The following is a 72,089-nucleotide window of genomic DNA, read 5'->3' as shown; positions in this document are numbered from 1 at the left end:
CACGTGAACTACATTTCCAGTGCACTTTCCATTTTCATAATCACCGGAAATTACGTCACAATATGAACCCTGCGTTAAACCTGTTGGTAAATTTACATTTATATCCGATGTGCCTGCGTTGATGATGATGAAACCCTTGTTTCCTCGGGAGAAAGCAATGGCATAGTCACCATCGTCCCACCAATTACTCAGCGGTGTTCCCATGACAACATTACGGAAGGCAACCATGTTGTAAACTTGACGCCACCTGTGTTCACAAACCTACGAAGAATTTTAAATGATGATCTTTTTTGCAATTAGCATGAGGAAACCCCATTCGCGAAATTCTAAGCTAATGTATTCTCAGTACAAATGACGTTATGTACAATGTACATAATTAAGAAAGCTAGATTTATGCCTACGTTATTTTATTCTAGTGAAAGGTACAGTTGATCCTTTCTGTACATACATTGCTTTGCGACATTTTTTGGGGAAAAACTCTTAACTCACCCAGTTGTTGTCACAGGTCATGTCTGAATGGATGATAGGACTCTTAATGCTCATGTCCCCATTGTGGGGTGGTCCCATCCAATAGTTTAGATCATGTCCTCCCTGAATATTCCTGGTCCACCTATAACTGCTCATTACTCGTGTAAAACCGTAAGGGTGAGCCAGCATGAACTCGGTTGCCATTTTATAAGCACGTGGTTCATAGAAACTTAAAACGTTTCCTATACAAAGAATACAAATTCGACAATAAAACAGCCATCATAAGAAATACATCTAATTCAATCTAGTTTCTAGACCTCTTTTTAGTCTTTGTATTTTAACTTTACTCATCAATCCTATTTCAATATTACTCAATGATAAGAATCTAAAATAAATACAATAAAACTTAGAATTACAGTATTATAACCGAAGCCTTAATCGTAATGTATGAAATCACACACACACAAAAAGAAAACTGTAAATTGAATGAAAGCATTTGAGATGGTGGACGTTGATATCAGGATGCGTAACCATTCACTAAATCCATTAAATGTTTAATTTTACTGTAAATCTCTAAATAGGCAATTTGCTTGATGACGTATGTTTTACATACCTCCACCACCATCTCCTCTTTGATTGTCATGGTTGTCGAGAAAAACAACTACATCATTTGTGTTCATCATTCCCCATCGCTCCCCCCACGTTTTCAGCCATTTCGCCTGGTTATTATGTCTGATTGTAAAACCAAAGTCATACAATAATCCAGTCATATAGTACTTAGTCAGATCTATACCAAGATAATTTTAAAATACCAAAAGAAACTACCTGAAAACATCAGCTAATTTGATTCCATACATGAAGTTTGTGACTCGGGCAATTCCGGTGTACTCCGTTGCACTGACTGCTTCATGTCCCATATCAATCACTTCCAGATAAATAAACGGTTTGGTTCCTGTCGGGAAATAGCTAGTATTCAAATCATGCAGTCTCCCAAACACAGCACGGATGTCTCCAGGCCACATGTGTTTCGCAGCATCCACTCTGAATCCAGCCACCCCCAGGCTGATGAGGTGGTTTAGGTATCCTGCTATGGTATCCCGTACGTAATCCTTGGAAAGTTTCAGATCCGCTATACTTAGCAAACGACAGTTACGAACTTCATTCGGGTCATTGTAGTTATGAATATCATCGTCGCTTGAGTGACATTCGGATTTTCCATTGAAATCCCAGGCAGAGTAAGGCACGCCGGGATAACTCAGTGTATTTCCGTCCCAATGAGAACCACCGGTTCCTGTGCCCGTGTCTCCGACCCCGGTCATGTGATTAAACACAACATCAACGAAGATTCTGAAACGGATTTTTTTTATGAATATGCATCTCGCTAAAGACAAGAGAGGTTAGAACTTGTCTTTAGGACATTCTTTCCAAATATCATCTGTTCCTTGATTTGAGTTTTGTTATTGTATGGTAACTGATTCAAAATCATGCATACTGTAATAGAGGACTAAATCTCAGGGCAAGAATGAGTTTCCTGAGCCTACGACAAACCGTCAAAGACAAAAGTATCATGAAAATGTTTAAGTCCAAGTAATCACATCTTGAACGTTGAATAAGTAAGCAACTGCTTCAATATACCTATTCAAACTTTAGTACTGCGTGTTTTAAGGTAGACCTATACTCGGCCTTAAATGGACTCAATCATGAAAATATTGCCTTTATAAGATAGATATATATTCCAGTAATAGATAAACATTGAAAAATATATATGTCAACATGCTAATTTCATTGTTATTGCTTCTCAAAAGTAAGTACCCCATCCACATATAATCAGTATTAATGAAAATGTATTCCTCCTTCTTATTTTTCTTGATAATTATTATTTGTCCAAAACAAATGGGCTGTAATAAGCAACATAGACTATATACCCATTATTTAATGATATGTAATAATTTATTTTAATATATTTGAATAACTATTTTCATAATGTACACTTTGTGAGCCCACACATGTTAAAAGAAATATTGTTGAAAATGCAATTTGATGTCAATATTGGTCTTTTCCCCCAATTTTTATGGACTAAACCTTGAATAAATTGTTTCTGATTTACAGATTATTATCTCAGAAAAAGGATTTGCGTAAGAAAATCATATGTTGACGTTTCATTTTAAAAGCTATAAGCTCTATAACAAGTACACCCCACCCCCAAAAAATCTTGAATTATACATTATCATATTTTCATACGACATGTATTGAGTATATTTACAACCTTGGATAATAATTTGAACTATGTTAAACTATAAGTATTATAGATACATGTGGTTTGCAATTAGATTTTACATTTTATCTGAAAACAGATCATTCTAGAAGAGGGTATTCACAATGTGAATGTAAAACGAAAATAACAAACTGAATTTTGATAGGTTTGCTATTATGATCATGCATGTGTGTAATGTGTGTTATATCTTTTATCATGGAATCATTTGTATGTTCATAAACTGGATATACGTACATGTACACCACTTACGCCGATCTATGTAGATGCAATCTCAATAAGGAACTACAGTTGTAATCGCGTTATACAGATGCCGCCCCAATAATTTTGAAAAAAAGCAGAGGGGATGAGGAAAAAATGACAGACGGTCGGTGAAATAAACAAATTATTTGCAGCCGTTCTTTGAAGCTTGCGTCAATATCTGCAACATTGGAGCAGCGAACACAAGTCAACTACGATATCTGTGGTCACTGGAGCAGCAAAGTGTGAACTTTTATTTTTACACAAGCTTACCATGTATTTGTTCATGATAATTTGGAGTCAACAGCTGCGTAGTTTTGAATTAGCAATCATTGTGCTCGAGAATTTTTTACACATATGGAGACGTCACCATTGCCGGTGAAGGGCTGCTAAACTTAGGCCTATGCTCGACGCCGACGGTCTTTGAGTAGGGATTTTTAGCGTGCCACACCTGCTGTGACACGGGGCCTCTGTTTTTGTTGTCTCATCCGAAGGACCGTTCCATTTAGTCGCCTCTTGCGACAAGCAGGGGGTACTGAGGACCTACTTTAACCCGGATCCTCACAAAAGAAATAATATTATTATTATGATGCTGGTGGAAATATGAATTGGCCCCCCTTTCCCATCCGTCTCTCCAACTTTCTGATGCCCGCGTAATTCCATATGTTGAACATGGATCATTGTAAAACTCTTACATACGTGAATAGTCAATGTATCTCACGGACGCCCTCATCCGCCAAAATGTTGTCTGTTCTCCAACCGATTTTTATCTAAAGCTTGAATCATCTTTAGCTCCCCCCCCCCTTTTTTTAAAATACAAAATTTGACCGCAGGTGATAAGAACGCCTTGGAAGGAGTCAATATCGGACAATCATATCACCATGTAAAAATCAAACTGATATCTTTAAAATACCACATTTCGGAAAACGGACGCGTGGTTCCGCATTTACATTTGAATGTGACGTAGGCCATGTATAGGTCGACTTTAAGTCACTTAGCATATACATGTAGATGACCTTCACCTTTGAATCTCCTCTTATTCATAATATGTTAACATTCTTCAGCATACGATGACAGATTAAGTATAAAAATTCTATGACATGACAATCATCATATTCTAAGCTTTTACCAAAGTTTTTGAAGGCGTTTTGAGCCAAATGAAGACACTATAAAGCTGTAATTGGACGTAGATCCATAACTATAAGCCTTTATTCGTACCTGACATTAACCTTGTTACATCTTTGTACCATGTCCCGGAAATCAGCCTCGTTTCCGCTTCTGGTGACCATTTTGTACGATACAGGCTGATATCTCTCATACCATGGTCTGCTGGGATTGATCATCACTCTATTTTCATTTGCTGGTGAAATCTGTAAACGTCTTCTCAGATGACTAATATATAGATTGGCAGATTCAATGATGTGTATTCTGTTCAAGACAGAGGTCAAAATCATCGTACAATATACGGTAGCCTACGACATGGATCTGACGTCGAATGAAACCCTCTTGCATACTTTGTGAAGCGGATATACAAAGGTGTACAACAGATTATAGGCGAGCATAGTCGCTGTTGTGTGTGCAAATTTCAAGTGCTTTGCGACGAAAATGCTGTTATACCGTTAGTGTAGGGAGTGCACAATTCTATATCGAATGATCCTCTGGGGATCCGGGTTAGAATAGGTCCTCAGTACCCCCTGCTTGTCTTAGAGGGCGACTGAATGGGGCGGTTCTTCGGATGAGACCGCAAAAACCGAGGTCCCGTGTCACAGCAGGTGTGCTATAAGGCCATAAGCGCCGAGCATAGGCCGAAATGTTGCAGCCCTTCACCGGCAGTGGTGACGTCTCCATATGAGTGAAACATTCTCGAGAGGGACGTTAAACAGTATTCAATCAATCTATATCGAATGTGTCCTTAAACATCGCCTCAAAATTTTACATCGGATCTATGCATTTCGTACGATTACTGTATCATGAAAAGGTGAAGATCAATCTCATAGCTCAAATAAAGAATACAAAATTAAGAGTAGGGCAAACACGGACACCTGGACATACCAGAGGTGGGATCAGCTGCCTAGGAGGAGTAAGCATCTCCTGTCGACCGGTCACACCTGCCGTGAATCCTATATCTTCATAAGGTAAACGGAGTAATCCGTAGTCAAATTCATCTTCGGTCCTGATAAACTTGCAATTTTTCTACTATTAGTCCACGTAAAACCCACGATAGTCCTGTAAATGTTCCATCGTTATAAATTGTAAGGCGACTATCGTGGCTGAATCTTATAGCTCAATAATTGTACCCTATGACGGTCGCACAGCAGAAGAGGTGCATCTTGTATATTCGATATTCTGGCTATACAGACTGGACCGTATGTGGTGAAAGACACCCAACTTTCATACGATTCCACGATAGTGCTTTCACTCGCAAAATACACCCGAGATTGATGTGCAATGTATGTATCAGGAAATTGACAAGATCTACTAATTACGAAAAGGAAGGTGCATGTAGGCGTGTTTTATTAGCTGTAACAAAACACCTTTACCAGTACATATGTATATGTACGAAGACTATAAGAACTAGGTAAAAACATTACTAACGTATCAAAAAGAGCGGTTAACTCGAAACAACGAACAGTCATTTGATAAGTTTATTCACTCGGCACTCCGTACAAGGAAGGATGTCGATAAAAGTTTGAGAAAATCTGTTGCATGAAAACCACTGAAGTACTGATAAAATAATGCTTAAGCTTAAGTATATACTAGGTTGATACTTCAAACATCATTGCTTTGAAGTTGAGGTGAGCGAGACATTGGAATGTCACGAATTCTACTTCAACAATCGACCGGAATACAGCGACAATTTCTAAAATTCATTATAAGTGACAGTATTCGAGATTCAGTGTAGGGGTGGGTCAAAACAAAACATTGCCCGGAGGGAATATCGGTTATAAAGCTTTTCAACTGTTACCTTACAAAAATTGCAACACATCATCTAGTTGCAGTCCCTTGTCAATGAAAGGTAAAAATAACGAACAGTAATCAATCGCATAACTCCTATAAGCAATACAAAATAAAGAGTTGGGCAAACACGGACCCCTGGATATACCAGAGGTGGGATCAGGTGCCTAGGAGGAGTAAGCATCCCCTGTTGACCGGTCACACCCGCCGTGAGCCCTATATCTTGATCAGATAAACGGAGTTATCCGTAGTCAAAATCAGTGTACCAAGTACGGCCTTAGAATCGGTATGAAACAATTTAAAAACTGAACATACGCAGTACAAGCTTTTGTGTATTGAGAGATATAAACATCATATGCAGGTGATAATGGAATATTGCTACACAAATATGGGAAGTTGACGATGAAGACGCTGAAATCATAAAGTTGGGTTGTTAGTTTGACGTTAATATCTACTTTCAATGAAATATCTAAGTATGAAGCAGAAGTAGACGACTCTGAGGTGTCTTTTATTTTGATTTCACTGGGATATATCGAATCAACCTATGAATGAAAATTATTATTGTTAATAGATAAAACGTGGTCGATATATCTAATGTCGCATTGAAGGCCACAGCAAGAGATTTTTTTCTCACACAAATTTTTGAATAAATTCTGCTCCATAAGAAGATAAAAATAGGTAAGCTAAAAAAGGAGCACAATTTGTGCCTATGGGGATTTCAACAAACTGTTGGAAAACCTAATCACCAAAGACTTTCATTGCCAGTAAACAGACCATGAGATACTGCTTTTTATTTTGTTACACACCTGGACACCACAGTATCCGTGCGGACCCAGAAACCGTTCACACTCTGCAGCTACATCGCTCCATTTCCACTCGAACAGATGAGTGATGGTGTGACGACCCGGAGCACAGGTCGGGCTGCTCCAAGTACCGCCATGGGCTGAAAAATCAAACGTTTTTACCTAATAAATAGCACATTTTGCATTAGATCAACGCATTTCTGCTGCACATCTAGTAAATTGGCAGTCCAAATTAAACATACCACAGGGTTTTGACACAATATGATCAAACTGGTATATATAGTATAATATGATAGAAGGGACCGAATAAGCCGCCATTTAATTCTCGGTTGCTCGCTTCAAACTCTCAAAATTTCGGTATTATTCATGATAATGTACTAGACGTTTTCTCAAAGGAAAGCGAGAATATTGTTCTTTATTGACATACAGGGGATGCTTACTCCTCCTAGGCACCTGATCCCACCTCTGGTGTGTCCAGGGGTCCGTGTTTGCCCAACTATCTATTTTGTATTGCTTGTAGGAGTTATGAGATTGATCACTATTCGTTATCTTCACCTTTCATGTACACAAATAGTTTACCTGACGTCACAGAAACTTTTGAAAAGAAAAATCTTCCAAGAATTAGATCGCCGTCATTAACCCTACACCATTTTCTCCATATATTGTAAAACTGTCTGCAACCACGGGATCCGGGTTAGAATAGGTCCTCAGTAACCCTTGCTTGTCGTAAGAGCGACTAAATAAGGCGGTCCCTTATAAAATTGCCAAAATCGAGCCCCGTGTCACAGCAAGTGTGGCACGATAAAGATCCCTCTCTGCTCAAAGGCCGTAAGCGCCTAGCATAGGCCTAAATTTTGCTGCCCTTCACCGGCAATGGTAATGTCTCCATGAGTGAAGAATAAATTTTGATAAATAATAATTCGATATGATATATAAATTATGCTAATAACAAATCTTTATAAAATACACAGCTCTTATCGTGTCTATTTTTATCCCAACCACATTAACATTTATAACATTTATGTCAATTTGGGTAGTTAATGGCACTGGTAGTGAGTTTCACTCGGAGATATTACAGTCTTCAGTTTATTAATTGGAGTAAGAAATTCCACATTAAAATGATATCTAATGTTGCACATTCTATGTAATTGCTTGTTGCAATTCACAAACATTCTATTTAGTACAATGCCAGGACCGAGCTAAAATTCGACTGAAAAATATTAGATATTTTTTTGAATTCATTTCTGCATATCTTGGGAAGGATGCGGAATTTTGGGATGAACTTTGGTAGTGATGTAAATTAATTCTTTAAGAATATATTAGAATACAGAGTAGAATTTTATATCATTTGGTTTATTGTTTTTTCATCGGCGAACTTGGACACCCTATATTTAGAGTTGTATACCTTCACTCGTTAATAATATTGCCTGGGGGTGAGCCGGGCTCAGAATATTTTCTCCGCGTGGTAATCTTACCATGCACTAAAGTTTAGTTGTTTGCGTTATTAACTGTAAACCACTGTGAGTCAACTTTTAGTACTGACCCTGGCCTTTGACGAGTTACCGCAATATCTTAGAGACGGACACACTAAACCATATACATGTTTATTGTATCGTTTTTTCTTTGTGATTGTCTAAGAAATTTCTGGAAAGATTTCTTACAGTGGTGGAACATACCAAACAAAGACAAAATCTGAACTTTGTCATGCGAAACTGTAATATCTGGTTCTTCTATTGAATATGTTACTTTAGACTATCGTTTTTCAATAAGCAAATATCATATCAATTCTAGAATTGCAGGATATGCATAGATCATCTTTCAATGAATTTCTGTATTTATTTAATTTTTTAAAATCAAAAATGCTTCTATTTCTCAAAGAAATAATAGAAAACTATCTATGTAAACTGGTAATTGGTACTAAACAAGCATTCTGGAAGTATTGTTAAAGTAATTCATGACCCCTAACGGCGCCCCTATTTATTCGGGGGATGTCATTAAATGGAGAGCATGTACTATATTATATTTGGATGAGCAGGCAGATATTACTTTTTTTTAATAGCAGGGAATATTATAATTCCGATCTCATGTAAATAGATGCGGAGGATATGATAGACTCAATTACAAATGGGTATGCCTAAAATTGAATAGATTTCACACAATAAAAAATACAGAGAACTAGACAAGGTACAAGAATTAATTAAGTCAACCATTGGACTAAGTTATACAGTTTTTGATAAAATAATTCAACTATAACGAAAGTGAACCTTTAATATGTATTTACTCATTCAATAACCATCTAAAATTTTCCAAAATATCTAACTTAAGATATTATCAAGAAAATTTAGAAATCTATATTCGACTCAAAGTCCCATGCATCATGTAAAAATCACCCAACTATGTCGAAATGTTTAATTTGTGAACATGCAGTAGTAAACCACATACTAGATTTCAGCTTCCTGAATCAAAACAGATGAAAAAGAGAAACAGACGGACAGACGGGCGTATAGACAAAGAGGAAATCTCTAGTCCCCTTCGGTTACACCGGTAGGGAACTAATAACAATTAATAGAAGTGGAGCTAAGTTCTGTGTACGTAGTTCGTGTATGTTCATGTATATCTATTGACATCAGGGGCGGATCCAGGAATTGTGGTTACGGGGGGCGCCACTTTATGAGGCAGTGGTGGGGGTCCAGGGGGCGAAGCTCCTGGATTTTACAGATTTTATGGGGCTTGAAATATTTCTCCTATTAAGTCATTTGTACTATTTTCTATCATTTTAATAAGGTGAAATTAATAAAATGACACAAATCTTAAGGGGTTTTTTGGGGGGGGGGGGGGGGGGGGGAATTAAGTTCTCCCAATAAAGTAATTCAAGAAATCAAAGGATTTTGTCATTTATTTTTCCGGGAGTGGAAGAAATTATTGCTTCTTTTATCGTTTAATACATTTCCGAAACAAGATACCGCGATTTACCTTAAATTTGAAAATTTTAGGGGGGGGGGGGGGCGCAGGCTGCGCCCCCTCTAAATCCGCAACTGGACATCAGATAGCAATCCCTGTCACATGTATAAATGGTACTTACAATGACTGACAGAAATGAAGAAAAGAAGCTCTCGGAACATTACACAATCAACTTTACACTGTACAACGAACTCAAAGTTAATCTTATCAGTTATGACTTGTACCTGTAAAATGAACTGGACGGATCCAGACAATTTTCAAAGGGTTTCACATGCGGCTATATTTTCTCCTCCTCCTCCCCTCTCTCCCTCCCCCCTTATGACCACGCCATGAAATGGCTCGGGAAATATATAGCGTTACCCCTCTTCGTCCGTCTGTCTGCCGTTCCGTCATAGTTAATTTCCATACTTTTTTTGCTGTGCTTTTAGATAATAAACTTAGTTTTGTATGTCTCTTTATCTACGAAATAGGTTTCATTTTTGAAATTACATGGGGGTATGTCACGCTATCGCGCTTCATGAAAAGTATGTGGGCGTGAAGCATCGCAGTTCAAACCTTTTGTAGTTTCAAAAATGACATTTATTCATTAATTTACATTCTACTGTAATTATTTCAGGGTTCCTATGTTACAACCACTATTTTGATAGATCCCAGTCAACGGGACGAATCTCATCTTCGCAAGCCGGACGAATTAATAAATTTTGCCAATGAACTCCGAAACGCTTGTTCCAGAGTTACTGCTTGCAACTTTAATATTGTCCGTAAGAATAGGCCTATATTTATAAAAAAAAAAATTATGAAGATATATAATTATATTTCTTATATACACCTGGGCACCTGATCCCACCTCTGGTGTGTCCAGGGGTCCGTGTTTGCCCAACCATCTATTTTGTATTGCTTATAAGAGTTATGAGATTGATCACTGTTCGTTATATTGACCTTTCATACATCTCATTCAACGATGGACACCCCCTTCTCGAGACCAACGATCTGACACATCGATACATTTTTAAATACGATATTCATCTGATATTTTCGATGCTCTTAATTTTTTCCGTGATTATAGAAGTCACAGTTACGACTTTTTAAAATGATTTATTAAACAGTTACTGATAGGTACAAACACATGGATAAACACAAAAAGTTTTTATTTTGATTGAACATGTTTTGTGATGACACAGATCTTAAAAGTAAGTAATAAATCGAAACCTGTCCAATATGTCAGATATCGATTGGTCCGGTGCTGTCCTGGGAATTTTGCGCCTTATAACTTTAAAGTTAAAATGGGTTGTACACTACCTGACAATGTCCAAGAAATCAGACCACCATGATTTACAATGTAGCTGTTTTTCTGTTTGCCATTCACATAGTGGATTATGTTTTGACGACAAGAAACCACGTGTATTCATAATTTTCCCTTAAACTGTCGCACTAATCAAAAACTACCATTATAAACACATTTGCAATACTTAGTTTCAAATGAAATTATGAACGACCGTTCATTTTGTCTTTGGTCAACTATTCGGCACGACGGATTACGGTTGCATTCGTAAAATTATTATCTAATTTTCAATACGGAGAGAGATCATTTATGTTACATGTACCTAGGGCATATTTAATTTAGATCTTCAAGTGACTTCCTAATGATCAAGTTTTATTTACTGTATATGATATCGATAAATATAACATAACTAATGTACTCAATTATTCAAAAAAATATTGTTAAATTCATTTGAATTAAAGATATCTTTCATTCAAACATGTATTTCAAAAGTTCTTCACCTATGCAATATCATTTAGTTGTGATTTCCCGCGGCGCTTCCACGGGGTGTTATCTAGTGAATATGAATTACCGTACTAAACTTCACAAAAACCCTTACAAACAGAGATACATTGCTGGATCCAGTAAATGTTCTACCAAGCCCCTATCTTTGCTCCTCATAAAACTATTAACTGCGTCGAAGGAGAAACTTCAAATGCCGTGGCCGTTAACTGACCAGAAGCAGAGTATATCAAATATAGATTCTAAAAAATTCTAAAGAACTTTTAGTAAATTTTTAAATCACGAACATTTTCTCATCAACATGAAAACGTATGACTTTTCAATACTTTATATGACTATTCCTCACGATGAATTAAAGGCACATATACTCCATGTTTCATGTTAGATTTTAATCATGCCATGGGTGAAATGAGACAAAAACTCTAATTAAATATGATCCCGTGGGGATCCGGGTTAGAATAGTTCATCGGTACCTCTTGCTTGTCGTAAAAGGCGACTAAATGGGGTGGTCCATCGGACGAGACCGTTAAAACCGAGGTCCCATGTCACAGCAGGTGTGGAACGATAAAGGCCGTAAGCACCGAGCATAGACCAACATTTTGCAACCCTTCTCCATATGAATGAAAGTTTTTTTTCCGACTAAACAAAGATAAGACAACCCAAGACAGTACTGAAAAAGTCTGTATTAGTCACTTCTAAATGGCGAGCGTTTGACAAAGGGGCTATCACTACCTATGTTTACGTCGTGCGCAAAACGAGGAGCAATTATCGCTACCTATGTTTACGTTATATGTGTTTTACAGAAATATTTGCTGAATATTAAGGCTGAATTATTAAACGTGTACATCAATGCTCAATTCTAGACGTTAAAAAGATACAATTCACACACACGCAATGCATTGATAATACTGAAACACACGTACATGCACGACATTGCACGTACATTATTTCAACTTCCTTTTTTAGAACCACTCTTATTTTTACAGTTTCATTGATTATCTTGTAGTTATATATAAAGACTTGCAAGTAACATATCGGCATAATCAAATTACTCAGTTAACTGCGCGCATGCATGTGCACTGAATTTTGATTAATACTTATATTTCTAAATACCGGTCGCGGTTGCTCAGTGGTCAGTAGAGCGTTGGCTTCGTAACCGGGGGATGGTCATGAGTTCGAACCCCGCTTGTGCCATGGTTACGTCAAACATAGATAGTAATTTAATTTCAACAATGTTAGTAGTATAACCCGGCTCGATGGGTGGTTCAACTGAGTGCAGTTTTGAGTGCGGGCCGATGGCCGGTTCAACTGAGTGCAGTTTTGAGTGTAGTTTGGAGTACGGGGTTTTATAGACGGGTCAAGCAGTTGGCCAGGGCCACCTGGCACGGTCAAGCGGGGTTGGCGCGGTCAAGCTGAGCAGGTGGGGGAGAGGTGGCGATGTGCAGCAGGCGAGGTGGGGGGATAGCGTGTGAACGTTTTGTATTCCTGGTGTATTCCTGGTGTATTCCTTTATGTTAAATTTTCAAATAAAAAGAATTAAAGAACAATGGTTGAAAGTTTACACATTTATTCAATGAACAATTTACACGCAGATAATTTACTGGACGTAGTATTGCATTATGTCTAGAAAAATAGATGGGGAATAGGTTTCGTTTTCATTTCTCGGAAACGGGGGTATTTTCTGAAAATCGCTATGACTATGTTTTGGTTGTTTTATAAAACTGAATACTAGTAATTCATTTTACTCTAAAAGTACTTTGGACCTAAACTCTAGTATGGATATAGCTGAACAGTTTTATAGTATATAAAAACAACTATCTGTGCACTTCGCACCCTATGAGATCACAACGAAAAAGTACGTCACGACGTACATCTTACAATTCATGTCTATATGGTGTCGTTATATTGATAGGCGTTATCAAGTGATAAGCCGTATACGTGAAAAAATTTCTTGTCAAATGCTGGTTAGATGATATATTATTTCAATTTCGTATCAAATCACTCAACATTTTTATATTTGCGCGAAGGTCATAATTCACATTGTGACCTTGAAATCGCCCCTCTATTTTCTCCCGATCCCGATCATCACTACGTTATGTAAGAAAATCTAATTTACATAATGATTGCGAGCAGAGTGTAAAGGAGTGACGATATACGGTGTATGGTGGTGTATAAAGTGTATATATATTTATATTCCTGTTACCAAAGGAAAAGTTAGGACACACTTCTGACACATAAAGAAACACCCCTATCCGCATTTGATTATGTCTGGTATACTCTTGAAAATGAAAAAAGAGTATCCTGCATTAGATGCATTTTAAATTTCCCTTTATCAGAGCATTTGGTCTCTCTATAGATCTGGGTTTTTACTATATCAACTAGGAAGTCTCATAATCGTTCTTGAAAAAGTGAAGATAATGAACAATCTTATAATGATTACACAATTGAGAGTAGGGTAAACACGGATCCTTGTTAAAGTAAATACGAGTGGTGGCAACTGCTATGCATTATTTTTGTATGGGGACGCCTTAATTCAATGAGAAACAATTTATCGGAATTAGTAAAAGATAAACCAATTTGTATGTTTTACATATTATTGAACATGCAATTTGTAAAACCATTATAAGAACACATGGACACAAGTCATACAGTTTGAACGCAATCGCACAAGTTCTCTCTTCTTTTTAGGGGTTCCAGGGTTTTGATGGCTCGTTCACCTCGTTGCAAAAGTCATTACTTCGATTTCTAGTGGCTGTCAGTCACTTATCCAGGGTCCTAACTGTCCGCATTTGTAACAGGGTACATGGGGAAATCTAGCGATCAATGCTCCATTTCACTACAGATGTACCAGAGGTTGTTATTTTTCGATGCTGCGAGTTTGGTTGGATCCTCCACCTTTTTTCCCCCCAAGGATAGCCATGTGCTTGGTGACCTGTTCAATTCAATGATTCTGTTCCCAATACTGAGGTGATATCACAGGCACTTGTTTCTGTAAATGACTTATGACCTCTGTGTTGTTATTAGTATACAGAGGTCATAAGTCATTTACAGAAACAAGTGCCTGTGGGTGATGTAGATAATGAAAAACTTTTTTCTTTGAGTCTTGAGGGTATTCCCAGCTCTCTCCTCAGACTAGTTCGGGGAATAAATAGATTTCTGACAGGGCAATGCATGGCCTGAACCATTTTCACTGGTGAGTATCTAATGTCAGCTGAGCAGACCTCTCATACGTTAGATAATCATATTTCATACCGATTGTTAGACCGTTCTTGGCACACTGATTTCGACTATGGATAACTCCTTTAACTGGATCAGGATACAGGGCTCACGGCGGATGTGACCGGTCGCCAGGGGATGTTTACTCCTCCTAGGCACCTGATCGCACCTCTGGTGTGTCCAGGGGTCCGTGTTTGCTCAACTATCTATTTTGTATTGCTTATGGGGGTTATGAGATTGATCATTGGTCGTTAAATTCGCCTTTCGTGTATTAGGCTGTAATAACCCATTAGGATACTCTTGTGGAGACTGTCCCTTGTTAAACACGCTTTTTATACTTTTTACGACGCCTCTTTTTTCTTTCCTTTCCTTTACCCCCTTGGACGGCTCCGGCTATGGCACTAACAACCATAGGAAGGAGAATGGAAAATATTCCGTGTCCTTTCTGACGCCTGACTCCGCGATGATACTTCATCGTAACTCGACTTTTCTCTTCAATACACCTTTCGGAAATGAAGTTTCACCAGTGTTCTACCATTTAAAAAGGGCATGGGGGTCCCCAGAGAGGTCATGATGTGAATGTTGATGGTATCGAAATGTTTTTTACTCAGTTTCAAATATTCGGCCCTGATGGGTTCCCATTTGGCTTGTTGTCCGTCCACCAGGTGAAACGTACAAGGAACCACCCTTAATAATTGCAATTCGTTGGACCCCACCACTTGAGGGTTCACGACATCGCAATACACGTACATGGATTTCAGATTTCCGTAGGCATCCGTGGTATTGTTCCCCAAGTAAGTCACGTTGATCCATTTGGTTAGGGTTTCGTTCGGAAGGATGAGTTTCTGACTATCCATACCGAGCTTGTAAGCTAAGGATGCGGGAAACGAACGCACAAGGGGATTTTTTTGAGTGTTTTCCCTTTAAACTGATACATGATTCGCTCGTATTTTTCGAAATTAACTAATTTCATGAAACTCTCTTCTTTGGGGTTACCCATCGTTTTCCATATCTTTTTCATACTTCCTGCCAGTCCTTCGTTGATTTCGTCGATTAAAGCCGCGGAATGAACGTAAGCTCCGGGTCTGAAGTGAATTCGGACGATAGCCATCTTGCTATCGATGATTTGAGTCCAAGGGGTATTGGGCCATTCGACCAGTACGGGACACTGCCTCAAAGGAAGCAGCTTGACTTTTTCCAGTCGAAATCGTCCCCATTTGAAAATATCCGGATTTTTTACGTGTTTAAGGTACTCTTCTGGGACGAGGATATCGAAATAAGCCTCTTCCACTGTGATGTTTTTCAAGGCATTGGGAAACATCATTTCGGTTAAACCGACTTCCCAATCCCCGTCCGTCAAATCCAGGGATTGGGGTAATAAGATTTTAAACTGAGCTGCCGTATTGCTCGGAAAGGATTCCTTAGACCCATCACTGGGGAGGGTAAAATAAAACCCTTCACGTTGACCCATGATGACTCAAATGATGAAAATGACCAACTCCCGTCTCTTCATACTGGTGCCCATTTTGTAAAGTATCTTATGTGAGTTCGCTTCGTAATACCCGTGTCATAAAAAATAACACATTTTTGTAGGTTTACAACTTTTATTTATTGCATATTTTAGATGAAAAATGTCATTTGATGTAGCTTTTTCCTTCAAGTAGATGCAGGTCAATATTTGAATGAATTCAGTTTTTAAAGACGGTGTTTCTCGTTATACAGTGATGTGATTATGTCGCATCGGTTAGTCTTCCTCCTCCTCGTCGTCTTCCTCCTCATCTTCCTCCTCCTCGTCTTCATCATTGTCATACTTATCTAGGTAAGATTCAAGTAGATATTTGTGTTTGCGAAGAGCCATCTTGATGGATTTCTTTAATCCATGATTGTCGGACACAAATTCATCGATGGCGTCCGTCACCTGTTCGTGTGTTGTGTCTTCTTGCAACTGATACTGATCGTAAAGGAACCGCTCATACAGTTTTGTAAACTGTTGGTAAGTTTCTCCTTTGGTCTTTTCGTCTGCTTTCTTACTAGCTTTCTTTTCTGACATATTTTGGTTCAAGTATTTCTCGTATCTCTTCTGCCACTCCCCGGCAATATGTTTTCGCGCTTTATGCGCCATTTGGCGAAAGACGATATTCTCTTCCTCTGCGTCTCTGTCAGTATCACTCTGTGTTGGAGAGACATCACTCATGTCAATATCCTCTTCCTGATCGCTGTCCCCGTGTTTTAGTCTTTTGTGACGCATCATGGCATCTCTGCGAGAAAATAAACCATGACACTCTGAACACTCAATCATGTTAACTGCTCGAATGCATAAAAGTGAATGAATAATTCCTGGATTTTAGGTTCTTTATATGTTTCCACCACCACCACGCAATTACCGGTCGCATTGCTCAATGATAGAGTGTTTGTTTCCTAACCAGAAGTTCATGAATTCGATTCCTCCTCATGCCATCGCCAACCTCAGACATAAACATTGGTAGTGATTGGTCCTCCAGATGCACCGCATTTACGGGTCTTTCGGAAGGCATTATGGTGTGGTAGGCGTTTGCAGGCTAAAGAGCCATCAATGCTACGGGTAGAACCACCACGCATAGCATTTCATCCACAAGTGGTGTATATAAGGGTGAAAATTTCTCGGGAGACGTGAAATAACCAGCCAACTACTACCATCCACACTTTCGTTAACATCACACACACCCTACCTACACTTTCGTTAACACCACATACCACAACCATTATTTTCATTAACATCACATACCACCACTTATACACCACGTACCACCATTCACATTTCCATAAACACCATTTACACACAGCTAATGCCACATCAGATGCTAACACATGTGTTTTAACACCTTTTTGTTCTACACCAATCACACCACTACCTATATAGGTCTGAGAATTGATAGTTTTACATATCAATATCAGTGAAAGAGATAGATCTACCGTTATTAGTTTGCATGTATCACCATCGTACTACCACTCACATTTCCATTAACACCACCTATACATCGCATACCACCACTCACACACCACTTACCACCACATATACACCACATACCACCACCTGTACACCACATACCACCACCTGTACACCACTACTGGCACATCAGATGCCATCACTTACATCTTCTTTAAAATTACTCACACTACTACCTATACAGGTCTGAGAATTGATAGTTTTACATATCAATATCAACGAAAGAGATAGATCTACCGTTATTAGTTTGCATTTATTACCATCATACTACCATGCATATTTTCATTAACACCACCGTACCACCACTCGCATTTCCATTAACACCACATACCACCACCTATACACCACATACCACCACTCACCACCACCTATACACCACATACCGCCACCTGTACACCACTACTGGCACACCAGATGCCATCACTTACATTTTCTTTAACATTACTCACAACATTACCTATATAGTTTTGCATTTCTTGGCATGACAATATTAATGAAAGAGATTGATCTACCGTTTTTAGTTTGCATGTGTCACCACCATACAATCACTCACATTTCCATTAACACCACATACCATCACCTATACACCACATACCACCACTCATACACCATCTATACACCACATACCACCACTCGAACACCAAATACCACCACATATACACCCCATACCACCAACTGTATACCACTACTGGCACACCACATGCCATCACTTACATCGTCTTTAACATAACTCACACCACTACCCATTTAGGTCCCATGTTATGTATTTCTTAGCATAACAATATTAATGAAAGAGATTGATCTACCGATATTAGATTGTGTGTCACCACCATACTGCCACCCACATTTTATTAACACCACATACCACCACTTGAACACCACACACTACCGCTTATACGCTAAATAACACCTACTCCCCACTATCGGCACACCAGTTCCCTTGACTTTGGGTTTCTTTAACACTACTCACACTATTATCTATATAGGTCCTTAATTTTGTATTTCTTTCCATAATATTAATTAAAGAGATTGATTTAGTTTTATTAGTTTCCATGTTTCACCACCATAACACCGCTCACATTTTCGTCAACACCACACACTACCACCCAAATTTTCTTTAACACCATATACCACCAATTTTGTACCACATACCAACCCTCACATTCTCATGAACACGACTACTGGCACCGCAGTTGCCACCACTCATATTTACTTTAACAAGGATCCGTGTTTACCCTACTCTCAATTGTGTAATCATTATAAGATTGTTCATTATCTTCACTTTTTCAAGAACAATTATGAGACTTCCTAGTTGATATAGTAAAAACCCAGATCTATAGAGAGACCAAGTGCTCCGATAAAGGGAAATTTAAAATGCATCTAATGCAGGATACTCTTTTTTCATTTTCAAGAGTATGCCAGACATAATCAAATGCGGAAAGGGGGGGTTTCTTTATGTGTCAGAAGTGTGTCCTAACTTTTCCTTTGGTAACAGGAATATAAATATATATACACTTTATACACCACCATACACCGTATATCGTCACTCCTTTACACTCTGCTCGCAATCATTATGTAAATTAGATTTTCTTACATAACGTAGTGATGATCGGGATCGGGAGAAAATAGAGGGGCGATTTCAAGGTCACAATGTGAATTATAACCTTCGCGCAAATATAAAAATGTTGAGTGATTTGATACGAAATTGAAATAATATATCATCTAACCAGCATTTGACAAGAAATTTTTTCACGTATACGGCTTATCACTTGATAGCGCCTATCAATTTAACGACACCATATAGACATGAATTGTAAGATGTACGTCGTGACGTACTTTTTCGTTGTGGTCTCATAGGGTGCGAAGTGCACAGATAGTTGTTTTTATATACTATAAAACTGTTCTGCTGTATCCATACTAGAGTTTAGGTCCAAAGTACTTTTAGAGTAAAATGAATTATTTTTAAATATATAGTGTAAAACTATATGGGATCCGGGTTAGAATAAGTCCTCACTTCCCCTTGCTTGTCGTCAGATGCGACTAAATAGGGCGGTCTTTCGGAAGAGATCGCAAAAACCGAGGTCCCGTGTCACAGCAGTTGTGGCACGATAAAGATCCCTCCCTGCTCAAAGGCTGTAAGCGCCGAACATAGGCCTAAATTTTGCAGTCCTTCACGGGCAGTAATGACCTCTCCTGCAGAAAGATCTGACTCAAACCACACAATATAGTGAACATATGCATAAACTCTTTGCATGTTAACCGAATTCAGTTTTATAAAACTACCAAATAGCTGAGTTCATTGTTTACAAAACAAAGTCATAGCGATTTTCAGAAAATACCCCCGTTTCCGAGAAATGAAAACGAAACCTATTCCCTATCTATTTTTCTAGACATGATGCAATACTACGGGCCAGTAAATTATCTGCGTGTAAATTGTTCATTGAATAAATGTGTAAACTTTCAACCATTGTTCTTTAATTCTTTTTATTTGAAAATTTAACATAAAGGAATACACAAGGAATACAAAACGTTCACACGCTATCCCCCCACCTCGCCTGCTGCACATCGCCACCTCTCCCCACCTGCCCAGCTTGACCGCGCCAAACCCGCTTGACCCCGGCCACCTGGCCAACTGCTTGACCCGTCTATAAAACCCCGCACTCCAAACTACACTCAAAACTGCACTCAGTTGAACCGGCCATCGGCCCGCACTCAAAACTGCACTCAGTTGAACCACCCATCGAGCCGGGTTATACTACTAATATTCTATTACGTATAAATATAAATGGATTAGACAACAGGCATTGCCTACATAAGCCTTCTCCATACAAGTACATGGTCAAGGTCATATAGATAGAGAAATGTTTAATTACATGTTTGTATAATTACAGATGAATAATAACAATGAAACTGTTTGTTAACAGCAATATGATATAGATTAGTGATATGTTTCAAAATCTATAATAATTTATATCTTAACGTATGATTGACAAATTAATTGAATATCCAAGAATTACTATTAAAACAAAGAGAAACATATAAACAGGTTGGTTCTGTGTTATGAGATTAATTGAACGAATCTATTTGTAGACAAGATAAATTCATGTACAATTCTGAAAATTGCAACATTTTGTTTATAACTAAGGTTATTGTCACCATTCAAAATGAGTGCTAAAGGTAAAGGTATTTGTAGATTATTAAAACTTTGTATCAGTCTTTGTCAATGTATACAATATTTTGGACACTTCAGGAAAAAGTGAAGTGTCGTTTCAGAACTATTCTGACTCATAATATAGGTATTCACTGCTCCTTCGCCGGGTCTTTTGGATTTGACCTTAAAAACGGAGGTCCGATGTCGTGACAGGCTTTGGCACGTTTAAGAACTTTTGGCGGTACAGCCGTAAGCCTAAATTTATGGTAGGCCTACTTCACGTACAACTGGTGACGTCTCAATATGAGTGAAAAATTCTCAACGGGACGTAAAACCACAGGCACTCGACGTTTTAAATATCTATAATAAAAAAAATTGTTTTCCTGTAAACATAATATTGATATGTTTACAGGAAAACAATTTTTTTTATTATAGATATTTAAAACGTCGAGTGCCTGTGCGTAAAACAAACACCCAACTATATGTCAATAACAGATTTGTTTCTTGATGAAACGGTCCAGAAGTTGTGATATAGATACTGATATAAAAGACGCTTAATTTTCTGGCGTCGTTAAAATCACCGGTATCACGCGTGTGCTCAACTTTAAACTTCTATAAATTTCTTGTTTTTCTATGATTTGGATTGAAAATCATACTGCATGAATATACTGAGACTTGTATGTATATACTGAGACACTTGTGGATCGGCGTGGGAAAATATACTGACCAGGAAGTGCAGCCACGTTCAACTGATTCTGATTGGATAATGCTGTAACTTGTATGACTCTCTGGTTAATGAAGGAAATAAAGTGAATTTTTATTGTATGTAATGCAAGTGTACATTGAATAATACAATATAACTTACTAAAAAAATGGCACCACTTGGTGAATGAGAGGATGTTTTGGGAACAGCTGTAGCTATTCTGTTAGAATTAGTTGCCATTTGACTTTAAAATAGTTAAGTTGGTTTTTTTCCCACTATACTTTACGTGTATACTTTGATAAAGTAAACAATAATGTACAAATGATGTTAATTTTTTTTCAATTTGTTACAAAGTGTGTCAAATGAATTTTTTTTAAAAATATAACTTGTAATTTTCTCGACAAAATCAAAATCCTTGCCACATGCACAACTTCCATACCCATACAAACACTGTAAAATAAGAAGAACTGTGGGAGGGGTTTGTCGGACAAATCATGTACCCTCCATGTAACATTAAATTTTAATTAAAGGGGCAAAACTCCTGCAAGGGAGGTCGAAAATGGATCAAAATTGCAACATGATGTAGAGTGACCCACAAAGAAGCTACATAGCAAGTTTCAGCTTGATACATGGCAGATAAAGAAAACCCTGAACGGACAAACGGACATACATTGTTGTACCATAATTTGTCCCGTCTAAAGACGAGCGTATAGAAAAAATTTAATGAAATTTTTAAAAGAATTTCTTACAGTATTACTAGCAATCAAAACACCATTAGTTGAGAGGGGGGGGGTGTAATGAAGAGCAACATAAACATCATTTTAAAGTATTCGCAAAGATACTGGAGATTAACGCAACACTCAATTAATGAAAACAAATTATAACTTCATTTCTCATAATATAGGGAAATATGCGACGTTTCTCAATAATATAATTTTTTCGTGACATTTCATGTATGAATAACTTGCATTCTATCTCGTTTCTACAACAAAAAAATCTTGAGGTATATTACCATGTCTGTTTTAGAATAAGCATATTTTGATAGTTCCTGGTTGTTGCGTGTAAAAATGTAAATCTACAGAAAGATGCATAAATCACTGACATAGCAAAGGAGAGAAAAATCTTTGGAATAATCGGGTATTGAACCAGGGACCTCTGCATTACTAGTTACGTGATCTAACCACTGAGTTACCCGAATCACTGCAATATTACTACAATATAAAAGTTAAACCTATTTCATAAATAATACAAGAACTCTTCATATCGAGAAGAGGAATTTTCTTTTGTTGTTCAAAATGTCAGAGACGCTGCATATGTCCTTAATGCGATAAGACAAAATTACAAATCTTATTGTATAAAATAGTGAATAACCACTGATAAGCGCAAATCGCTTACGCTACGCAAGGATTCACCTAGCAATCACCGAATAAGCGTCGAGCGGTTGCTTCTAGCGAAAGATTTCGATGTTTATTTGATTTTTTAGAAGGTCGGTATGTCCCCGATTGTTTGTGAAAACTATTTCGAGATATCGTTTTGAAATTTTCAGCGATTGTGGAGTTGAGTTCATAGATGTTTGTTCTGTGCAAAACCAGAGCATGTAATTTATTTTCATGCCCCCTTTGAAAAAAAAGGGAATATTGGTTTGCACCTGCCGATCGGTCGGTAGGTAAACCAAGTGTTGTCTGCTTAATATCTACAGAACCCATTACTTGACAGGCAACAGACTTGTAATACTGATTTTCTTTCAAGAGTAGATGATCCCAATTGGTTTTTAGGTCACCAGGTCAAGGTCATGGACATAGGAAGATATTGTCGGCTCAATATCTTGAAATACATCAAACTTTGTAAAGCGCATATGCCAACTATCAATTTTAAGATTTAAAAGTAAATGAATTGATTGATTGTTTGCTGTTTTTCGCCACACTCAACAATTTTTCAGGTATATGGTTTGCGCCCAGTTTTTATTGGTGGAAGAGAGAACCCAGATACAATGTACCTGTGAAGAGACCACCGACCTTCCGAAAGTAAACTGGGAAACTTTCTCACTTACCGGCGCGAGCGGGATTCGAACCCGCGCCGACCAGGGGCCCGTTTCACAAAAGAACTTACGACAAAGTCGCAAGTCTTAAATTGTATAACACAGTTATTTGTTTGAATGAAGGAATTAAAACGTTTCTGAAACTTAATTTTCAACAAGAGGCCGTGTGATTTTGAGCGCGATGCTCTAACCACTCGGACACGGAGATCTGAATTGACCTATATTTTATTGCTATGTTATCTTTATGACTTAATCAACAGGTGACAAGCTTGAGAAATTAATGCAGAAAGAAAATTCCAAGATATTGAAAACTTGAAGAAAGATATGACATATATTGCTGGACTGAAATGTTTGAAGTGTTTATTAAATATTTAGCATCTTTATGACAAATTATGTGTAAGTGGGAACCGAACAAACAGCACAGGCAAGTCTGAGATTTATCGAGGAATCTGAATGTTATTTAAGCAGAGCATTTTAAGAAGAGTTTTAAAATATTTCAAAGAATTTCTTGAAATATCATCACCTACGTGTTGCAATAAATGTGAGATTCTAAGTAGAAATTGAGAAAAAAATTTAACTTGATGAGAATTTCTGATAAGTCTAAGATGAATAAAAATATGACAAATTAGAACTTGTACAAGGTATCCTTGTTTGAAGTGACAGAAAACATTACATGAGAACACATAACAGCTTTGTTTTAAGAAAATGTGGGAAATTGTGATACACACATGTTGATGAGTACAATGTACTTGTGTACAAACTCTTGTTTGTTGTTTTTAATTTACATATCACAAACAATCACTACAGTGCATGCTAGTAAATTCATGTACATCTATGTTAGTTTCTTTTAATATGTCAGTTTTGACGTTATATATGTATCATCATTCATGTTTTTATGAAACTCGTAGAAGATTGAAGTATGATTTGTGTAAATGATAGTTGTATTTTTGTGTGTCATATGAACTTAGGTAGAAAAGTTTTTTCTTGAATTCTACAGTATATACTTTTGGATGTAGTTGGCATATCCCCTTACACTTGTAACAGGAACAGTACTTTCATGTTAACAAATAAGTTCTTTCCACTCTTGTTGATCAGCAGCATTCACTTTTAAAGTCATCAATTTTGCACATGTATAAGGAACATCTATTTTAATAACTTCCTAAATTTTGCTTTCAGTTGTGCATGTATTTCTCTGGCTTGTTTGGATTCGCATTCTCTCCAACCTGATTTTAAACTGAAATCAACCTCATTATTTATTACAAAAAATCAACTCTACATTCATGTTTTGATTGCTACCGGTAATTATGCACTGAACTCTGTAGTACAATTCATAAAGATGCAGACTTATGTACATCTTGGCAAGCCAAGTGTCCGGACACTTGGCTTGCCAAGATGACTTGTGTACATCTAAATGATTTCTGGAAAGGGGTGTAAAGTGTTTCATAGCCTTTTATTATCATGTAAGTGTGTCTTGGCATGAACATCGGTGGCACTTGCCACTTGGTATATGTAATTCTAAAATGCAAGGTGAAGATAACGAACAGTGATCAATCTCATAACTCCTACAAGCAATACAAAATAGATAGTTGGGCAAACACGGACCCCTGGACACACCAGAGGTGGGATCAGGTGCCTAGGAGGAGTAAGCATCCCCTGTTGACCGGTCACACCCGCCGTGAGCCCCATATCCTGATCAGGTAAACGGAGTTATCCGCAGTCAAATCAGTGTGCCAAGAACGGCTTAACAATCGGTATGAAACACGTCAGACAGCATTTGACCCAATGCGAGGTTGTATTGACGAACTAGATCGTTATAACGACCATAGAATTTGCGAAATGCTGACTTCAATCGAGACTGTTGAAATCCCTGTACCATCCACTTGTTTGTCAGTAGCTTACCTCGATTTAAAAATTTGTTCAATTGTTTGTTCTTTTCTTTCTTGCTTTGCAAATGTATCAAATCATAGAGTACTTTTGTTTTAGTTGTATTCTAAAAATGTTTCATGCACTTTTAAACTAGAACACAGTAGTGAGTTATTTATCAGATATTAGTTATTTTGAGTGATGATAGGCTTGAAAGTTCCCATTCATTTCTATTGCATTTGGTCAGCGTCCGCCGTGAGTGTTTCAACAATTGAGCAATTTTAATTTCAAATAATTACCATAAGATTACAATTCTTTTCAACCTTTCAAACACTGCCAAAACTTCACCAATTTTCAAAAACACTCTTCTCTAAAGCATCACATCTGTAAGAAAAATTAATTGCATAGTCATGTATAGCAGGAAGGCCAAAGTTGGAAATTCCATGATCCCAGGGGTAAATGTTGTGACTCCAGGGCAGGGGCAAGTCAGGTAAAAAGTGTTTATGTGCACAACATTTAAAAAACATCTTTAATGCTATAAAATATAAACTAAACAGATACATGTATTCAAAAGGAACAGACAGTTCTGTACGGTAAAATTTCATGATCTCAGGGGTAGGGTTTTGGTTTCCGGGTGGGGCCAAAGTTATTGTAATGACTGCTAGTGTTATGTTTGTCAACATCATGTACAGTTTATATTTAGCATGGTTAATAGTTTCAAGACATTGTCCCATCCATAACTGTTATTTTCTGACAGAAAATCTATTATTTAGTTGTAAAATAAAGAATCATGTCTGTTGTTTCTCCTTATTAACATTAATTTGAAAACGTAATTATTGATGGTGGAGTTTGTCATGAATTTTGATAAAAGAAAATATGTGTACATGTATACATACAATTTTATAGCATGCCTATAACTTAACAATGCTGCACGAAGTGATCTTGAAAGAAATGAGAAAGAAAGAAAGTACATGTAGTACCGCACTGGGTTGTCAAGGGGGGGGGGGTCCCTTTACTAATTTAGGTTAAGGATATTTTTCCAGTGTGTTCAGCCAATTAATTTACGTGTTACAAGTAAAATCAGGAGGTTCCGAGTCACGTGAAACCAAATTAAACTTAGTGATTTCTTTTGCAAAGCGATTGGAGGTAACGGGTCAACAAGACGAGAGATATACAACTTATAGATGTTGGTGATTACTATAGCTCTCGGAATACTATTCATCTGTTGATATTTTTAGCTCTTCTCGAATGCAAACAAACAAAGAAACAAACAAACCACTTCCTAATTAAAATAACAAAGTGTAGATTAAAAAAAATACTGATTAATAAAACTGCTTGAATAAAATGATTCTGATTTTCACTATAAATTTGATCATTTTTTCTTTTCTTTTTTTCCTCTCGAAATACACCCGTGACAATAGGCCTAGTTGTCAATGATACGTATCATAATATAGACCTATCTAACTTATCCAAAAATAAATTTAATAATAATTGCACTGTTTATTTTAGAAAAGCAACAACGCTAATTACAGTTGTTTAAAGAAATGGCATTACCAAATAGTGTTTAGACAGCGATCCCATGTAAACATTATTTACTCGCAAATGCAGATGTCATACTCGCTTTCCTCGCTACATTTGGGTCGCTATTTATATGCACTGGTGGCTAAAAGATATAAGACTCGGGAAATTTGTCAACATCGAAATAAATGTTATCCATGGTAAATAAATTAGGCCCTAAAACCCGAGGTTTTAAAAATATCTAGCACTACTTTTACAACAAGTTGATCGACGAAGGTCGCATATGACGTCACTGTACCACTAACTAATTAATTAGGCTTAAGTTTTTGAAATCGGGGCTTAGATTTAAGTTCGTATTGTGGCTAAATATCACAATACTTCGCCGAACGAACTATTGCAATTAATTTCTATAAGCATAAGTGTGACAGGGTGATATTTTTCTAAAGTAAATATATTATTTCATTATTTAGATTATGAAGATTAGTACATGACAAAAGTTGTCTTTACTTTTAATTTATTTTATGTACAACTTAATAGTATATGCAAATATCTCTAAAGTTATTTATAGATTATGAGATCATAATGGTCAGTAATAGCACCATGTAAATATTTATAGAATATAGAACTCTCCAATTTCATTGGTTGTCTAAGTTCCCTCTCTTTACTATTGTTCACATTTTGAATTGTCTTCTAAGAATATAGAAGTGTTTTCCAGAAGATTTTCCTAGTACAATTTGACTATTTATTACCAGCATATAGAATATTTTGGACCTGACCAGAAATTTGGCCCTGTGTCACACATAGAGTTAATTAGAAAAGAATACAAACTCTGATAGAACCCTACCATTGGTGTTGAGTTGTTTATATACCTATACAATCCACATTATTACATAAGGAAGACAAAATGCATATAATTCTGTATACTTTAAGGATCATGGCGCCTCGTGTTTTGATCATGCGGACGTAGTTTGAAGGATTTTACAAGCCACGTACCATGTAAAGGCTTCTTGGAACCTACGCGCTATGATCAGCTACACATTTCAAAATATTTTATAACATCCTGTCCAAATTTAACTATCTTATGATATTTATAACTTTGAGTGTTTACAAATACTTCCTTACTGGTGATTTTAGCGATGTTGATACAAGGCAGAAACATGGGATCGATCGGTATGTAAATTTTATCTATGTAACCGAACGCTCAGGTAAAAGGAGTCGCTATTATGTTTTTTTCTAGTCTAGAGTTTTACCTTTATTATAGAAAATTGTCAAACAAATGGCGATTTTGATTCTAGTAATTTTTCAAGGTCCAAACCTCCTGATGCACAATATTCTGATTGCCAACATTCGGGTTGTATGACCAATAAAATGTTCGGACAATATTTTACCGGTATAAAATCTTTGAAGAATGAAGTTCATATTTAATTGGAAATAACAGACAGGATACCCAATAGTTTGGAGTAAATTCCGCATGATAGACCTCCGAACAGTTAATTTATATGTAATTAGATAACTCGACAAAAGTTTGGAAGTTTTAAAAAGCAATCTTTTTTATCATTATTATTCCTACATGTGGTTCCAATGCAATAATACGGTAATAGTTTTGCCGTATTAAACAGGTTTTTGCTCTCTCGATATTTGAAACCAGACCAAAATTTTGTTACTGTTATAAATTATGTAAAATTAGTAATATCTCACAATTTGGCCAATCTACATCTATTAACTAAGTACTGGTCTATTCAATGCAAGGTAAAAACGGTGAATTTATGAAGGATGAAGGATTGACGTTTATGGTGAATTTGCGCAAGCGCGCATGAAAAGTATTATTATGGATAAAGAGGATTTTGTTTACAATATGAAGTTGTATTAAAGCTGATTTTATGTTTAATACACATGAAATAACATAGGGTCGATGACATCAAAATGGATCCAACAGATCAAGAACGACAAAATGGCTTTTAAAATTGTTGTATTGAACAAAAAAGTTAACAGTTTATCAATCTAATAAACCCCATATTGAATACAAAATTAAGAATAGGGCAAACACGTATTCCTGGATATACTAGAGGTGGTATCAGGTGCCTAGGAGGAGTAAGCATACCCTGTCGACCATTCACACCTGCCGGGAGTCCTATATCCTGATCAGGTAAATGGAGTAATCCGTAGTTATAATCAGTGTATAAAGAACGTCCTAACAATCGGTATGAAACACACCAGACAGCATTTGACCCAATGATAGGTTGACAAGTATTGGCAAACTGGATCGTTATAACGACCATAGAATTTGCGAAATGCTGAGATTAAACCCCTGTAACATCAACTTGTTTGTAAGTAGCCAGTCTCAATTTAAAAACTTAACATACGCAGAACAAGCTCTTGCATATCGAATCAGTTGAGAGACATAAACACCATGTGTAGGTGATAATGGAGTATTGCTACATAAATATGGAAAGTGGACGATGGAAAAGCTGAAATAATCCCGTTTGTCATTAGCATCTATGTTCAATACAAACATATCTAAGTACGAAGCAAATATGAAATACTTTAGGCAATGTATGAAGGCAGCGATAAGCATTTGTAATCACCGCGTGTGGACGAAAGTATGTTTTGCGTCTCACTGTGCGTAAGAGTTCCACAAAGGGAAAGAACTATTGGGCAACTCGGAAACTGTGTATTCGCTGGGATATAACGAAACGGCATATGAATGAAAATGATTATTGTTGATGGATAAAACATCAATGATAAGGTGGTGCTTTTTGTTATATGATGTGTTTCATTCATGATAAGGTGGTGCTTTTTATCATATGTTGTAGGTAAAGGCCACAGCTAGAGATTTTTTCTTCTCATGTAGAAGATTTTTATAATAAATGCTGTGGGCGTTTTTATGAAAAAGTGGTGCTTTTTTATTTTATGAACACTGTGATTCTTTCATGATAAGGTAGCGCTTTCTTATTATGTGTTGTGGTACTTTCATGATAAGGTGGTGCTTTCTTATTATATACTGTGGTACTTTCATGATAAGGTGGTGCTTTTTTATAATATGCTGTGGTACTTTCATGATAAGGTGGTGCTTTTTTATTTTATGAACACTGTGGTTCTTTCATGATAAGGTAGCACTTTCTTATTATATGTTGTGGTACTTTCATGATAAGGTGGTGCTTTCTTATTATATACTGTGGTACTTTCATGATAAGGTGGTGCTTTTTTATAATATGTTGTGGTACTTTCATGATAAGGTGGTGCTTTTTTATAATATGTTGTGGTACTTTCATGATAAGGTGGTGCTTCTTTATCATATGCTGTGGTACTTTCATGATAAGGTGGTGCTTTTTTATTTCATGAACACTGAGGTACTTTCATAATAAGGAGGTGCTTCTTTATCATATGCTGTGGTACTTTCATGATAAGGTGGTGCTTTTTTATTTTATGAACACTGTGGTTCTTTCATGATAAGGTAGTGCTTTTTAGCTCTTCTGAGCCAAATGCTCAAAGAGCTCATCATATGGCCATATGTCTGGCGTGCGGTGTGCGTCAACGTTTTGGAAAAAGGGCTATATCTCAAGAACCTTTTGGCCAATTTTTGTCAAATTTGCCACAGGATATCCTTGGCCCAAGGGCTTTCATTTGTACTAAAACTAGGGTTGTGACCCTTTAACAAGGGTAAATAATTAGGTAAATGCAAACAAAAGTCGTGGTTGCTAAAAAATCTTCTTCTCCAGAACCACTGGGCAAATTATCACCAAACATATGCATAAGGATGAGGATAGGTTGTAGATAAAAAAAAAATTAAGGCATCATCCTGGGGCAAAGGGTGTGGTCTCAAGGTCACTTCAAAGTTGACCTTAAATTTTGTTTTGTTAAAACTTTGATATTTTGCTTAGTATAAGGACTAGGATCATCAAATTTTTTCAGTTGGTGCATCTTAGGACCTAATATCATGTTGTCTCAAAAGTAGGTCATGGTGACCTACTTTTTGAATTTCGCAGGTAATTATTATTAAATTGATTTTGATGCATATCTTGGACACTTTTGAGCCTATGATCATCAAAAGTTGTCAGTTGATGGATCATGGGACCTTGAAGTGCGTCATGTAAAAAGTATGTCACCATGACCTACTTTCTGAATTTTATGGCTTATCATTTATTAATACATTTTAGGTTGTTATTTCAGATACCGAGAGGTTTAGAATCATCAAACCTTGTAAGTTGATGCGTCTAGAAGCCTCAAAACATATTTATAAAAAAAGGTAGGTCACAGTGACCTAATTTTTGAATTTTGCAGACATTCAAATTTCACACTTTCAATTTTAGATGCATATTTTGGACACTATGAAAACTAGGATCATCAAACTTTGTCAGTTGATGCATCTTGAGTCTTCATAGTTTGTTGACCAAAAAGTAGGTCACGGTGACCTACTTTTGGAATTTGACGGCTATATTTTAATATTTTAAATACTATTTGACTTACAATTATCAAACTTTGTCAGTTGATGCATGTTGAGTCTTCAGAGTGTGTTGACTAAAAAGTAGGTCACCGTGACCTATTTTTGGATTTTGACGGCTATATTTGAATATTTCAGATACTATTTGACTTCAATTATCAAACTTTGTCAATTGATGCATCTTGAGTCTTTGGAGTGTGTCGACCAAAAAGTAGGTGACTATGGCCTTCTTTTGGAATTTGACGGCTGTATTTGAATACTATTTGACTTGTCAGTTGATGTATCTTGAGTCTTCAGTGTGTCGACCAAAAGTAGGTCACCGTGACCTACGTTTGGACAGTTGCATTTAAATTTTCAGGTACTATTTGACTTTGTTAATTGATGAATCATGGTTAGTGAGAATTTTTGCCAGTTCTACAATGTATCAGAAGAGCGATTCTAGGCCCATCGGCCTCTTGTTTATTATATGCTGTGGTGCTTTCATGATCAGGTGGTGCTTTTTTATTATATGCTGTGGTTCTTTCATGATAAGGTGGTTGTCCTTTATCATATGCTGTTGTACTCTCATGATAAGGTAGTGCTTTTTCAAAAGATGGAGCTTTTTCAATATATGCTGGTGTATTTCGTTATAAGATGGTGGTTTTTATAACAAATGGAGATTTTTCATGTTGTGCTGTGGATATTTCATTATGATGAGCTGATCACTCGGAAACCCTCGCATATCGAAGAGCTGTTTGTTGATAGTCTATTGCTATATAGTACCTAATTGATGATGAAAATAATTAAATGTTAAATGTGATTAATTTATTCTTACATCAAAATTTATTTTCAAATCAATCTCGAAAGGCATGTTAGACTCGACATACGTGACAGAGGTAAGGGAATGGAAAGAACACACTGTCTGGCACAGGGTTTATATACCTCCCCTCCTCATGGCAAAGACGTTGTCTTTAACATTTGTTTAACGCACATGTAGTTACACATAATACAGTGTATGCGTGTATTTACGTGCTTACGTTGTTCATTAATTTACAACAGGGAGAGTTGAACATCTTGTGTTTGATTTAGTATTTCTAACTAACGGAGACTGAACGCAGCAATTCAATCCTACATTTTTGTAGCTATGTGGGAGAGGGCCCACATAAGCTTCGCCTGTTGCCCGATCCCATTGAGTTTCTCAATAACATATGTTTAAATTAGAACTTCTGGCAGTTTATATCTGATATAACAGCTGGTATCTTATTATCTATATTAATAATGAGATGACTTTTAAATTCAATTCAACCAAATTCTCTGTTACACGTTAAGCTATTCATTTCATATATATTATGAAATAAGTCTGTTTATTCCTTCTACGTACGATCATAAACTTCACCTTAGTTAACAAGGATTCTGTTTCGATCCGTTGGTTTTTTATCACTATTATTTCGGGTTCGACATCTATCCGCAAGATACATGTAAGGACTTTAACTATACATAAATCAATCTCAAATGAGGCAAACGTTTTATACACACTGGGATCGCTCGCTTTAAAATTTGATGTGATATATGCATGTATACACTGTACTATACTGAGTGTAGAACCAAAATCAAAGTCAAGTTCCTTATCTAAAAATATCTAGTTCGATCTATAAAAAAAAAAATTAGGCCATGTTTGGGGGAAATTGTTGAGGAAAATTTTCAATGTTATGTTCGGGGATGGGGGTTGTTGAAAACCCTTTATTCTATGGATAGGTTCATAAAATCGTTTCTTAAAAGGTGGAGCCAGAAAAAAATTGTTAAAATTTGAAAAGTTAAATTTTTATTGAAATCTTTTTGAGTATACTTAGCATTTTTATTTGTGAAACATACTGTCACAATCGGTGAGGAAGGGGGTGTCAGAAAATGACGACGCTGGGATATAGGGAGGAGGGGGGGGGTACCCATAGGCGTTTGTTTAATATTTTTCAAAATGAGTTATAATGATTTTAAAATACATAGGCATTAATATGAAACGGTGGATTCTGGAAATGACTTTTCCCGTTCTGAAATGCTGACTTCCTCATATTATTACATACAACATTTCCGTTTTCCCTTCCGTTCCATTTTCCAGAATCACATCATGTAATAAAAAAGCACCACCTTATCATGAAAAAATCCACAGCATATGCTGAAAAAGCACCACCTTATCATGAAAGAACCACAGCATTATAACGAAAAAGCATCACCTTATCATAAAAGAACCACAGCATGTGATAAAAAAGCACCACCTTACTATGTAAGAATCATGTCATGTAATAAATCAAAGACCTTAAGGGCCTGAGAGTCGACTCTCTCTTCATCTGCTCGTCAATGTTTTGGAGAATATCTCTCATGGGGTACGGAAAGGGGTAGATTGAGTTGCAAGTCTTGTTATATATTATGAATCAGTGGGATAAGAAATTTTTTAAAACGTGGATAAATTAGTGTTCTTTGATAATGAACATGAAAAAATCTATAAAGAGACACCATAGATCAGAGAGAAATATTTACTCGTGGTTCGAATTTCCTCCATTGTTTACATATACGTTATAGTGCAATATCCTTGACCCAGGCGCCTATGGGTATATATTTTAACATAATGTATATACTTAAAGATAATTTACACTCTAGGCCTAGAGAGAAATTTTGAGAGTCATAATTCAAACAAAACATTGACTTGTCATGACATTATTTCCCTGAACAATTCTTGAGAAAAAAAGATTTTCCTATATACTGTTTCCTAACACAACATCGGAAAATGTATTCATTGCACTCTCTTTGATCCCCTTTACAAGAAAAGGTAATCAGTATGAATATGTGGTCCATCTGTATGTTTCAACAATGCACATATTCGATATTGAATTAATTAACATTACCGGCGAATATGTGAATCTCCGATGAGAAGCGACATACCAATAGTTAGCACACAGTACAAAGGTTGTAGTCATCAAAACTGAAGCACGCTCACAATTGACCACCCCATTTCCCATGCATGGCATCTAGCTCCTCCGAGGTGACGCTTTTTAAAATATGAAAAATACAGGTACCACAGCGATCAAATTACCTGATCCTGAAGGTTCAACGGAAATAAAGAATCGATTCGTGCAGAAGAGTTGATGTCAAAAGTAGTATTCCAAGGGGAAATAGCAGGAAAACAACCATGATAACATAAATCTTCGATGAAATGTACGTACATATTTTCGCCCTATAACACAAATTTCGGTGAACACACACTATCAGTCTCTTCGCCAACTTCTGTAAACACACGATATTTTTCCCGCTAAAACGTCACGTGACAATGTTGAAATTAGACAAGTCGTTCTTGAAATAATATATTCATACGCTCTCACGTTGTCTAATAAACAGATCAGACAAAACATTTTAAAAGGAGAATTTGCATGTTATGTCGCGCAGAATCATAATCGGAATAGTTTTAAAGAGTATGGATAAGAAAGGAATGATATTTACCAAACAGTGTTGAAATTTCAACAACTAAAGAATAAGAACTATTTGCACGCGCATGATTATAAACAGAGAGTTTGTGTGACGCGGTAAATCCGCACGCCGTTGATAGCAAGGAGCATCTCGCTTCGCGAGCCGACTCAAAAAGCACCATCTTGCCATGAAAGAACCACAGCATATAACGAAAAAGCAACACCTTATCATGAAACACACACAAATAAGGCAGTCATGGCGTTCCATACTTTAATTCATCGTGTTGCTTTTTCGAAAAGTGACATACGTTTTGATGTTGTTGATTTGAGAAAAGTTTTGTGAATAAAAATTCACTATAAGTTTCTACTTCCCAACTGTTGATATTTTCGGGAGAAGCAAATATTTTGGCTCGATGGAACATTTACTGGATCCAGCAATGTAATTGGAACAGTGAACAAAGAACGAATCAGTTTTTACACGCCCGTCTCTCAGTTTTTTTGGTACTGCGATGTCTTGCAGGAGTTTTGCCATTTTATTTGAAATTTAAAGTTATAATATGAAGGGTGCCTGATTTGTCTGACTAAGGGAGGACCTTCTTATTTTACAGAGCCTTTTTATGAATATTGAAGATATACATGTGGCAAGGATTTTGATTTTTGGTTTAATTTTTTAAACAAAATTACAGGTACCTAGTCATGTTGCAGGAAATATAACAATGTTCACTTAACTCCTTTCACAGTTTTCGGGCTAAGGTATTTGTTAATAACTTGAAGATTTGCTTATTGCAAGGATTTTGGTTCCCAGCAATTTTATAATTTTCTTTGGTATTTGAAAAAATTGGGAAATTATTTTAAACATTATAGAGTTCTTGGTTTGTCTATTTTCAAATAATCCTGTTATAGTTTTTAAGCTATGACTTTTTCTTCATACTATGCAAAAGAAAGTAAGTCACAGCTTGGGGGTGGCTGATACTACTTTCAGTCAACTTCTACAACTCATGATTAAAGAAAAACACCCCACATAAACTTGGGACAGGGTATTATGGACCGCTTCACTCTGGACGTTTTCTGGAAGATCTTTTACAGTGTGATCCTTAATCCAGTTTCCTGCTGTTCAATACGTCAATCTTAAACGTCATTTTTTTTTTTATTCTTACAACTTATGACGTCCTTTACTCGGATGTCGACTCTATATTACGTCATTTACGCTGTCCACACCGGTGATCCCTATAACGTCACATCGCCAAAGATAGTTTTGTTAGTTTTCTCATGTTTAGAACCCTCTCATAGATTGGCTTGAAACACAGAAATTCGGGACTGGAAGAAGGTATCGTCGTAACCCCTAAATTCGTTCGTACCCAAAAATCGTCCCCACAGTTTGTTTGGTTTTTGTTGTTGTTTTTTTGGACAGCACGTTTCGAATTGTTTCTCTATGACCTCATTATTTTTTTTACCGGTATCGAATGTCGACAGAAGAAGCAACAACTACATCATGAATTTTCTGATGAAATGATTGATTGATTGATTAAATATTGTTTAACGTCCCTCTCGAGAATCTTTCACTCATATGGAGATGTCACCATTGCCGGTGAAGGGCTGCAAAATTTATGCCTATGCTCAGCATTTGCGGTCTTTGAGCAGGGAGGGATCTTTATCGTCCCACACCTGCTGTGACACGGGACCTTGGTTTTTGCGGTCTCATCCGAAGGACCGCCCCTTTAGTCGCCTCTTACGACAAGCAAGGGGTACTGAGGATCTATTCTAACCTGGATCCCCACGGGAATCTGATGAAATGGGTTTTAAACAAGTAATGCAATCATAGATCACCACAGTATTCGCCTTTTCCTTAAGTCTTTTTTTTACCTCTTGCCTCAAGCAATATCTTTTTTTTTCACATTTTGTTTTATTCAGGTATGAAATATCACAGAATGTCATGATTATATATTTGAAATAACAAATTGAAACCTGGCATAATCTATAGCACTATGTAGTTATAACAGTTAAAGAATAAGTAACTGTATGAATAACATGACATATGATGATATAATAACCTAAGGATAACCCATAAAAGCTTAAATTAGCTTATTTCCAATGGGGTCCTTATATTTATATTATAGATATGATCAGCAGACAAAAAAAAATAAACATTACATGATTATAGCTAATGGAATTTTGGCAGGTTTTGATAATACGTTGAAAAATGACAAGCTTCAGACATATTTCATAATAAGATACTAAAGTGTTAAAAAATAAGTATTAAACAAAATTGTACATGTTATCTGGTTATACCCCTTGCCTTGCTGGCTACATGTAATAAGGACTTTACAGCTTTTTTAAAACTTTGCTTAGTTGCCAACTCTTTTGTATCTAAAGGTAAATTATTCCAATCCTTGATAGCATTGGGGAAAAAACCAAGAAGATTCTTTGCCTTTTATCTTAGGTATGGTGACACTTCTAGTATTATTATTGTTTAGAACAAATTGATCACAGAGATGTGGGGCTTTACCATGAAATATATTACAATACAAATACATGGTTATATATTATATATACAATAAATAATATTATTATATATGTAATAATACAGCCCCCAAAAATCAACTCCCGATCGAATGCACCGCCATTATATTTATTTTACTGTCTGTAAATCTGAATCACACGAGCGCTTTTACAAAATAAGGCTAATCCAAACACATTTTCTGTTTTCAAAGTTAACAAGAGCGTTACACACGGGCTGCACGGAAATCGACGTTGCTATTTGATTGATATTTTAATGACGTTGAATTAGGCATTAAGGTAATTCCATACTCACAGTTTTATCTGATACAAGTTTAAAAAGAGTATTTATTTCCATTAATTAGATTTAAAACTAACAAATTATCAAATAAAATATATAGGTCATCACACTTGTTAAGATGCGAGACATACATAAACAGAATCATATATCACCGTCAGAAAATTGCAATTTTCCTTAAACAACGTTATCAAAATTTCGTAAAAACTTGTTATGACGATATCATAGCATTCGTAACAATTTCATGAAACTGTTTCTTCACAAAAATATACAAAATGTCTGTAAAATATAAAGGACACATATTGCATAATCGACTTGATAAAGAAATCAATGAAAACAGAGTTATTGCCCTTGGATTCAATATTTTTATACTTATCATTGATTATTCATCTATAATTTAGACTTTTGAAATAGTTCATTTTTAACAAGAATTTTTACAATAACTATCGGAAAAGACTCCAACAAAATTTATGTTCCTATCATGCATAAATCTAAATAAATCATTGATTTTGCAAAATCTGATGACATCACAGGAGGGTGGAATTACTTTAAATAAAAATATGTTTTGGGTGTGTCTTATTTCCTCTTCTTCTAGTTTTAGAATTGTACTCCTGACTGAGGTATTGAAACTTAATGTTAATTATGATGTATTTATTACCTTTAATAATAAGTTGATTTGATGAAGATTAAACATGATGACACAACGAATTCATGTTATTAAATTATGGTTAAATTGCAATGACGAATCAAACATTGTTTTGGGATTAATAAGATCCCTTTGTTGATAATTACATCTGAAGTTTTATTTGATTTTGATCAAATCAAAGGTCTCCTGAGGGTACTAGCAGTATTGCCCATCTAAAATGACTAATGTATATCCAGCTGTGAAAGAGAAGAGTCACACAGTACTAGGTGTAGCTAGACTGATGTACCAGTGAGAACTAATGGACATGGTGCCAGTAGTCACACAGTACTAGGTGTAGCTAGACTGATGTACCAGTGAGAACTAATGGACATGGTGCCAGTAGATATAGTCAAGTTAAGATGAGCTTGGGTATGGATATACCAAGAAAGAAAGTTGATACTGAATCACAGGAATATAGTAACTACTAACAACCATAGCTGTAACAGAAGAACTGTCTGTACATCTAGTAACAACAACCATAGCTGTAACAGAAGAACTGTCTGTACATCTAGTAACAACAACCATAGCTGTAACAGAAGAACTGTCTGTACATCTAGTAACAACAACCATAGCTGTAACAGAAGAACTGTCTGTACATCTAGTAACAACAACCATAGCTGTAACAGAAGAACTGTCCCTACATCTAGTAACAACAACCATAGCTGTAACAGAAGAACTGTCTGTACATCTAGTAACAACAACCATAGCTGTAACAGAAGAACTGTCTGTACATCTAGTAACAACAACCATAGCTGTAACAGAAGAACTGTCTGTACATCTAGTAACAACAACCATAGCTGTAACAGAAGAACTGTCCCTACATCTAGTAACAATAACCATAGCTGTAACAGAAGAACTGTCTGTACATCTAGTAACAACAACCATAGCTGTAACAAAAGAACTGTCCCTACATCTAGTAACAACAACCATAGCTGTGCCACACGAACTGTCCCTACATCTAGTAACAATAACCATAGCTGTGCCACACGAACTCTCCCTACATCTAGTAACAACCATAGCTTTGCCACAAGAACTGTCCCTACATCTAGTAACAATAACCTTAGTTGTGCCACAAGAACTCTCCCTACATCTAGTAACAACAACCATAGCTGTGCCACAAGAACTGTCCCTACATCTAGTAACAATAACCATAGCTGTGCCACACGAACTCTCCCTACATCTAGTAACAATAACCTTAGTTGTGCCACAAGAACTGTCCCTACATCTAGTAACAACAACTATAGCTGTGCCACAAGAACTGTCCCTACAAATACAATTATAGATTAAAAAGAAAACAGAAAAGGAGATCCCAGAAAAGGACAAATTCTATGTGTGTAAACAGATGGAGGGCAAAACAGTGTATTCAATTTTAATTATTAGACAGGTTGATCAAATGTGACTGGTGCTCAAGCTGGGGAATGTTGGGATCATTTGCTGAAAAAGAGTCATTGTGAGAGAATATGACATCTCGTGTCCTCTTCGCAATTCAGAATACGTACATTGATTACATGTAATATAACATGACAAAAATTGTTTGAAGTTTTATATCATTTTTTCACTTATGCAATTTTTAACCAATCAACGTTCATTACTGAACAACGTACGTTTACATAGTCAGTGTTATCAAGAGTTTACATATTCATCTTATAAAGTTTGCAAAATATACCCTCAAGAAGCTTTATCTCACTCTTTAATGTTTTGGGTTTTTTGGGGCGGGTTTTTTTTTTTTTTTTTTTTTTGCCTTTAATTAAAAAAAAATACAAGAAAAATAAAATAAAATTGACTTGGACTTTCCAGAGGACGAAAACAGGGTATGACGTCATTGGGTAAACCTCCATTTTAAATCTGGCTGTAGAAATTTCACAAGATACAATTTTTGAAAGATTATTGACACATGACAGGTATTTTGTTGCTAAAGTTGATAAAAATGTTAGTTTATTTATTTACACACGCTGACCGTTGCTGTGACGCGAACTGGCTTAGGGGGACGATGTATGGGTTTTCTAGGATACATGACCGCCAAAAAATCCACAAATGTTTGGTCATGACCTTCTTTCAAATATAAAAGTCATATAGTTCAAAATTGATACACACCCATCTTTAAGGGGAGACGTGGTTAGTAGAATAAGTTTCCATTTTCTGCCACAGCCAAGGGAATTTCTTCTTGTATTTCAGGGTGTGAATTCGGGAGATACGGACTTAACTGTTCACTCTTCTGTGGACGCTGTCACACGAACACAACATGTGATGCGCAAGGACTATGCCCGAATGGGTGTCAGAACGGATGGAGGGGGCTTCGCTGTGTGGAGGGTAAAGATTCATTGTACCAACGTTTGTGGTTTGCTCCTATATGTCAACTTTTCATTCTGAAAATCAATAGAAAACTCTAATGGATTTATCACTTCCCGTCTTCAATGAATTTGGCACCTTGAGGTCTACCGATTATACAAAATGTTTCGTTCAATGAGAGTCCATTCATTAGGCATAACAACTCATTCATACATTGGAAGTCCGAACGGCTCATTCATTTTAATCCCGCTGATTAAGGAAAACAGCTCATATTATTGGTGGTGTACTCCTTAGGAAAAACATATCGTTTCTTGGCGTGTAACATGGAACTTTGCAAATATATTTCGTGGGTCTGCAATTCACTGAGGATTGTATAAACCAAAATATTGTTTAAAAGGACATAAGTGCGCGTGTAAGACAGAAAATCAAGGCTGTCTCTTGTTGTAAGTGTCTGCATATTTATTGATGTATGAAAGGTGAAGATAACGGACAGTGATTAATCTCACAACTCCTATGAGTAATGCAAAATAAAGAGTTGGGCAAACACCGACCCCTGGACATACCAGAGGTGGGATCAGGTGCCTATAGGAGGAGTGAGCATCCCCTGTCGACCGGTCACACCTGTCGTGAGCCCTATGTTTTGCTCAGGTAAATGGAGTTATAGGTAGTCAAAAACAGTGTGCCGAGAACAGCCTAACAATCGGTATGATATACGTCAGACAGCGTATCTTAACAACTCTGGAATTCAAGCTGTAATAAACAGTAGATTTTAATGTTTGCAGTTGATGAGATGAACCCGTACCCGTTGTCTACTCTGCTGCTCTCTGGATTTTTGGCCGTGTCCCTGGTTCTGTTGTTGTTCGTGTCTTTGGAGCTACATAATCAAATACAAAGGTTGATCGTTATATTCAATTATTACTAAACACGACATGGCTATTGGACTTTCAGAGTCTTCCTTTTCGTACTAACATATTTCATGAGCCGGATATAAATTATTTTATTGCGCCCTAGAGAGGAAATATATTTTATTCTTGGAATTGCAGATGTAGTTGTACATTCAGTGTGACAAATGCGGAATTTTTGTAATCATAAAATAAATAATAGAATCAATGTCTAAGAATGTAACTTTATTAAATGAACATCATAATATTGTAAGCATGTTTCTACCTGTGGATAAAACCTTTCATCACAAGAACAAAAGAAAATATCAACTGAACTCCTAAGTATAAGTAGCTATTCTTTGTATCCACTACATCCATCATCTAATCACCTGTTCTACGTCATCTAATCAACTCTTCTCCGTCACCAAATCAACTGTTCTCCGTCATCTAATCGACTGTTCTCCGTCATCTAATCAACTGTTCTCCGTCATCTAATCGACAGTTCTCCGTCATCTAATCAACTGTTCTCCATCATCTAATCAACTGTTCTCCGTCACCTAATCAACTGTTATCCGTCATCTAATCGTCATCTAATCGACTGTTCTCCGTCGTCTAATCGACTGTTCTCCGTCATCTAATCGACTGTTCTCCGTCATCTAATCAACTATTCTCCGTCATCTAATCGACTGTTCTCCGTCATCTAATCAACTGTTCTCCGTCATCTAATCAACTATTCTCCGTCATCTAATCAACTGTTCTGCGTCATCTAACCAACTGTTCTGCGTCATCTAATCGACTGTTCTCCGTCATCTAATCGACTGTTCTCCGTCATCTAATCGACAGTTCTCCGTCATCTAATCAACTGTTCTCCATCATCTAATCAACTGTTCTCCGTCACCTAATCAACTGTTCTCCGTCATCTAATCGACTGTTCTCCGTCGTCTAATCGACTGTTCTCCGTCATCTAATCGACTGTTCTCCGTCATCTAATCAACTATTCTCCGTCATCTAACCAACTGTTCTGCGTCATCTAATCGACTGTTCTCCGTCATCTAATCAACCGTTCTCCATCATCTAATCAACTGTTTTCCGTCATTTTATTTTATTCTTTACGTTGATTAAATTGTGAATTTAATGTGAATAAGAAAAATTTAGTTATATAATGAAAGTATATATATATATATATATATATATATATATATATATAAGTATAATCTCACCAAATTAAATGAATATGATGAGTTTTTAGAACTATGTAACCTTTTCAGTCTTCGTCGTAAGTTCTTTCGTAAAACAGTGCTAAAAAAAACCCTCCTCCATTTCTTAACAAAAAAATTATCAATCGAAAGAGCAAAATAATACTACACACACCACCCAATCACCCTCTATCAGATTTAATACTAAACACCACCCAATCACCCTCTATCAGATTTAATACTAAACACCACCCAATCACCCTCTATCAGATTTAATACTAAACACCACCCAATCACCCTCTATCAGATTTAATACTACACACCACCCAATCACCCTCTATCAGATTTAATACTAAACACCACCCAATCACCCTCTATCAGATTTAATACTAAACACCACCCACTCACCCTCTATCAGATTTAACCTTTCATTTGCTGGATCCAATACCTTCCCCGGGCGCTTCACTTCAGACCATAATCAGCTATGCGTCTGTACCCTCATGGTAATTTCTTAAATCCAACATCCAGGTTTACTACCTCGACATCCACCAGCTAGGCCTTCAACTGCACCATGCGCACAAACTGCACCATGCGCACAGTAAAACTAAATACGTCACTTTTCAATGAATCAGTCAATCTAACTTACATCCCATTATAACACAAAGGAGTGTCCGCGAGTTGAACTCCTATGACAATTCTTTTTTCTTTGAACATATTATTGGTCCTATCCCCCTACTCGCAGACATTCCAGGAGATGCCTCCCTTAAGCATTGAAAACAGAAAATACTAGCATGTTAACCCATTTTAAGATATATGTATCAGTTCACGTGAAATGTATCTATATCATTATAAAATTGTTCTTCTCAAGCACCTATTTAAAGTTGAATGTGTGAGGCTATTTTATCCATACCAAAACACAGGCTCTCGACATTTTAGATATATATTTTAAAAAATCACATTTGAATATTTTGTTCACAGGAAGACATTTTTTTGTATACATGTATATTCAAAACGTCGAGAGCCTGTGGTACAAAAATTACAAAATGTTTAAAAATTGATTTCAACTTCATCCGCTTCCTAGTACTGTTTTAGATGCGGGGATTTTTTTCTAGTGTATATAGCATGCCGCAAAGGTCGTCTTCAAGACCTTCAGTATTATAATGTAGATCTGTATCCTTAGATTCCATTTCAGCAAAAAGAAAATGGGAAAGAGATTAAGCAGCTATGAACTTCCAGGACAACAGCTGATAGAAAAAGAAAGTGGTATGTACATGTAGCAGGTACTTTAGGACCCCACCTTACACACCGGTTTGTAGTCCTCATCTAGCAGGTACTTTAGGACTCGCTCCGCCTTATACACCGGTTTGTACAGTCCTCATCTAACCGACGCGGTGGCCTAGAGGTTAGAGAGTTCGCCCCGCATGCGGAAGGCCGGGATTCGATCCCTGTCGCGACAGACCTAAGTCGTTACAACAGGTAGTGACAGTTCCATCGCCAAACGCTCGGCATCAGGTGTGAATGAGATGACCTCGGAGATGACCTTAAAAACGGATGTCCATTGTCACAGTAGGCGTGGCACCCTAAAGAACCCTCACTGCTCAATCGCCGAGCATAGGCCTAAATTCGAAGCCCTTCACCGGTCTTGGTGATGTCTCAATATGAGTGAATAATTCTGGAGAGGGACGTTAAACAAGATACAATCAACAGTCATCTAGCAGGTACTTTTAGGACCCCTCCCTACCTTACGCACTGGTTCATAGCCCTTCTCTCCTCGATTGATTTTATCAATTAAATTTATAGTGCGTATTAAAAGATATTCAATCCAAGAAAAGTGAGGAAAATATTTGGCAAAATAAAATCCATTAATCCGCCCACTGGGCATATCAGGTGGGTTTTTTAATCTTAAAAGGTTGCTGAGATCTAATAGCCGGGTTTTGTTGCCAAAATATTTAAAAGAGCACGAGGGTCCAAAGACTAGTCTAATACGCAAGATCGTAAATACCGAGTTAGCGGAACTCTCTTGTAAAGAAGTCCGGAAAAGCGTGTCTATCTTGGGCATTTTTTGTTTATTCATACATGGCATCGGAAGACGATTTAACCTGTGCATTCCACAATTAAAAGCATTTTTAAATAAAAGGTGTGTGAAACGTCTGGATACAGGAAAAATGAACTGAATTTGGCTCGTGAAGCTATATGTTTTGACGCAAGCTCTTCTCAGCTTTGGGAATTTCCTGGCCAACAGCAGTGGGAAAAAATCCCACATAATTTCCATTAAAATCTATCATTTGTGGATATTTCTGCGTATTAGGTTTCTTTCTTGAATCATCACTACAGTCTACTGCAATGCACTGATAGTGCACCATTGTTAAAATCAGGTGAATCGATCACGACAAAAGTTGCAAAACTGGTATTATTTACCAACATGCCCAATTTCTCGCATACTCTGGGTCTCACGAGACTTTGAAAGGGGAAAGTAAAATTTAAAACCAAGACGGAAAAAGTAGTCGCGATCTTGCGTATTCTTCCCACGCGACGACAATCAAATTACGGGAGTAAGTAAGTGAGAGGCATCATTTTAATCAGACTGTAGCCATCATAGAACCGCTGTTAAATGGATGATAACAATCTGTAATCAAAAGTCTGATAATTCCACCGGCGCTTGTTTCATAAAAGACAATTCCATTCTCCTTATATTCACGAAGTGAAAATAACAAGAATGAAATTGATTCGATAGTCAAACAGCCGAGTGAATTGAACGGAAGTAGACGTTTATGAAACCTAAAGGTTGTACAGGCTTCCAGCCATTAGGTGTCTCCGGCCGTTCTGTTAGACTTCATAGTAGTGTAGTGTTTACAACAAGACCACAATAAGAGTTCAAAGTATCTTCAAGAACCACAAAGTGCATTTTTCTTACTAATTAATCAATATATAAAGTATGCTTTGTAATGAAGATTCGCGAGTGATCAAACCACGATCCTGAAGCCGTCCCGGCAATACATATATAGAGTTTAGTTTCCATATCAGAAACTGCGTTAGTGAAATACATGTAGATAATCTATGTCAAAATGTGAAAACATACGGGGCTTGATGTTTATGTAATCAAAACCAAATAAGTAAATTTGAAAGTTTTCAAATTTCAAAATATCATTGTACATATCCCTCACGTTTCATTCACATTAATTTTCCCCGGTGTAGCATTCCTCCTTAAACTTGGGATCTGCGGGTCACTAACCCAATACATTATATGCACCAAGCTACGATTATAGGTAAACAAGATATTCCAAGAAATGAAAGAGTATGCACCTTATGTAATGATAATGCTTTGGTTGATGAGTGGAGATCCGGGTTAGAATAGGTCATCAGTACCCCTTGCTTGTCGTAAAAGGCGACTAAATGGGGCGGTCCTTCGGATGAGACCGCAAAAACCGAGCTCCAATGTCACAGCAGGTTTGGCACGATAAAGCTCAAAAGACATAAGCGCCGAGCATAGGCCTAAATTTTGCAACCCTTCACCAGCGATGGTGACGTCTCCATATGAGTGAAATATTCTCGAGAGGGACGTTAAACAACATTCAATCAATCTTTAAATGTACTGATGAAACTGTCAAAAAATCAAGATTGGAAAACTTAGATATTATACAAATAGACCAGATAAATATAAACAGCTTCTTAATTGTAAAAATGTTATTGTACTTTTAAAAAGATTATGCAAAGTTTTAATGGTTATGTCCTCCATGTTAATTAACTGCATGCTATGTACAATATTGTATTATATATAACGAATTACTTCTCTACAATACACATGTTGTATTTATTTGAGATTGAATAATTTTGTTGTTGTTGTTTGTTGTTGTATCGATACCAATAATCTTCGTATGATAAGTCACTGGTAATATTGAAGAAAATTCACAGGTAGCTTTTATTTCCAAATGGAAAAAATATAATTTGCTTAATTCATCTAGCCGTAAAATCTGCACAGTACGCAGAAACTCCCGTCGGAAACTGTATGTTTAGCTGACTTACATTTGAAGGCAGTAAAATGGATACAAGAAAACGTAGAAAAAAGAATAATCTGTCTAAGTCAATGGCTAACGTTCTCATTTATACAAAATAAATTTATCGAGCTTTAATTTTTACATGTTGATTCATTCAAAAATTCACACACACACAAACACCAACTCTTGTATGACCGTAAAAATTAGTTTATTTCACCTGATATAAAAACTTGTAATTTCAATATCGCTCGACCATTTGCTTTGAACATTCTTAATCAAACAGAAAAGAGGGAGGGGGGTCTGATAATGCAACTTTCAACATATAAAGTTAGACCTATTCATCTTCAATTTATTTACTTATGTATTCAGAGAAAAATTCTGATCAGAAGAGCTTCATATAACTATTTCATAGTCAAATTTCATTTCTAAACAAATCAGATCATGTTTATACTAAATTATGAATATCTGTACTACATGCAGTCTACCGTCATTATATACAGTCAACGTTTTGCAGGATTTTCTCGTCTTCGCCGTGCTTGCCCTTGGTTTGTAGCCTAGTCGAAAATAGTTAGAAATGCATCTGGTCGAAGATTTAATTTCATAAACCCATTAGTTTTTTGCCAAAGTAGAGTGAATACAATAACGAAACTGATCCTCATCAACCCCCGTAATCGCGTAAAATGATTGTCAAACAACTTCGAGTTCTGTGTTCTCGGTGTAGATTTCACTCCCAAGTCTTTCTGAACGTTGGGTCATTTAGACAAAAGTATATATAGAAATACCTGACTTGCTACATTACAGTTGAATGTAAGCACATTGAACATTTTGACGGCTAAAACCCGCAGTTGTTAGTATAAACAAATACACATTTGCGTCAGGCTGGTCTCTTTTGACGTCATCAAGCAAGGGAGATAAGTCATCTTACTATTTTGATACTTCACACCACAGCAACATTTGACGGTCTGTAGCGTCTGTTAGTGTTACCTTACGATTTTTTCTGAATGACTTATTTACGTATGTTAAGTAATTAAAGAAGAACACATTTTCGTGCAAAACAATTTTTTTTGAAAATCGTCTCCCATGACCTTTAAAGTGGCAAACAAGTGAAATTGACGCATGTTATATTCAATGTTTCGGCAATCGACATGCGACTCACATGGTTCTTAGTTTGACATTTAATGACAACAAACCGATGTAAACATATACCTGTATTTACATTTCCATTGTTTTCTTTACAAATTGTAATGAATGACAGAATGTAAATATATGTATACATAAGAAATAAATTACTCGCTTCAAGAAAAGTATGTCGGCGTGAAGTGTTACAGTTTATACCCTAACGTATTTTCAAACTTGAAATTTATATCCGAGCAAACTGACTGGTGAGCGTTGTTATCCATGGGCTTCTTGAATTTATTTTCAGAGAACCGTTATGGTATATTGGATAGGTATCAGCACATTCAAGACATTTCTATAAGAGCAGCAGACGACAAAGGTGGACGTATTTCTGATTACGAGAAGGCACCGGAAATATCCGAATCGGGTGGAATTCGGGATTCGTCTCATTACACTGTTCCAAATATGGCGTATAATCAAAGTGATGGTACAGATCATAGGATGGCGAAGATCGCAACAGAAAAACAATGCGATACATCAGGAAAAACGGTCGACAGAACCGGAGATAATGACGATTATATCACAATCATCGATTAATCTAGAGGAGGAGAGGGGTGAATGCTGGTAATAAATATCAATTATAGTTTAGCAAAAACAATTCGTGTTCCAAGAAGCTCTACATCCATTTGCAGCAATGATACTGGACAAATTCCAAGCAGACACAGGGCTCAATGCCTTAATATGCCATTTTTATCAATCGATGACACGGGATGAGCTAAGCTTAATCTTTTACACCGCCGTTTATAACGGTAAACGTTTGCACCAAGGACAACTTCCCTATACTGATGCTGATGTGATTAAATCACTGGATTGGTGTCTTTTCAAAGACAGAATGTGGCTTTTGATATTGAGCGATCTAGTGTTATTGAAGAATGCAGCCAAATACAAGAATCAAATGAGGTTTTATGAACATTCAGATCAAGCTGGAAATGGGGGTGTTTGGATCTGTGTAAAGTGCAAAGAATATTGATTCAACTGCGACATTTTTGTCGGGATCATCTAGTTTGGAAAGTGAATCATGGGTCCAAATTAATCTGTAGCTACGCACACCACAGCTAAAGTAATAACATATTCATTTTTTATTAGTCGCTTGGAGCTGTTGTCCTTTGATGACGACAGCTTATAACAAGACGATCATTTAGGTACTGAGAATACTCATATTTGACACACAGTCGTAAAACTCGTGCAGAGAGTGATTTATGAAAACGTAACCTGTAATAAAAAAGATACATATTTTCAGGGGGAATTGGAGGCGGAGAGTGGGGTAGAATTGGAGGTGCAGGGTGGGATTGGAGGCGGGGAGTGGGGTAGAATTGGAGGCGCAGGGAGAGATTGGAAGCGGAGAGTGGGGTAGAATTGGAGGTGCAGGGAGGGATTGGAGGCGGAGAGTGGGGTAGAATTGGAGGTGCAGGGAGGGATTGGAGGCGGAGAGTGGGATAGAATTGGAGGTGCAGGGAGGGATTGGAGGCGGAGAGTGGGGTAGAATTGGAAGCGGAGAGTGGGGTAGAATTGGAGGTGCAGGGAGGGATTGGAGGCGGAGAGTGGGATAGAATTGGAGGTGCAGGGAGGGATTGGAGGCGGAGAGTGGGGTAGAATTGGAGGTGCAGGGAGGGATTGGAGGTGGGGAGTGGGGTAGAATTGGAGGTGCAGCAGAGGGGGGAGCACCACCACCTCACCACTTTTCTTTTGCCCTGAGCTTTCCTTAATCTTACCGAAATCATTTGGCTTTCTGCTTCACTCCGGTCCTGAGTATGATAATTCCGGAGCGCCAATAATTCAATTACCCTCGGTAAGAAAATATTTTATTCATTTATTGCTCGTCATGAAATTTTGATCTCCCTTTCCGTAAAATTGATTATCGTCCCAAATGGTTAGAAATGCGGTTTATAACACTGCTCTTGCTTGTGCAGCTGTACATTTTGTTATATAAAGGGCAGATAATTCTGTATTTACTATAAAATGCATACAAAATACCGCAGTTAACTTTTCTGTTAGATATCTTAACTGTATATTATATGTGTTTATACACATAGCAACATAAATATAACCATTTGTTTATTCGAATATACATCAAGATTAAAAAATCTCGATATACATCAAGAAAATAACGAGATTGTCAATAAAGATAGATTTTCACTTATGAATAGTAACATTGCCGAATATAAATCACGATTTCCGCATTTTTTTTGTTTTTTTGGTCGAATATAAATCACGATTTCCGCATATAAGAATATTGCAACGTTAAACACACTGCTTCATTGATGTTCGCATATAGATAATACAATTATCGAATTCGGATCAATATTTAGAGTCCAGCATTTGGCTGCTCATTATACGTTATCGGAGTCCAGCATTTGGCTGCTCACCATCCGTTATCGGAGTCCAGCATTTGGCTGCTCAATTTCATTTAACTTCCTTCTTTCCGTACTTGTTTGTAAGTTGGCTACCTGTACCGTTAACACCCATGCATATTTGACCGCTCATATAGTTTCTATTTTTTGGGCAAAATGTTACCTTTTTAGCAAATCCTAAAATCAAGTCCATAAGAGCCATGGTCAGCATTTGGCTGCATGTCTCAGCATTGGGACTTTCATATTACCAGTATAAGAATATACTAAATATCCCTCACAATTTCTTAGCTTTCCCATGCTGGCTAACCACTTTAAATAGTTTACTGTGCATAACAAACCTTTTTACTTCAGTATGTGTGTATTATGATAAACTGAATTTCCTAAGTCATAGATCTGCTCACATATGCAAAATATTTGATGTCCCAATGTGTGTATACATTCAAGGACAATGTAGGATCTGGTACAAGTTACTTTATTTGGTTTGTTTATTTTTTGTTTTCTTTTTTCTTTCCTTGTGTGAGGTCTTGTGGCGCAATTTTTTGGACGCCTCCAAGGATTAACTCATTTATGTATATATTGTATGCATGTTCCATGTACTCTATAACTTGTAATTGTACTTTCACTACATGTATTTTTCTAGTCAGTCTCAAAGGGGGATCACACTTTACCTGACACCTATGTACATGTTTCAGCAGGTGTTGTTTATTCAGGTGATCCCCCTGAATGGTTTGTTATACATTTTACTTAACAATTTACCCTATGTCATTCAATAAATGATATATTCGACAAAACTGCATTACAGTGTTTGGTTATTTGTTACTGCTTGGTCGGTTTCTTTTCATAGGAGGCATAAATACTCCTAACAGCACTTATTATAGGGTCTAAGTGCAGAATAGAGACTTGTTTCTTATACGATTAAAATATAGCTCAGAATCAAGGTAAGTATTCCAAAAATTTAACCAAATGTGGTATTTCTCATTTGGAAAAGGCTGTATGTCCTGCTTTAACACACCCGCGTATTATTCAATATTTGCATTTCAATATCTTAACATGTACCAATTGAAATGATAGCCATTTTCTCGTGGATGTAAAATGTGCGTATGAATCTTGACCACTTTAACAGCTGGGAGTATTCGGACAGAAATGAAAGTAAAATGTAACGCGCTTCATGAAATATGCTGGCCTAAAGTATATCGTGCCCCCGGGTATTTCAAATTTTTTATATTTCTTAATCAAATTATCATCTAATCATTATAAAGAAGAAACGTCATTAATACAACATATTCATGTGGAAAGCAAGAAGACGCGTATACCCCCCCCCCCTCCCAAATATATATAGAAATCATTCGATTGCACAAAATTATCTTTTTGATAAACTCATTGAATTTGATGACCTAATATTATTAATACTCACGTTGAGCTTTGAGGCAGTGAACCATGTATACGTATGAAATGAATTGTTTGATATTTGCTGGAGTCCCTAAACTTTATGATTCGAGCACATGTAAGTTTGATTAATCACGAGTAACAAATTCATATTGAAGATACTTAAAGGTTTCCAACTGATTTTTTTTCCCTTTTTATATCTTTAACACGACAATTGTATTGATTTTGTAAAGAGAAGAATTTGTAAGATGCAGAACCCGTTTCTGATATTCTTAATTATATCAATGAAATATGATCAAACCAACAAAAATGGATAGATTTTTTTTTAAAGTATCATAAATCTCAAACATAGGCTTAATCAAGCAAACCTCGTCGCCCACAAATCATCAATCCTTAGTTTATGTAACACCCTCGGGCCGGTCTCGAGGGTGGGAGTTGAAGTCTTCGTACTTATTTATGAAGGCTTCATATTTATTTGGTAGAACTGCAGATCCAAGATTTGCATGACAGAAAATCTATGTAATCTCAAAGATTTATTACGTGTACGAACATTAAAGTTTCGTGACTGGCAAGCTCACAACCCACATCGACGGTCCATTGTATTTACGCATATTTGTATATTTTGAAGCGCTCTGTTTTAAAAGTTCTGAAGGCCAGTTAGAGCTATCCAATTAAGTTCCGCATATCTGTATCTTCTCAAGCACACCAAAGTATAAAGAAGTGAGCCCTCCTTCTTGCAGCACTATCTTTGATAGGTTGGAGATTCGGTTCTATCTATAACGTTTATATGTCTCTGGTTCTATAACATTTATATGTCTCTGGTTCTATAACATTTATATGTCTCTGGTTCTATCTATAACATTTATATGTCTCTGGTTCTATCTATAACATTGATATGTCGCTGGTTCTATAACATTTATATGTCTCTGGTTCTGTCTATAACATTTATATGTCTCTGGTTCTGTCTATAACATTTATATGTCTCTGGTTCTATCTATAACATTTATATGTCTCTGGTTCTGTCTATAACATGTATATGTCTCTGGTTCTATAACATTTATATGTCTCTGGTTCTGTCTATAACATTTATATGTCGCTGGTTCTATAACATTTATATGTCTCTGGTTCTATCTATAACATTTATATGTCTCTGGTTCTATCTATAACATTTATATGTCTCTGGTTCTATAACATTTATATGTCTCTGGTTCTATCTATAACGTTTATATGTCTCTGGTTCTGTCTATAACATTTATATGTCTCTGGTTCTATCTATAACATTTATATGTCTCTGGTTCTATAACATTTATATATCTCTGGTTCTATAACATTTATATGTCTCTGGTGCTGTCTATAACATTTATATGTCTCTGGTTCTATCTATAACATTTATATGTCTCTGGTTCTGTCTATAACATTTATATGTCGCTGGTTCTATAACATTTATATGTCGCTGGTTCTATAACATTTATATGTCTCTGGTTCTATCTATAACATTGATATGTGTTTGGTTCTATAACATTTATATGTCTCTGGTTCTATCTATAACGTTTATATATCTCTGGTTCTGTCTATAACATTTATATGTCTCTGGTTCTATCTATAACATTTATATGTCTCTGGTTCTATAACATTTATATATCTCTGGTTCTATAACATTTATATTTCTCTGGTTCTATAACATTTATACGTCTCTGGTTCTGTCTATAACATTTATATGTCGCTGGTTCTATAACATTTATATGTCTGGTTCTATCTATAACATTTATATGTCTCTGGTTCTATTTATAACATTTATATGTCTCTGGTTCTATAACATTTATATGTCCCTGGTTCTATCTATAACATTTATATGTCTCTGGTTCTATCTATAACATTTATATGTCTCTGGTTCTATCTATAACATTTACATGTCTCTGGTTCTGTCTATAACATTTATATGTCGCTGGTTCTATAACATTTATATGTCTCTGGTTCTATAACATTTATATGTCTCTGGTTCTGTCTATAACATTTATATGTCTGGTTCTATCTATAACATTTATATTTCTCTGGTTCTGTCTATAGCATTTATATGTCTCTGGTTCTATAACATTTATATATCTCTGGTTCTATCTATAACATTTATATATCTCTGGTTCTATAACATGTATATGTCTCTGGTTCTGTCTATAACATTTATATCTCTGGTTCTATCTATAACATTTATATGTCTCTGGTTCTATAACATGTATATGTCTCTGGTTCTGTCTATAACATTTATATTTCTCTGGTTCTATCTATAACATTTCTATGTCTCTGGTTCTATCTATAACACTGATTTATCTCTAGTTCTATCTATAACATGTATATGTCTCTGGTTCTATCTATAACATTTATATATCTCTGGTTCTATTTATAATATTTATATGTCGTTGGTTCTATCTATAACATTTATATGTCTCTGGTTCTATCTATAACATTTATATGTCTCTGGTTCTGTCTATAGCATTTATATGTCTCTGGTGCTGTCTATAACATTTATATATCTCTGGTTCTTTTTATAACATTTATATGTCTGGTTCTATATATAACATTTATATTTCTCTGGTTCTATCTATTACATGTATATATCTCTGGTTCTGTCTATAACATTTATATGTCTCTGGTTCTATAACATTTATATGTCTCTGGTTCTATAACATTTATATGTCTCTGGTTCTATCTATAACATTTATATATCTCTGGTTCTGTCTATAACATTTATATGTATCTGGTTCTACAACATTTATATGTCTCTGGTTATATAACATTTATATGTCTCTGGTTCTGTCTATAACATTTATATATCTCTAGTTCTATCTATAACATTTATATGTCTCTGGTTCTATAACATTTGTATGTCTCTGGTTCTGTCTATAACATTTATATGTCTGGTTCTATCTATAACATTTAAATTTCTCTGGTTCTGTCTATAACATTTATATGTCTCAGGTTCTATAACATTTATATGTCTCTGGTTCTATATATGACATTTATACATGTCTGGTTCTGTCTATAACATTTAAATGTCTCTGGTTTTATCTTGAATTTTCTATCTCTAAATTTTTGCGCTCGAAGTTTAACAAGTCGAGCATCAGTTCACACACACATTAAAAATTCAAAAACGTATGAAAAAATTACCCCTTCCCTAAAGAAAAAACAACAATGCCAAACAAAAACAAGATGTATACAAGAACAGCAATATTCTTGTCAGGTATATATACATATAGTTCTTATTAAACTAACCACTATGTTCAAAAACCACACTAGTCAAATACTTCAGCAGCATTATTCGCCTCAAACCAAAAATATTTCGAAGCATAATACACGAAGATTACACGCATCATAATACACGAATATTACACGCAGCATAATACACGAAGATTACACGCAGCATACTGCACAAAGATTACAAGGTGTCGACCAGTAGACTTGAACTGTAGAAAAAAAAATTTGCACCGAACATTGTTCGAATTCAATGGAATTCTCTTAAATCAAAAGTTAGGGAAGCGACCTCCCTCAGTGTCTTCGTGAAAAACGTTGCTGACATTATTTCCAAGCCTCTACGATAGATCAGTTTCATAATCTTATTCACACTAAACTAAGACATCAATGATTACTAAATTTATTTCTCTCCAAAACACACGACACATGATAAGTTTTGTATGAAAGGTGGAGATAACGAACAGTGATCAATCCCATAACTCCTATAAGCAATATAAAATAGATAGTTGGGCAAACACAGATCCCTGGACACACCAGAGGCGGGACCAGGTGCCTAGGAGGAGTAAGCATCCCCTGTCAACCAGTCACACCCGCCGTGAGTCCTATATCCTGATCAGGTAAACGGAGTTATCCGCAGTCAAAATCAGTGTGTAAAGAACAGCCTAACAATCGGTATGAAACACGTCAGACAGCATTTGACCAATTGATAGGTTGTGTTGACGAACTAGATCGTTATAACGACCATAGAATTTGCGCGAAATGCTGGCTTCAATCGAGACTGTTGAAACCCCTGTACCATCAACTTGTTTGTCAGTAGCTTGCCTCGATTTAAAAACTGACTATACGCAGAACAGGCTCTTGCGTATTGAATCAATTGAGAGATATTAGCACCATATGTAGGTGATAATGGAATATTGCGACATAAATATGGGAAGTTGACGATGGAGAAGCTGAAATCATCCCGTTTGTCATACGGTTGAGTTGTCAGTTTGCCGTTAATGTCTACTTTCAATAAAATATCTAAGTATGAAGTAGAAGTGGACGACTCTGTGGTGTCTTTTATTTTTTTTAATTTTTTTTTTTTTTAAATTTATTACTATTTTCAAACAAACATTCTGTAATTAGTTCGTGGTATATCTTCATAATATACATAAATGCAATCGAATGATTTCTATATATATTGGGGGGGGGGGGGGTATACGCGTCTTCTTGCTTTCCACATGAATATGTTGTATTAATGAGTTTCTTCTTTATTATGATTAGATGATAATTTGATTAAAATATATAAGAAATTTGAAATATCCGGGGGCATGATATACTTTAGGCTAGCATATTTCACGAGGCGCGTTACATTTTACTTTCATTTCTGTCCGAATACTCCCAGCTGTTAAAGTGGTCAAGATTCATACGCACATTTTACATCCACGAGGAAATGGCTATCATTTCGATTGCTACATGTTAAGATATTGAAATGCAAATATTGAATAATACGCGGTTATGTTAAAGCAGGACATACAGCCTTTTCCAAATGAGAAATACCACGTTTGGTTAATTTTTTTTAATACTTACCTTATTTCTGTTAGAGAGAGAGAGAGAGAGAGAGAGAGAGAGAGAGAGAGAGAGAGAGAGAGAAAGAGAGATGAAAATATTTGGTTCCATCTGTTCCAAAGGGCATCAACTTTTTCAGTATCACCATTTTTATAAGAAATGAATTTTTGTGTTTCATAGAATAACTTTAAAAATGATATTGCTAAACGCACTCAAATTTTTCTCTGTACACCTTGCTGTATAAATATAATACTTTAACCAAAGGATGAGAATATTTTGTATACTCTTATTTTTCTTAAGGATGCTACTATAAAAGACTTTTTTGTCAAGACTAGATGACAATTTGTTCTCTGTTCTAAGTAAACTTCAAAATCAGCTAGAAATGATTGAACAAATAATAAAAAATAACAATGAACAAATTTTATTTTTTGTAATACTGTTAACAAATGTATTCGTTACAACATTTCATAATCCATTAATGTTAACGTCGAATAACGTCAATTTCAGCACACTCGAAAGACACTGGTATTCGAACTTGAATTAACAAAGTTGATAACGCGTGTGACTACCATTTGCATTCACGCATGCTTGACAACGGCGCCTCATTGATGCCACTAAAGTGTTCAGAAATGCTTGGGGGATGTTGCTCCAGATGTTGGTTAAAGCCTGGCCTAAATCAACAAAGTCACTGGCTGATTTGGTAAACGGCGTAGACGTCGCTCCATTTCATCCCAGACGTGCTCTATCGGCGAAAAATCGGGGGAAACAGCTAGCAAGACATCGACATTCTGTTGAACAAAAAAGTCCCTGACTACACATGCAACATGTGGCCTGGCTTTGTCTTGCTGCAGAGTGATGTGATTTTGCTGTCTCTGTATGAAGGGTATTACATGGCGCTGAATAATTTCGTCTCGATAGCGTACACCTATGAGATTTCCATTGTCAATTTGTAGAGGGGTCCTACCACGTGCTGTTATTCCATCCCACACCATAACGCTACCTCCAACGAATTGTCGACGTTGCACAACACAAGCGTCCTGGTACCGCTCCCCAACGCGACGATACACTCTACAACGGCCGTCACTGCTATCCAAATGAAATCTGGATTCATCAGTGAACAGAATATTGGCCCAGTCCTGTATTCTGAATTGCAGATGTCGTCTGCACCACGCTAGTCTAGCGATACGATGACGTTGAAGTAGTATATTGGGCGCACTGCTGGACGTCTTGATCTGATGTTGTGCTCGCGCAGACGATTACGCACAGTTCTTGGACTGATTGGTCGAAGTCCAGGAATGCTACGAGCAGTCAAACTTGCTGTCTGGAAACCATTTCTCAGGTGCACAAGTCCTGTCGACGCGACGTCACACGAGGACGTTCTGGATCCCGAGTGTTACCAGATTGTTGGAAACGTCTCCATAATGACTGAATGGTGTTCCGATGAACTCCAAAGTATCTTGCTACGATATTTTGTGTCATTCCAGCTTGAAGCATCCCAACAGCACGATTACGTTGGTTTTCGCTGAGTCGTGGCATGAGAGAAGGGTAAATCTTGTCAAAACTAAAGTGCTTTCCTTAACGAATAGTGTCCAAACAAACCTTTTACACTTCTGACTCAAAACAGTATTGGCCAGTAAAACTCGTGCGTACGAACACTTCAATAAACAACATGTCTTCACTAACCATGAAAAAGTCCCTGCATCTGAGTCGGGTACTATCCGATATTATTAAAAAAACATCACCTTTATCGATTGTTTAGATTTTATGAATATAAGCAATAAATATAGAAAAATTATACTAAATTTTATAATGCACAGATTCTATTTTCCTCTAGTATATATTCTATTGCTTCCTCCTCATTGTGACAAAAGGTACACATTTTGGAGTTCACTTTTTTAATTTTAAATAAAAATGAGTTTGTTGCTAAAATTTTATTAAGTATTCTATATTGGAACCATTGAAGTTTACTATTTTTTGTTATTATGAAAGGTATTCTGTGGATTATTTTCCACTCAGTATTATCTATTTCTAAGAGCTCACTCCATCTTGTTTTGCCTGTTGTCACAGAGGAATTTTTATTGAGAAGTTCATAAAAGCATTTGAACTTTCTACATTTCAGTACATTGTATATGTTTGACATAATGAATGGATTTGCCAATTTTTTAAAACTTATGTTTTTGGAAGACTTTTTAATCCAAGTCTTTATCGCATGAATGATCCTTGCATATTCTAAGAAATTGATTTCTTTTATTTCGAGCTCACGGGGATATATCGAATCGACATATGAATGAAAGGTATTATTGTTAATAGACAAATCGTCGTCGATATATCTAAATGTCGAATTGAAGGCCACAGCAAGAGATTTTTTCTTCTCACGTAGAAGTTTTTGAATAAATTATGCTTCATATGAATATACAAACAGGTCAGCTAACAAAGGAGCACAATTTGTGCCCATGGGAATTCCAACAGACTGTTGGAAGACCTGATCACCAAAGACCACGAAGATATTGTCAATGAGGAACTCTAGCATATTTTTTATTTGAACTTCAGAATACTTGTGCGTGGAATCATCTAAGAGTCTATGCTTCAAACAAACAAAAGAAAATTACACACATAGATATAAACAATGCAATTTTTGAATTAAAACTGGCTCAATCACTACAAGATCAAGAAACAGCTTGCTGAGTTGAAGCACCCACGTGGTAGAAGCTCCCAGAGGTGTGGTAGACCGCCACAACGATAATAGTCAAACCCAGCAAGCCAGAGTTGGAAGATCTACGTGGTAGAAAATCCCCAGTACAAAGTGTACAGGCACATCATCAATGGTTACTAAATAAAGATATGTACAGACGAAATATCTTGTACTCTCGCAGTTGCATAACAGGTCTATCTTTTTCCTTTGTATGAAAAGATATCCAAAAAGCTAGAAAAAATCTCTTTGAAAACTTTTTTTTTTTTTTTTTTTTTTTTTTTTTTTTTTTTTTTTTTTAGATTTGACAGATGTTGAATAATAGACACGCATATCACACTAAGGTAATGACACATTGGCTGTTTTATTTTCTCAACATTTCACATATCTATCGGCTAGATTCGATTAAAATATTGCCATTCACGTTTTCTACCACGTGACTAAATTCATGTGTTAATTATTGCGTATAGTATTAGTTACTAACGTATGGAGAGGAACTTGTAATTTTAGAACGTTTGTATATTGATTATGATTGTAAATATTGAAATAGCTGCTCTTTGGGGGTATGCTGGGTGGGTAGACAGTACAATTATCATTTATAATTAAAACATTTAAATATATCCACACTTTTAAGTTGTCAGTTGTATACAAAGTATATGAAATTCAAACATATAGGCCTTTGCAGAATTGATGAGGCATGGACGAGTAATATATTAATCATTAATCAAATTATACACAGAAATTGGCAAGCCTATTTTCTCTACGGATCAATTTTTCACCTATCGGTGGAAATTCTGAGAGGGTGTATTTATATTACTATAGTATTTAGCGTTTAAATCTGCTAAAACTACACAATTCTCTATCTTTTTTAAATATCAAAATCTAATTTTTATCGCATTAAACATAGTGCTGACACAGAATCTCCTTGTAGGAGGTTTTAAACCTTGTAAGAGTAAATTGTCAGTACCGTTAATACTGTCTATCAAACATGTAACAAGTCATAACAAGAGGCAAGCTTTGATTCAAATTGTCAAAACGCATGGGAAAATTTGATAAAACGGCAAATTTTGATGTGCAGTTTTTTTCTAGAAAGGATTGAGATAAATTAAGGACATTTTCAAGTTACTACAACTAGTCATCAGTTTTGTTCCCGATTTGGTCGAAGAATCTCTTTAATTCTGTACTATACAACAAAATAGGCTTGATGTTATGTTCAAAAACATGAAAACAATATCTGGGAGGACCTTGTTGCATAATCCATTTTGAAGAAAGGAAATGAATCAGATGTAGAAGGACTAAACACTAAGCCTAGGTATTTACATTGTTGAATAATTTCTAGATTGATTTCATCACGGGAAACAGAATGTCCGGTTATGTTGAATAAGTACCTGACTATAGTTTATTTGTGTGCATGTTAATTATATGCATTTGGTTTACATGAAGTCCTGGCAAAATGTATTGTGTTTTACGTTAGATAAATCGTCTTTTAAAAGTTATATTTCTAAACACTATGATGAAAAATAATCAACTACAGTACAAACAAATAAGGTTTTAAAGATACTTTATTCGTATTATCGATATTAACCAAGGAAATCTTTCATTTTGATTCTATTCTGATTCTACACACAAATATTCTGAAGTTGATATCAAAAAGATGCTGAAGTTCCTCATCGACAATATATTCGTAGTCTTTGGTCTCCCAGAAGTCTGTTGGAATTCCGATGGGCGCGAATTATGCTCCTTTATTACCTGACGTGTTTTTATATTCTTACAAGGCAGAATTTATTCAATAGTTTCTACATAAGAAGAAACAAAACATCTTGTTGTGACCTTCAACTCAACATTTAGATAAATCGACAATGTTTTATCTATTAACAGTAATCACTTTCATTCTTACACACGTATGTCGAATGGATGTATAAACGTGAACTTGAAGTAAAAAAGCACCACAGTCTTCCACATCTGCTTCGTACTTAGATATTCTATTGGACGTAGATGTTAACAGCAAACTAACAGCTCAACGTTGTGACAAACGGGATGATTTCAGCTTCCCCATCGTCAACTTCCCATATTTAAGTAGCAATATTCCATTATCACCTGCATATGGTGTTTATATCTCTCAACTGATTCAATACGCAAGAGCTTCACCTGCGTCTGATTGGTTTTTAAACTGAGGCAGGGTACTGACTAACAAGTTGATGTTACAGGGGTTTCAACGGTCTTGTTTAAAGTTACCATTTCGCAAATTCTATGGTCGTTATAGCGATCTAGTTTGCCATTACAACCTGTCATTGGGTCAAATGCTGTCCATGAAGATGACATGTTTCATACCAATTGTTAGGCCGTTCTTTACACACTGATTTGACTGCGGATTACACCGTTTACTTGATCGAGATATAGGGCTCACAGCGGGTGTGATCGGTCGACAAAGGATCCTTACCGTACTCCTCCTAAGCACCTGAGACCACCTCTGGTATAACCAGGGGTTCGTGTTTTACCGACTCTTAAATTTGTATTCCGTATAAGAATTACGAGATTGATCACTGTTCGTTGTCTTAGCCTTTTTCATTCTGAAAAAAAAAATCTGAAAACTCCGCAATTTGTACTCTTTGTGTTTAAGAAGGCAAATCAAAGAAACTTATGTGCGAGTTTGACATAAATAGTACATTGTATAACTATGTGAGTGGTAATTCATAAACTCGACACCGAAATATGTGCATTCAAATGAGTTATCAAGAGGTGCCGTTTCTTACTACATTAAATATTGAATAGTCCCTCTTTCAAAAGAATGTAGATTAAATGAAATAGGACAGCTGCCGAAGCAAAGAATGAAATCTGAAAGTAACATCAAAATAAAACTAAAACCAACTAGATGATGTAATAAGACAATAATATCCGCACGAAAGTGTTCGCCTTTAAATATACTCTATACCGTTTGTATTCTTATTGCATATGTCAAGATGCATTGAGCATTCTGTTGGGCAAATGCCTCGGGGTCACCCCCAACTCCCATATTTTTTTATTGTTCAAATATCTTTTTTAGAAAATGGTTGAGAGTCCTACCCTTAAAAGAAATATATTTTTGTTCCACATGACACCATGCATTAAGCACCAGGTTTTTTGTTTGTCACCTTTCCACCTCAATGTGAACAAGAAAATGCCGAAAACTTCTTGCTTCTTGCACATCTAAAGCACACCACCAATCATCGTGAAAAAGATTATTTGGGTACTGCGTAAAATGTAAGAGGAGTTCTTGGAACTAGGGTTTCTGTTGGTGAAAAAAAAAAAAAAATCGTTTCTTGACCCCCATGGTAAAATTCTAAGTTCCAAAACTTATTGGCGCATTTTCAGAACACCACCTATCATATTCCAAAAGATTTTAAAATTGGCTATTGTTTATAACAGAAGAAGAGTTTGATGAAGAAGAAAGTATGACAGACGGAACAGGGTAACAATAATATACCCGAATGTTCTTTAGGAAGTGCGGGTATAAAAACCATTCTCTGACTTTATAGCAAACATTGTGTTGTTGAATCGTATTCATGATCGAGATTAATGTGCAAGAATCCCTGTGTACAACAAGTAGTGGAAGTAGTTATTATTTCAAAAGTTTGAATAGGTGATATAACTTATTGGAATATCTAATATAACCTATTCGAAATGAATAGGTCGTATCACCTATTCGAATGGGTGATGTCATCAAATCTGAATAGGCGAAAAAGTGAAGAAAACATGGATCAACCTTATAAATCCTATAAAGAATACAAAGAGTAGGACAAACACGGATCCCTGGACACACCAAAGGTGGGACCAGGTGCGCAGGAGGAGCAAACATCACCATCAACCGGTCACACCTGCCATGAGCCCCACATCCCGGCCAGGCAACAAACGGAGCAACCCGCAGTCAAAACCAGCATGCAAAGAACGTCTCAACAACCGACAGGAAACACTCCAGACAGCACTCGATTCAATGACAGGTCGCACTATAACGACTATAGAATCCGCAAAATACCGACTCGTCAACTTATTTGATCATACATAGGACATGCTCTCGTGCACCGAACCAGCCGGGAGACACAAACACCACACCCAAGCGACAAACAAATACCGCTACACAACCACGAAGAACAAAGTCAGGGAATGATAATAATAATGATTGGTTTTATATAGCGTCTTTTCCAGCGTATGCTGCTCAAAGCGCTTTACAATAATCAATGTACATTATTACCCCGGCAGACCTTATATCAATCTAGAACTTTCTCAGTCTCCTAGGAAGCATACTATGGCATGTCAAACGTTGCAATATTTGATTTTTTCCATTTGTATTGTATAATTTTCCATTTGTATTCTATATTTTCCATTTGTATTGTATAATTTTCCATTTGTATTCTATATTTTCCATTTGCATTGTATAATTTTTCATTTGTATTGTATCCAGGGAATGTTTATTTTGATTTGTTACGAAGGATTTTATTAGTTAACGTCACTGATGTACCACAAATGTAGACCAAACTTCCACCAGAGTAATGAGGCCTCGAGAGGGAGTTTGAAATGTAGACGTGCTTAGCACACAGGGCCGTAGCAATGACAGTCTGTTTTTAAGGTCATTACGGAAAGACCTGTGATTCTCACTTTTAAATGCCGAGTGTTTAGCAAAGGAGCAATCACTGTCTTTGTTTATGTCTTAGGTTTGATGCGACAATGACAGTAACGGTTCTCGAACTCACGACCTCTCGCCCACAAACCAAGCGATATATTATTGAGCTACCGCGATCAGGTCCATGCATGCAGGACTAGTTATTTTTGAAAATACGTAACTAGCTCTAGTAATGGTGAATCCCCCCCCCCCCTGATCATTTTTTAAAAATAGAACTGTTCAGAAAAGCATGCACATTTTTATTTAGTCAGAATTCAGTAGATTCAGGGGACTTAATTCGGCCCTTGGGTCCCCACCAATTGTTAACATCGAGTTTAGTTTGTTACAACTATTCAATGGATTAATCTTAAGTTATCGTTTATCGAATTTGGTAATGCGCGAGATGTTGAAGAGGTAAAGTTCAGGGGAATGTACCGTATTTGCTAAGTGTAATGGCGTAACCCCACCCCCACCCCCAATTAATTGATCGCTTTTATGCGTCTAATGTGATCAGCATATTCAAACTAGTCTCCTATTTAACCACTGGCTGATCTAGATAATTTTGAACGAAAGGATGCAGTAAACTGCTGGATGGCTGGGGACTGTCTTAAGATCCCTAGTGAGTCCAGTGCAAAGCCTTGGTGGTGGTTGGGGGGGGGGGGGGTTGGGGGGGGGGTTGCAGGGGGAGGGCGAAGTCAGTGGCGGATTTAAGAGGGGCGCAGCCGGCGCCCCCCCCCCCCCCAATTTTCAAATTTAAGGTAAATCTTGGTATCTTGTTTAGAAAAATGTATTAAACGATAAAAGAAGCAATAATTTCTTCCATTCCCGGAGAAATAAATGACAAAATCATTTGATTTCTTGAATTACTTTATTGAGAGAACTTAATTTTTCCAGAAACCCTTAAAATTTGCGTTATTTTACTCATTTCACTTTATTAAAAATGACATATTTCAAGCCCCGGCTTCGCCCTCTGGACCCCTACCAGAGCTTCGCCCCGGACCCACTGGGGTCGCCTCAAGGCGGCCGCCAGACCCCCTGCCTCATAAAGTGGCGCCCCCGTAACCGCAATTCCTGGATCCGCCCCTGGGAGTCCCTTGGTACAAGTGCGTTCTGACAAAATAAAACGTACATGCATGCTTTTTTTGACATCTATATGAAATATCATATTTGTGAAGGGAAGTGTTGGGGGGGTGGGGGTGGGGGGGGGGGGGTCCCGGCGCAAGATTCCTCATTGCTAGCTACATGTATGTTCAACTAGTCCTTATATAGAGCCGATCGCGGTAGTTCAGTGATATACCCTTTGGTTCGTAACCGTGAGGTCGCATGTTCGAGATCTACTCGTGTCATCGCTGCATCAAACCAGTTAATACTTTCCCATACGCATTGCTATCTAAAAGTGAGAATCACAGATCTTTCGGATAATGTGTGACCTTAATTAAAAGTAGACATCCCGTGTTGCAACAGGCGTTGACACGTTAAAGAACCCCCACTGCTACGCCACTGTGCGCGTACATGTAGCATAGTTAAGTCTATTTGTGGTACGTCATCAGCAGCTGGTGACGGCTAAATATAAGTGCGACCTAAACTAAACCTTCGTAACAAATCAAAATAAACAATCCCTAGGATGCAATACAAATGAAAGATTTTGTAATGCAAATGGAAATTATACAATGCAAACGAAAAAATATATAATACAAATGGAAAATATAGAATACAAATGGAAAATTATACAATACAAATGGAAAATATAGAATACAAATGGAAAATTATACAATACAAATGGAAATTATACAATGCAAATGAAAAATTATACAATGCAAATGGAAAATATAGAATACAAATGAAAAATTATACAATACAAATGGAAAAGATCAAATATTGCAACGTTTGATATGCCATAGCATACAGTGCAATTAAGCTGCCATTACAAGCTCTAGAGCACTAACATTCTAACAATATTTTTCACTGTCAAATGCCAGGTACCTCTTTTACACTTGGGTGGAGTGAGGAAATTCATGTAAAGTGCCTTTCCCAAGGACACAACCTCAGCCCTGCCGCGGCAAGGACTCGAACCCACGACCTTTCGGTCGAGTGTCTGACGGCCTAACCACTCGGCCACCGACGAGTTACAAGGGCTGTACGATATGTAATGTGTATTGTACCACAGCGCAACAACGCTTTGTACGATTTCGTGGATGATGATACTCTTGAATAGCTCTATTTAATACCTTTCCAACGGTATAAACACGAGCCTTCATCTCCACATAGTTTTAAACTTATAGTCATTTCAGTAGAACCAGTCGTTGACCACTGTTGTAAAAATGGAAATTGGAAAACAGGTTGAGAATATTGAAGAAATTAGAGCTTATGTAAAAGTTCGCACAAAACTTGGTCATTCGGTAATGCAGATGTTTACTGAAGGGGGGGGGGGGGGAGTTTATGGGTCTGATAAGGTATCTTATGAAACAGTTCGTAGGTGGAGAAAGAAATTTCTGACTGGCACAGAGTCTGTCAAAGATGCAGCAAAATCTAGCCGACCTGTGACTGTAACAGGCAAGGCAAATGTCTCAAAAGCCAGGGAAAAAATAGAAAGTGATGGCAGATACACGATTCGTGATATTGCCAAAGCTGTTGGCATATCACTATCGCAGGTGCATTTCATTTTGAAGCGTATTTTGAAAGTACGAAAGATTTCTGCCAGATGAATACCCCATATACTATTGACAGATGACCAAAAACGGGTACGAGTACAAACCGCTAAGCAATTGTTCAAAATGTTTCCCAAATTCAATCATTGAAAGACAATTTTCAAACATTGTTACCGGGGACAAAACATGGGTTAACTATTTCGAACCAGTAAGAAAACTTGGAAACAAAATATTGCTAACTAACACGGTAGAAGGCCTGTAGTTGCCAAAAGAATCATAAACACAAAGAAGGTTCTTTATTGCATATTCTTCTCATATGATGGTATAGCCGTACAAATTCCGGTGCCGAAGAGCAAAAGTGTTATAGGTCGGTATTACCGAGATGTTATACTAAACAACCGATTGCAATCATAGATCACAGGCACCTGAAGTATGGATATTACTACCCCCCCCCTTTTTTGGGGGGGGGGATAACTTTTTTTGGTAGCAATAATTTCTCTGAAATGTGTGAATTCCCAGTCTATCTCATCCCTCTTTTGATTCATGTAATCGTTTCACGCTTTTTGTAAGCTTTAGAGATTGGCCTTCTACCGGTATAATAAAATACAATGAAATTCGAAATGACTTGTAAGAGCTAAAAGGAAAACTAGCATGGGCGGATCCAGGAATTGTGGTTACGGGGGGCGCCACTTTATGAGGCAGTGGGTCCAGAGCGAAGCCCTGGTGGGGGTCTAGGGGGCGAAGCCCCCGGAAGCTCCTGGATTTTACAGAATTTAATGGGGCTTGAAATATTTCTCCTATTAAAAAATTAAGTTCTCCCAATAAAGTAATTCAAGAAATCAAAGGATTTTGTCATTTATTTTTCCGGGAGTGGAAGAAATTATTGCTTCTTTTATCGTTTAGTACATTTTCCGAAATAAAGATTCCGCGATTTACCTTAAATTTGAAAATTTTAGGGGGGGGGGGGGGCTCCGCCCCCTCTAAATCCGCCACTGACTAGAGAGAGAGCGTCCAAGGATCAGAGCTATGCATGAGAGAGATATCATTCTTAATTTTTAAATGAATTTATTACAAAATGCTCCATCACACACATCTGAGTTTGTGAAGCAATTTTTGAAGTCGGAAAAGGTTACCGTCTTGCCACACCCACCACACTCTCCAGATCTAGCCCCATGCGACCTTTTCCCTTTTCCAAAACTTAAAAAAGTTCTTATCTGATCGTCGTTACAAGTCCCGACTGTGACGCATTTCAGAAATGGATTCAGAGATTGAAATTATATATTTCAGGCCGCGGAGAATACTTTGAAGGGATGTAATGTTCATTTCACTATTTGAGTCGAATGCTTTTGAGATATCGTACAATACACATTACATATTAAACAGCCCTCGTAAGTTGTTAGTTTGTCATTGACACCTCATCGTCACAAACCACGGTTTGGAGTCCACACACGCCCCCTCAAACCCGTGATGATGGAGAGAATCGACGAGAAGCACCTGTGGGTAACCGACGATGTTGACATCTGTGTTCAACAAGATATCTAGATATGAAACAGACATAAAAGACTCTGTGGTATCCTTCATTTTGAGTCCCATGGGATACACCGAATCGTCATACAAACGAAAACGAGCGCCACGAACCAATTAAAAGTCGTCGATATATCAAAATGTTGCCATGAACAGATTAAAAGTCGTCGATATATCAAAATGTTGATTTGATGTCCACAATAGGAGATTTTTTTCTTCTCATTTAGATGCTTTTGAATAAATTCTGCCTCTCAAGAATGCAAAACTAATCAGCTAAGAAAGGAGCACAATTCGTGCTCATGGAAATTCCAACAGATTGTTGGGAGACCTGATCACCAAACACTTAGTAGATATTGTCAATAAGGAACTCCAACATCTTTTCAATACTTGTGCTTGGAATCAAAGTGGTGGCCAGAAGATATGAATATTTCCGTGTTTCATTTTTATTGAAGAAGCAGTCTGATTAAAATCAGACCCCATACTGGAGCCAATCAATTGAAGAAGCAGCTGTTTTGTATTTCAAAATACATAGTCTTTAATTTTATTGAGAAATGATCGTTAAAGTGTCGAAAATAGGAATCACTTTTAGAATAAAAACACAAATGTCAAAATATCCCTCAAAAGAATCCATTAGTAGCATATTATGACCAGGTTGAATTGTTTTGGGAAGAAATTTTCCCCAACACCGGTTTTTCCTTCGCGCACGACTGCCTGTTCTATTTTCGATATTATACAGAGATTCATTTGACGTGCGGTGTGGTCACACGTGGCTTAATACCGAATGAAAACATTTAGTCCCAACAAAACACGGATTAACATAGAAAGATTTTAAGGACCTTTTACACATGATTTTGTTGGAACAGGATTTGTATGGCGTTCTGTTAACGGAGTGTGGCGATCTAGCTGGTTCTGGTGCTGTATGATAGTGAATTGAGAATGCGAGGCAGGAATACAGCGCTGCTGATTCTGCTATTTTTGGCAGGCTTTACCACCGTCTATATTCTCCACTCGGGGCCAAATGTTTTACAACGACTTAATCGACAGTCTGCAACGGTAAAAGAGGTAATTTGATATATTTACAATGCACATGCAATGTCGACACTCATCACATGTCTGTAAAAGTTTTCTGTATGACTGGTGTAATCATGATTTGCAGGGTCCTAAAGCCAAGTATGATGTCATCCACCATCTGGTGGAAAATATATCTTCAGTAAAAAAAAAACCCAACTCCAACAACAATCAAAACAAAAAACCATACGCCCGCAAATAATTTAGTTTTAAATTAAAAAATTCATCATGGGGGCGGATCCAGAAAATATTTAAAAGGGGAGGGAAGGTACCTCTTCCGATCGTTAAAGGGGTGATGTGTGCTAATAGTGAAATACTAACATTAGACAATTGTTGTACTGTCCAGAGTTAGATGTCAACTCAAATTCTGTAAGTAAATCGGGAGTAATTTTAATAGAAAAGTGAAGATAATTATAATTACCACTTCTGAAATATATTGTAGAAGTTCCAATATTTCATTAATAACATGCAGTGCAATGCATGTACATCTAATAATAGCAACACTCTTCGGTTGCATCAATGTATAGTTATTCCATTTTGAAAAGATCAGTCAACTCGTTTAATATTGCAGGATCTCGGAGGGAAAATATTTTTCTATTTTGACCAAAAAAAGAGATTGCCTTGTTTCCCCTAACACAGATGCATCTGAGTAAGAATTAGGATAGGTTCGTAGGAAATAAAACTATATATATAGATAAACGAAGCTTTTAATAGTACAGAAAGAAACATCCTCATCACAATCAAAATGCAGGTACCTGGTAATATCATCAATTTATCATATTGAACAGAAGGGGCTCATTTTTCACGATTAATGCAATGTGCTTTGATATAAATTACAATTTTGTAAAGTGTTTCTTCAATGATATTCAAAAAAATTTCTATAGTGAGCATGGTGAGTATAGTTTATTGTCAGTCGGGTTAATTGAAACACAGCAATTTTTATTTTAGGCCTTATTAGAAAAATGACAATATAAGTTTTGCAGGTGTATCAGAAATTTATTTATATAGTCAAGCAACTAGGTTTAAATTATTCCTCAAATATTTAAAATAGCAATTAATCTTGATGAATAGCCTTCTTATATAAAATACATGATTATGAATGCTCTTGTTGGATGTGACAGCTCTTCTGAAGTGTCCCAGTAAGACAGGAGTGGAGATAGCCCTCAGGTGAAATCATTGGTTTTAAGCTACCAGCTAGTAAAATTATATAATTAATTCAGTTATTTAGTATTTTGAATTCAAAACTGAAATCTGGCAAAATACTGGTAAACTGAAAATATTTGAAATTTGGGCTACAATAAATAGATCTGTAGATTTATGTATTCCAAATCAGGGTCCTTTCGAGTATAACAAACGACATACATGATTATGACACTTACAAACAATTATACACAAATTTTTTTTTACAATACAATTAAGAACATCATATTTTGTCACAATGGACACTGGAATAAAAAGGAGGGTTTGATCTCAATACTGTTTACAACAGCTACGTAATAGTATGTAATTTGTATGAGACAGACAGAACACATCAAATTCAGACCTGATAGATGTTCTTTAAATGATCAAGTGCAAGGCTGTCAAGACAAATGAGACTTGTGTGTTATGTATATAATGTGCTATCATTAGAGGCAGAAAATGTTAATTAGCATGCTTGACTCTTACTGCTTCAATGTATTTTTGTGTGTGTGATATTCTGTCAATCTACTTTCTCTTAGCTGCAGAACATAGGGTCTATCTGGATTTTCCCTAGAGAGCTACAGAACTTTTTCTCAGAAGGTGTTTTTTAACCGGAGGGCGTATTTTATTAGGATGGATTTGCAGAACTAGATTGATGAGCAAGAGGCAACCAGAGAGTGCATGAGTGCGACACTTTAATATCAGCGCAAATCGACTTACTTGTACTTGCATTTTGTAATACAAAATGACACACTGCACAAAAAATTTGTATTTATCTCTCAAAGGTGAATTTTTTTTTTTAATTTAATGAAGAATGTAGAGAGCTATGGAATTAATGTGAAGCTTTCATTGCTCAATTAGGTGAATGAGTATGAAATGGAAGTGTAGCATAGAACTAATGTTAGTAATGAACTATTTGTTTGTTGACATGCTTGCACAGTTTGATTAGCATAACAAAATTTCTTCTCTTTTCGTCATGTGCAAAGTAAAAATAATTTTCTGTTTACGTTTGTTAATTAAGAAATAAATTTTATTTTTAAAAGTACATGAGGGTATATGAACTATATGATACTTCACACAAGCATAATTCATAAATCGCACTACTGCTTCATGAAAAGTATGCTGACTTGAAGTGTCACAGTTCATACCCTCATGTATTTTCAAATTATTTCTTTCATATATAAATTTATGTTCTGTAGGAATTCTCAGGCGTTAAAATAGACGTACTATATATATTTATCAAGATTCATGCTGCATGGTTCACAACTGCAGCACAGTATCATGATGATGAGGAAATTACTATTATTATATTTGTAAAGATATAAACAAAGACAAGAGCATTGGAAATGTAAATATTACAGTATGTCCTCTTCATGTTCATCAAAGCTACGATGAATCTATTGTCGTTGCTAAGTAACTCTGCTGGGACTTGTCAATCGAATTGGTCATTCAATATACAATGGACGGCTTTGTAAATTAGCACAACTGTCCTGAAAACTTCTGACCATTTAAATTTCACAGAGGAGATCAAGACCAATTGATCCATATACTCTAACAATCACCACAATTTAAATTGGTTCCTATAGGGGATACTCCATGTACTTTTCTTCCTCGCTGCTCATTGACAAATTAATTATCGCAGGTCACAGGATAATAACTGTCTAGCAGAAACGTTGAAACACCAGGCCTGAAGCAGTGGGAGAGGGGTTTTTGCATGTCCTACAAATCGTGAATGGCAGTGAAATTGATGTGCTGTCTTTATATCAATGGAATGACTGTTATTGTAAATAGTGTTCTGTGACTGCTGCCTGGTCAATACTAGTATTTGTTAAGCGAGTTTTCCTTGCACAGTATCGTGGTACACAATATGTATTGCGATTTGCAATATATTGTTTCAAATTAAATAAGTTGTTTACAACTGATACAAATCCACATGTAGATGCTAATGCTTGACATGGTGGTATAT

The 72,089-nt window shown here is 36.5% G+C and overlaps 4 protein-coding genes across 7 annotated transcripts in view; 2 read left to right on the top strand and 2 right to left on the bottom strand.

Annotated features, from left to right (window-relative positions):
• The window catches only part of LOC125671386 (alpha-amylase-like), a 10,131-nt gene extending 238 nt beyond the window's left edge, over positions 1 to 9,893 (bottom strand). The window contains exons 1-7 of the mRNA XM_048907112.2: positions 9,821 to 9,893; positions 6,742 to 6,878; positions 4,199 to 4,350; positions 1,294 to 1,815; positions 1,082 to 1,200; positions 490 to 710; positions 1 to 261 (exon numbers count right to left, since the gene is read on the bottom strand). The exon at positions 1 to 261 is cut by the window's left edge and continues 70 nt beyond it. Coding sequence (XP_048763069.1) covers positions 1 to 261; positions 490 to 710; positions 1,082 to 1,200; positions 1,294 to 1,815; positions 4,199 to 4,350; positions 6,742 to 6,878; positions 9,821 to 9,860 — 1,452 coding nt within the window. The 5' untranslated portion in view covers positions 9,861 to 9,893. The remainder of the gene's footprint in view (positions 262 to 489; positions 711 to 1,081; positions 1,201 to 1,293; positions 1,816 to 4,198; positions 4,351 to 6,741; positions 6,879 to 9,820) is intronic.
• An 18,113-nt stretch (positions 9,894 to 28,006) lies between these two features.
• On the top strand, positions 28,007 to 49,258 carry LOC125671392 (uncharacterized). The gene is made up of 5 exons (XM_048907119.2): positions 28,007 to 28,127; positions 40,487 to 40,621; positions 41,383 to 41,494; positions 43,870 to 43,940; positions 48,096 to 49,258. Exons 1-5 carry the CDS (start codon positions 28,094 to 28,096, stop codon positions 48,383 to 48,385), a joined length of 642 nt encoding a protein of 213 aa, XP_048763076.1. The 5' UTR covers positions 28,007 to 28,093; the 3' UTR covers positions 48,386 to 49,258.
• On the bottom strand, positions 49,085 to 50,401 carry LOC130053826 (uncharacterized). The gene is made up of 2 exons (XM_056161428.1): positions 50,363 to 50,401; positions 49,085 to 49,555 (listed from the first exon to the last, which is right to left on the bottom strand). Exons 1-2 carry the CDS (start codon positions 50,399 to 50,401, stop codon positions 49,085 to 49,087), a joined length of 510 nt encoding a protein of 169 aa, XP_056017403.1.
• A 17,974-nt stretch (positions 50,402 to 68,375) lies between these two features.
• The window catches only part of LOC125671388 (probable methyltransferase-like protein 24), a 46,803-nt gene continuing 43,089 nt past the window's right edge, over positions 68,376 to 72,089 (top strand). For 2 of the 4 annotated variants that reach the window (XM_048907114.2, XM_048907116.2), the window contains exon 1: positions 68,376 to 68,938. In XM_048907114.2, the coding sequence (XP_048763071.1) occupies positions 68,813 to 68,938 (126 nt within the window). In that variant the 5' untranslated portion in view covers positions 68,376 to 68,812. The remainder of the gene's footprint in view (positions 68,939 to 72,089) is intronic. The other 2 variants (XM_056163464.1, XM_048907115.2) reach the window with 2 other exon arrangements.

The sequence above is a fragment of the Ostrea edulis genome, chromosome 4, assembly GCF_947568905.1.
Source record: "Ostrea edulis chromosome 4, xbOstEdul1.1, whole genome shotgun sequence".
Lineage (NCBI taxonomy): Eukaryota > Metazoa > Mollusca > Bivalvia > Ostreida > Ostreidae > Ostrea > Ostrea edulis.
This window is presented reverse-complemented; position numbering and strand designations above follow the sequence as displayed.

Coding starts and splice junctions, on each gene's coding strand:
- LOC130053826 (XM_056161428.1), bottom strand. CDS start 50,401: ATGGCTCTTATGGACTTGATTTTAGGATTTGCTAAAAAG. Junction 49,556..50,362: donor TTTTAGGATTTGCTAAAAAG/GTAACATTTTGC, acceptor GATTTCGGTAAG/ATTAAGGAAAGCTCAGGGCA.
- LOC125671392 (XM_048907119.2), top strand. CDS start 28,094: ATGTTGATACAAGGCAGAAACATGGGATCGATCG. Junction 40,622..41,382: donor GGGGCTTCGCTGTGTGGAGG/GTAAAGATTCAT, acceptor TAATGTTTGCAG/TTGATGAGATGAACCCGTAC. Junction 43,941..48,095: donor GCTGATAGAAAAAGAAAGTG/GTATGTACATGT, acceptor ATTTATTTTCAG/AGAACCGTTATGGTATATTG.